Genomic DNA, 60,863 nt, shown 5'->3' on the forward strand with positions numbered 1-60,863 from the left:
AGGAATTGTGTTGATATTTGCATATGTGAATTTTGCAAATATGTCAAATATTCATTTTAAAATGGTTGTAAGGATTAGCTTGATAGTAAGTAATACAATCTAGGTTATCGTGAGTTTAGTTCAGTTGATATAGACAATGCATAATGTATGTAACGTTATTGTGTGAGCGCTATAGCCACTAGATTACTTGACACAAAGGTTAACAAGTTGTTAACGTTATTGCATTGTCACGATTTCTTTGAATCGTTTTCTAAAAAAAAAAATGATTTCTTTGAATCGTGACATTTAATTAAGATAGAAGATGTTTTTTTATTATCTCATCAGAATGCTCTTAATCGTGTAAAATCAAAATGTTTTTTTAATTTTTTTATGAAAAATGATTTTTGTTTATTTGCAAATTTGAGTTAATATAATGTTTGAGTATTACAATTGGAGGGGATTTATAATTTCCTAGAGAGAGAAAATAAACGAAGCGAGTGTGTATGGGGTCAAGTTCAAGTGACGCCACGTGGGCACGTGAATGGTGGAGAAACGGAGAGTGGGACCCACACGTGAGGAACGTTTGCGTATCTAAAGTAGTGGCTAAAAATTGCTCTATCAAATGCTGAAATTTCATTGGTTCGTTTTTTGCGTTTAGGGTTTTTTGGATGTCGTTTTGGAGTTGTTTTCGTTGGGTTTGCTCATGAGCTGTGTGGGGTCCATTACGGACGTGTTTGGTGGCTGTAATCGTTTTTAGGTCGCTTTCGTGGCTGCAAAGCCTTTTAATTTGAGGCTGTGATTATTCGAAGACTAATAGACAAAGTTCAACTTGCACATTTTGGGCTACAATGGGAAAATTCATCATACTCTTTAAGATTTTGAATATAAAAAAAAAAATAAAAAAATCCAGTTCAATAAATTTAATTAAAAGTAACTACTTTCAAAAGTGTGATTTTTGAAGCTTATTTTATAAGAATAAAAAAGTTATTCCAAGATAAAGTTTATATTAATTTAAGAGAATTTTATAATAGACATCATTAATATTTCTTTGGAGTCTAATTCTTCATATGAGCGACAGTAAAGGCTTGATCCAAACAGCGATTATTCAGTCAGGGGTGTGTATATTTTGTTAACTAGTTAGGAGTCTCAGCACTTAGATGATACTTCAGATTTAGTTTGGTAGGTTCTCCTGAAAGTATCTATTTTGGCATGAAAACTTTTACGAAATAAGTTGTCGACAAAGGATAATTTGGTTACTGGAGGCATCATTCCTCAAGACTCACTATTTTGTGTGACTGGGTGTGGAGCCACTGAGACGGCTCATCATGTGCTCCTACCTTGCCCCTCCTTTGATTCCCTTTGGTGTCTTGTTAGGTTGTGGATTGGCGTGGCATCAGCTGATCCAGATTACTTACAAGATCATTTTGTTCAATCTGTTCATTCGTAAGGTGGTTTTCGAGCTCGCCGCTCCTTTATGTAGCTTATTTGGCTATTTTGTGTTTTAGTTATATGGACCGAGCGCAACAATAGGTTATTCAAGAATATGGACATATATGCTCACCGACTGTTAGATAAGGTAAAATTGCATTCTTTTTGGTGGTTGAAGACATATAATGCAAATATTTGTTTAAACTTTCATATGCGGTGGCTGAACACTTTTGTTTGTTTAGGCATCGGCTATTTGGTTTTGGTTTTCTTTTGTTTCAACTAGGTTGTTTGTAAACTTTTGAGGTCCTTGTTGTTATATTCCATTTTCACTTGTTCAAAAAATAAATATAGTGAAAGTATATATGTGTGTTTTTTGTTAAGGAAAAAAATATGAATATTTGTTGAATTTGAGACTATAGTAATGAGTAATATTTTTTTTTTTTAAAAAAATTTTGTAGGATTAGGGGCTTTTACAATTGGACAGACAACTCTAAAAGTTGTGCCAAAGAAAGTGGTCAAATATGAAAAAGCGTGTTCTGACAATCGACACACTTTTATACAATTTATTTTTGACATTTTTGGCTCTATAACATCGGAAATTGTTAACCTTCAATATAGAGTTCAAAAGTTCATGCGTACCAATGTTATATCTTCTAGATCCATAAATGTTATATTTACGCGGATTAGTTTTGTTATCAAAAAGGTCTAGCTAGACAACTTATTGTTTGTTTTTCTTCTATTGATATGTAAGTAATCAATTCATATCTATTTAAAAACAAATCTTGTTTATGATGATTTTTGTTGAAAAAATTGAAATAATCAATGTTAGAAATTGTTGATACTACGTGGGAGTGAGAATCCTTGATCTCCTTGTGACTTACTTTTTTAAATCTCCTTATCACTTTACTTTTTACCCCTCTCACCTTAATCACAAAATCAACTTTATATCTCTAATTTTGGTTAATATTGTAATAGTTTCATACTTGAATTAACATTTTAAAAATCGAACAAATGAAATTTCTAAATTATGTTTCAGCTATTTTAAAGTGTTGAAACTAAGATGAAACTATGATAAAATCATTCAATCATTCAAATGATAAACAATACTGATATTGATTCACAATTCAATTGATTAAATTGTAAGATTTGGTTCAATTTTGAGCGATGAATATATATTTTTTAGCAAAATGGATGAGTATATTTTTTTTAAAGGATATATGAATATATATATATATATATATATATATATATATATATATATATATATATTATATATATATATATATATATATATTAACTCATCTTAGAAGGAGTTTGTTGGTCATTTATGTTTAACAAGATTCGGCGGATTTATCTCTAAAATTACTCAAAGATGATATTCAATTGATTTATTAAAAAAAAACACTTTTTTTTAAGAGTAGAAGTCGAAGAGGCAAAACATATGAATATAAATAAATTGATTAGTTTCTTTGGTCATAGGCAAATTATTGAATATTCTAAACTATCAATTGCCATTAGTATTGGCATTGATTAGTTTCTTTGGTCATAGTCAAATTATTGAATATTTTTTTAAGAGATTGAACATTTTTTTTTTCTAGTCAATTTTTAGGACAATATATATACAAAGTCATATTGCTTTCAGAAATTCATTTTCATAATTTTTCCTGTTATTAACGGTTTCGATTGGATTGGCAAATTGATTTATTTTTGTTTGGTCAGAGGATTGGCAAATTGATTTGTTGTTGGATCATACAAATAAAAGGAGATTAGTAACTTTAGTCCCAAATAGGAAAGGAGTCGTCACTTTAGTATCTGAATGCAGATAAATTGTAAAATAATTCTTAAATGTAGACTATGTTAGTCAATTTAGTTCCTAAATGTATACTCCATCAGTTACTTTAATCCCTGAATGTAAATCTCGTTAGTCACTTTAGTCCCTGAAATTGATCAACATAATCTCTATTTAAAGACAATTTTGCAATTTCTCTTTATTCAAGGATTAAAGTGATTACTTCTTTCTAGATTAAAGTAAATAATTCCCCAACAAATAAACTTGCGGTGTTTTAAGACAACCAGATAATTCAATTTTGTTCACGTGTCACTGGATTTTTTTATTTTTGACGAAAACGTATCACTAGATTTTATAAACGGGTTTATCGAGTGTGATAGGTCATAAATTATTATCTAACTCAACGTCCAATAAGTATTTCCAACCATGGTCACATGTATATATTAACATATAATTAAAAATGAACATGTTCCTCATTTCGATTGATAAGTCCATGTTGTGTTGTGTTGTGTATACGTAAAACAAAATGGTTAAACTGCATTTTTCGTCTCCTAATTTTTAAAATGTTGTGATTTTAGTCTCCTATTAAAAAAAAATGAAAATTTTGCCCTTCTATTTTTAGAGAAATATGCTCGTTTGACCTTCTGAACTGAATGTATGGGAATATGCTCTTTAACCCTCTATCTTTAGGGAAATAAACTATTTTGACCCTTTATCTTTATAAGAAGTTGCAATTTTGGCCCCCTGTTTTGGGACACGTGACGTTTTCTCATTGGCTTTGCAACGTTCTGGAAAATAGAGGTGCAAAATTTTAATTTTTTTAATAGGATACCAAAATCGCAACATTTTGAAACTTAGGGGACGAAAAGTGCAGTTTAGCCTAAAAAAATGGTTCATAGTAAAAGATCATCTCCATTTGATTCCTTACGATATACTTGCTTTCTAATTTTAACTAAAAACAAACGGGGAGTGATCTAATCAATGACTATGTGGGAGGTTGTTTGTCTTTCTTGTTTGTAAAATTAACTTTGAATTAGTGTTTATCCAATCAATGACTGGTGTCGTCAACGTTGCAGATTCGGATGGCTGGATATTCGAAGACTTGAATATAATCATATATGTAAGTAGAATTAAGTACTTTATTCTTTTATGCTATTAACATTAATGTTATGAATTTGTTCGTAGATTCACCATTTTTAATTTTAGCAAATTTGTATTGTATTGATGTACTCTGTCAATTTGAATGAATAAATATCGTTTAATTTTAGACAAAAAGAAAAGAAAAAAATGGAGTGATATTTTATCTTATATATAAAAGTTGTTAAATCTCATGAAAAACCTTGGAAACCAAAAACAAAGTTAATACTCCCTCCGTCCCAAATTGTATGTCACTTTAGAAAAAATATTTGTCCCAAATTGTATGTCGTTTTACAATACCAATGAAAAATTAATGTTACTTTTCCTATTATATCCTTAACTATTTATTACTCTCTCTTCTTTCAATTCCTTCATTTATCTTTCACATATCATTTATTGAGGACAATTTTGTAAAACAATTCATAATATCTCTTTCCCACACAATATTAATTACATTTCTTAACATGTGTGAAATGCCCAAAACGTCATACAATTTGAGACGGAGGGAGTATTGTGTGTGTGTGTGTGCGCGCGCGCGCGCGTGTGTGTGTATATATATATATATATATATATGGGTTAATTAAGTAAATGGTCCGTATAAATATTCCCAATTTTGTTTTTAATCCTTAAAAAATAAAATCACACTTTTTAGTCCTTGTGACATTTTTCTTTAGCATTTTAGGAACCAAAATTGCTGACGTAAATTTTTTACAGGGACTGAAAATGTTGATGGAAAATTTTACAGGGACTAAAAATGCTGACGAAATTTTTTACAGGAACTAAAAAATACGATTTTATTTTGTAGGGATTAAAAATGAAATTCTGAATATTTATAAAGATCATTTACTTAATTAACCCTATATATTTTAGCCAATTGAACCTAAATTTTTTATTTTTCTGTTTGAACTTAAACTTCCTATTTTTTCCACTATCTTATTTATAAAATATGTTAAGTCTTTTAAACCACTTTGAAGTCAAAAACATGGTTAATATTATATATATATATATATATATATATATATATATATATATATATATATTAATTGAAGAGAGAGAGAGATGAGATGAAAGGGAGAGCTAGAGGCGGCGATCCTAGGTTTGACCTTTGACCATCGTGTCGACAGTCCTTTTCACTGGAGGTGAGGTATCATGGGAAGGGAAGCGTTCCAGTCAGGGTGACACCAAATGTGCGGGATAGGAAAGATTAGACCGTGGTGACTTCAAGACGTCAAGAAGCAATTCGATCGGGTTTACGAGGATGACTCAAATCAAGGGGTTCTCTGTAACGCCCACTTTCGTTTAATCGTTATTTAATCGAGTTTAGGCGATTATATGATAATTATATAGTATATGCATGATTTTGGTATGTTTTGATGATTTGATCGATGACGTGTTAAGTTATGAGTATTGAAGGATTTGATTATGATATGAGATTTATTTTATTGTTAAATAAAATAAAGATTTGAAAATAATATAAAATATTTAGTTGAGGGCTGTTTTGATATTTTAGATAGTTTTGGGGGAGAAAGTGAGATAAGATAAGTTATTAGAAAGAGGTATAAATAGGAGAAGACCTAATATTTTAGAAACTCATTGTACGTGAAAACTTTTGGAAAAGGGAGAAAAAGCCAAGTCTAGAGGAACCAAGGTAGAGTGCTGCGATTTTCTTCATAACCAGGTAAGGGTGAGACTAGTAATTCAATAGCATTGATTGTTGTAATTCTGATGATTAGTTGACAAAGTTAGGATTGATTTAGAGAAGTTTTGAAATTAGGTTAAAGCCCTAAAAATTGATGACCAAACGGTAAAACTTGTTTAGATTGATGTAAGAACCGTCCTATAACCTTAGAACATGTTTAGGATGAATTATGGAATCAAAATTAGGCTTTGAACCATGTTGTGTGTTGGATTTTTGAGAAAAACCCTAGTCTGCCCGTGCTTCTGTTCATCGCTCGCCACGGCGAGTGATGAACTTCATCGCTCGCCACGCGAGCCCCTTTCCTTCGCCTCGCGAGTTGTTTGGTTCAACTCGCCATGGCGAGCAACTTTCCTCGCCTCGCGAGCTTAGGCAGAGTGCATGTCATATTTCGTGTTTCGACCTTTTTAGTTGAATCTTGTATGCCTTTGAGTACCTGAACTTACCTAGTATTGATTAGGAATGAATGTAGGATCAGAGGGAACCCAGAACAAGCTTAGTTTGTGAGTTGAGTGGTGCTCGCCATGGCGAGTAAGTACTCTCGCCTCGCGAGTACAACCAGGATGAACTTGATTATGTGTTTGTGCGATCTGTGTCGCACTTTTTGGTCCAGAGTGAACCCCTAATTGGTAATGAAACCTTATGATAACGTTTAATGCAGTCTGTAAAGCTATTGAGTTAAGTTGATATTATTTGAGCATGATTAAGGTATTATGCAATATGTAAGATATAATTGAAATGATTATGATTCTAGTAAATTGTTGTTGATATATTGATATCTCCTTGCTATTATGCGACTTGACTATGCTGCTGCTGTTATTTAACTGAGTATGCAATGTTTATATATGAATATAATGAAAATGATGACGTTTTGCATCAAGTTATTGAATGCACATGATTACGATGATTATGATGTTTTGTTCATATGTGTCCATGCATAGCATATCATTGAGCTTAGTCCTCACCACGAAAATTAGGAGCTTTGTCCTCCGCACGTTTTATAGGAGCTTTGTCCTCCGCACGATTAAAGTATATTAATACTTATGATGACGATTGGTACCACATGCATATAAGGAGTCTAGGAGCATTGTCACATTGTCATGATTAAGATGCCTTGTTGATAATGAATGGATATGTGATTATGTGATAAGTGTTATTTGATTATGTTATGTTGTTTATAATGATTGGTTATATGATTACGTGATAACTGTTTACCATTTATGCAAAGTTAATAATGGAATGATTGATGTTAATTTATGATTCGCAATTACATTGATTAATGTTATTTTATTATGAAATCTCACCCCTTCTGCTTGAAAATGTTGCCCTTCGTATGGGTAACTTGCAGGTGATCGTGCTTAGTGTGCAGTTGCTTCGTGAGTTGGCCTTGCCTTCACTGTGTCGTCTAGGTCGCTCTGATACGTAACGGGATGGGGTTATATGCTATAACATGCTTCATTCTTTTACGTGAACTGCTTATGTTTTGATAAACTCTTTTGAGATACTTATTGGGCCTGCGTGCCAAAATCGTTTTACGAATTATGATTATGATTTTCCGCTGCTATGTTAAAGATAATTTGTGAAGGTTAAATCATTATTTAACTGTTTTGGATTACGTTTCTATGTGATATCCCGTTTATGGTTTTTACTCTGATAATTGTTTAAGAAATTTGTATATTGGGAAAACGGGGTGTTACAATTGGTATCAGAGCAGGTCGATCCGTCCGGTCAATTAGAGAGTCGTGTCGAGTCTTAGTAATATTTATATTACTATCTTATGTTGCTGTTGCTACTTTTGTAGAATATCAGAAATGGCTGGAAGAAATGATGCTGCGTTAGCTGCTGCTCTACAAGCTGTTGCCCAAGCTGTGGGACAACAACCTAACGTGAATGCTGGTGCAAATGCTGAAGCTAGGATGTTGGAGACGTTCATGAAGAAGAACCCTCCGACTTTCAAAGGACGTTATGACCCTGATGGAGCCCAGACGTGGCTTAAGGAGATTGAGAGGATTTTCCGGGTTATGCAGTGCACGGAGGATCAGAAAGTGCGGTTTGGTACTCATCAGCTGGCCGAGGAAGCTGATGACTGGTGGGTTGCTCTTCTGCCTACCCTTGGACAGGAGGGAGCTGTTGTGACTTGGGCTGTTTTCAGGAGAGAGTTCCTGAGAAGATACTTTCCGGAAGATGTTCGCGGGAAGAAAGAGATCGAATTCCTTGAGCTGAAGCAAGGAAATATGTCCGTGACAGAGTATGCTGCCAAGTTCGTGGAGCTGTCTAAGTTCTATCCGCACTATACTGCTGAGAATGCTGAGTTCTCGAGATGTATCAAGTTCGAGAATGGTCTGAGGCCCGACATCAAGAGGGCGATTGGGTATCAACAGCTGAGAGTTTTTCAGGACTTGGTTAATAGCTGCAGGATCTATGAAGAGGATACGAAGGCTCACTACAAGGTAGTGAATGAAAGGAAGGGCAAGGGACAGCAGAGTCGTCCTAAGCCGTACAGTGCCCCCGCTGACAAAGGGAAACAGAAGATGGTCGATGTTAGGCGGCCTAAGAAGAAGGATGCTGCAGAGATTGTGTGTTTCAATTGTGGTGAGAAAGGCCACAAGAGCAACGTCTGCCCTGAGGAAATCAAGAAGTGTGTCCGGTGTGGTAAGAAAGGTCATGTTGTAGCTGATTGCAACCGTACAGACATTGTTTGCTTTAATTGCAACGGAGAGGGTCACATTAGTTCACAGTGTACTCAGCCTAAGAGGGCGCCGACTACTGGTAGGGTCTTTGCTTTGACTGGGACTCAGACAGAGAATGAGGATCGTTTGATCAGAGGTACTTGCTATATTAATAATACTCCTTTAGTTGCTATTATTGATACTGGTGCTACGCATTGTTTTATTGCTTTCGATTGTGTTTCTGCTTTGGGTCTTGTTTTGTCTGATATGAATGGAGAGATGGTTGTCGAAACTCCAGCTAAGGGTTTGGTGACTACTTCTCTCGTATGTTTGAAATGTCCTTTGTCTATGTTTGGTCGTGATTTTGAAATGGATTTAGTTTGTCTACCTTTGAGTGGTATGGATGTGATTTTGGGTATGAACTGGTTAGAGTACAACCACGTTCTTATTAATTGTTTTAGCAAGTCAGTGCATTTCTCTTCCGTCGAAGAGGAAAGTGGTGCAGAGTTTTTATCTACTAAGCAGCTGAAGCAACTGGAACGCGACGGTATCTTGATGTTTTCGTTAATGGCTACTATATCTATTGAGAATCAAGCAGTGATTGACAGGTTACCGGTGGTGTGTAAATTTCCTGAAGTTTTTCCAGATGAGATTCCTGATGTGCCTCCAGAGAGAGAAGTTGAGTTTTCTATTGATCTTGTTCCTGGAACGAAGCCGGTCTCGATGGCACCTTATCGTATGTCTGCTTCTGAGTTATCTGAGTTGAAGAAACAGTTAGAAGACTTGCTTGAGAAGAAGTTTGTTAGACCAAGTGTTTCACCTTGGGGAGCGCCGGTTTTGCTAGTAAAGAAGAAAGATGGTAGTATGCGGTTGTGTATTGATTATCGGCAGTTGAACAAGGTAACTATCAAGAATAGGTATCCACTTCCGAGAATTGATGATTTGATGGATCAGCTAGTGGGTGCACGAGTTTTCAGCAAGATTGATTTGAGATCAGGCTATCACCAGATTAAAGTAAAAGACGAAGATATGCAGAAGACGGCTTTCAGAACGCGTTATGGTCACTATGAATATAAAGTTATGCCTTTCGGTGTGACCAATGCACCTGGAGTGTTTATGGAGTATATGAATCGCATCTTCCATGCATTTTTGGATCGGTTCGTAGTTGTGTTTATCGACGATATTTTGATCTACTCCAAGACTGAAGAAGAACATGCTGAGCATCTGAAGATTGTTTTGCAAGTGTTGAAAGAGAAGAAGCTTTATGCTAAATTGTCTAAGTGTGAATTCTGGTTGAAAGAGGTGAGTTTCCTTGGCCATGTTATCTCCGGAGATGGTATTGCAGTGGATCCGTCTAAAGTTGAAGCGGTATCACAGTGGGAGACTCCAAAGTCCGTTACTGAGATTAGAAGTTTCTTGGGTTTAGCTGGTTACTATAGAAGGTTTATTGAAGGGTTTTCTAAGTTAGCTCTTCCGCTAACGCAGTTGACTTGTAAAGGTAAGACTTTTGTGTGGGACGTTCATTGTGAGAAAAGTTTCGGTGAATTGAAGAAGCGGTTGACGACTGCTCCAGTGTTAATTTTGCCGAAGTCGGATGAACCTTTTGTGGTTTATTGTGATGCGTCCAAGTTGGGTTTAGGAGGTGTACTTATGCAAGAAGGTAAAGTGGTAGCTTATGCTTCAAGACAGTTGAGAGTTCATGAGAAGAATTATCCTACGCATGATCTCGAGTTGGCGGCTGTAGTCTTTGTATTGAAGATATGGAGACATTACTTGTATGGTTCGAGATTTGAGGTGTTTAGTGATCACAAGAGTTTGAAGTATTTGTTCGATCAGAAGGAATTGAATATGAGACAGCGAAGATGGCTTGAATTGTTGAAAGATTATGACTTTGGTTTGAATTATCATCCAGGTAAAGCTAATGTTGTTGCAGATGCCTTGAGTAGGAAGACATTGCATATGTCCGCCATGATGGTCAGAGAGTTCGAATTGCTTGAACAGTTTAGAGATATGAGTTTGGTTTGCGAATGGTCACCTCAGAGTGTGAAATTGGGTATGCTAAAGATTGATAGTGAATTTCTGAAAAGTATCAAGGAAGCACAGAAAGTTGATGTAAAGTTTGTGGACTTGTTGATTGCTAGAGATCAGACTGAAGACAGTGATTTTAAAATCGATGATCAAGGTGTGTTGAGATTCCGAGGAAGAATTTGTATCCCAGACAATGAAGAGATTAAGAAGATGATTCTTGAAGAGAGTCATAGAAGTAGCTTGAGTATTCATCCGGGAGCTACGAAGATGTATCATGATTTAATGAAGATTTTCTGGTGGTCTGGTTTGAAACGAGATGTAGCACAGTTTGTGTATTCCTGTTTAGTTTGTCAGAAGTCGAAAGTCGAGCATCAGAAACCCGCTGGGATGATGGTACCTTTAGATGTGCCAGAATGGAAATGGGATAGTATATCGATGGATTTTGTGACGAGTTTGCCGAATACTCCGAGAGGGAGCGACGCAATTTGGGTTATTGTTGATAGGTTGACGAAGTCAGCTCATTTCCTACCTATTAATATTAGTTTCCCTGTTGCCCAGTTGGCAGAGATTTACATCAAAGAGATTGTGAAGTTGCATGGTGTTCCTTCGAGCATTGTATCAGATAGAGATCCAAGATTTACTTCTAGATTTTGGAAAAGTTTGCAAGAGGCCTTGGGTTCGAAGTTGAGATTGAGTTCGGCGTATCATCCACAGACAGATGGTCAGTCGGAGAGGACAATTCAGTCGCTAGAGGATTTGTTGAGAATTTGTGTTCTTGAGCAAGGAGGAACTTGGGATAGTCATCTTCCGTTGATCGAGTTCACATATAATAATAGTTATCATTCTAGTATTGGAATGGCACCGTTCGAAGCTTTGTATGGTCGGAGATGCAGAACTCCGTTGTGTTGGTTTGAATCAGGAGAAAGAGTGGTCTTAGGACCAGAGATTGTTCAGCAAACTACTGAGAAAGTTCAGATGATCCAAGAGAAAATGAAGGCGTCGCAGAGTCGACAAAAGAGTTATCATGATAAGCGTAGAAAAGATCTTGAATTCCAAGAAGGAGACCACGTGTTTTTGAGAGTCACTCCTATGACTGGTGTAGGACGTGCTTTGAAGTCAAAGAAGTTGACCCCGAAGTTCATTGGTCCGTATCAGATATTGGAAAGAGTTGGAACGGTGGCTTACCGAGTGGGCTTACCGCCGCATCTTTCGAATTTGCACAACGTTTTTCATGTGTCGCAACTTCGAAAGTATGTTCCGGATCCATCTCATGTAATCCAAAGCGACGATGTGCAAGTTAGAGACAACCTTACGGTAGAGACTTTACCGGTAAGGATTGATGATCGTAAAGTGAAGACGTTGAGAGGCAAGGAGATACCTCTCGTGAGAGTCGTTTGGTCGGGAGCGACTGGTGAAAGCTTGACGTGGGAGCTTGAGAGTAAGATGCTGGAGTCTTATCCAGAGTTGTTTGCTTGAGGTAAATTTTCGAGGACGAAAATCCTTTAAGTGGGGGAGAGTTGTAACGCCCACTTTCGTTTAATCGTTATTTAATCGAGTTTAGGCGATTATATGATAATTATATAGTATATGCATGATTTTGGTATGTTTTGATGATTTGATCGATGACGTGTTAAGTTATGAGTATTGAAGGATTTGATTATGATATGAGATTTATTTTATTGTTAAATAAAATAAAGATTTGAAAATAATATAAAATATTTAGTTGAGGGCTGTTTTGATATTTTAGATAGTTTTGGGGGAGAAAGTGAGATAAGATAAGTTATTAGAAAGAGGTATAAATAGGAGAAGACCTAATATTTTAGAAACTCATTGTACGTGAAAACTTTTGGAAAAGGGAGAAAAAGCCAAGTCTAGAGGAACCAAGGTAGAGTGCTGCGATTTTCTTCATAACCAGGTAAGGGTGAGACTAGTAATTCAATAGCATTGATTGTTGTAATTCTGATGATTAGTTGACAAAGTTAGGATTGATTTAGAGAAGTTTTGAAATTAGGTTAAAGCCCTAAAAATTGATGACCAAACGGTAAAACTTGTTTAGATTGATGTAAGAACCGTCCTATAACCTTAGAACATGTTTAGGATGAATTATGGAATCAAAATTAGGCTTTGAACCATGTTGTGTGTTGGATTTTTGAGAAAAACCCTAGTCTGCCCGTGCTTCTGTTCATCGCTCGCCACGGCGAGTGATGATCCTCGCCTCGCGAGTGATGAACTTCATCGCTCGCCACGCGAGCCCCTTTCCTTCGCCTCGCGAGTTGTTTGGTTCAACTCGCCATGGCGAGCAACTTTCCTCGCCTCGCGAGCTTAGGCAGAGTGCATGTCATATTTCGTGTTTCGACCTTTTTAGTTGAATCTTGTATGCCTTTGAGTACCTGAACTTACCTAGTATTGATTAGGAATGAATGTAGGATCAGAGGGAACCCAGAACAAGCTTAGTTTGTGAGTTGAGTGGTGCTCGCCATGGCGAGTAAGTACTCTCGCCTCGCGAGTACAACCAGGATGAACTTGATTATGTGTTTGTGCGATCTGTGTCGCACTTTTTGGTCCAGAGTGAACCCCTAATTGGTAATGAAACCTTATGATAACGTTTAATGCAGTCTGTAAAGCTATTGAGTTAAGTTGATATTATTTGAGCATGATTAAGGTATTATGCAATATGTAAGATATAATTGAAATGATTATGATTCTAGTAAATTGTTGTTGATATATTGATATCTCCTTGCTGTTATGCGACTTGACTATGCTGCTGCTGTTATTTAACTGAGTATGCAATGTTTATATATGAATATAATGAAAATGATGACGTTTTGCATCAAGTTATTGAATGCACATGATTACGATGATTATGATGTTTTGTTCATATGTGTCCATGCATAGCATATCATTGAGCTTAGTCCTCACCACGAAAATTAGGAGCTTTGTCCTCCGCACGTTTTATAGGAGCTTTGTCCTCCGCACGATTAAAGTATATTAATACTTATGATGACGATTGGTACCACATGCATATAAGGAGTCTAGGAGCATTGTCACATTGTCATGATTAAGATGCCTTGTTGATAATGAATGGATATGTGATTATGTGATAAGTGTTATTTGATTATGTTATGTTGTTTATAATGATTGGTTATATGATTACGTGATAACTGTTTAGCATTTATGCAAAGTTAATAATGGAATGATTGATGTTAATTTATGATTCGCAATTACATTGATTAATGTTATTTTATTATGAAATCTCACCCATTCTGCTTGAAAATGTTGCCCTTCGTATGGGTAACTTGCAGGTGATCGTGCTTAGTGTGCAGTTGCTTCGTGAGTTGGCCTTGCCTTCACTGTGTCGTCTAGGTCGCTCTGATACGTAACGGGATGGGGTTATATGCTATAACATGCTTCATTCTTTTACGTGAACTGCTTATGTTTTGATAAACTCTTTTGAGATACTTATTGGGCCTGCGTGCCAAAATCGTTTTACGAATTATGATTATGATTTTCCGCTGCTATGTTAAAGATAATTTGTGAAGGTTAAATCATTATTTAACTGTTTTGGATTACGTTTCTATGTGATATCCCGTTTATGGTTTTTACTCTGATAATTGTTTAAGAAATTTGTATATTGGGAAAACGGGGTGTTACATTCTCATCGGCAACAAGGTTTCAGTTTTGACAAGTTTCAGTCACAAGGGTTCCACATTTTAATGGGAGGAAGCCCTGCCTCTTACAAAATGTCTTCATCCTCACCTTCTCCTCCTCCTCGATCTCCATATCCTCCCTCGCGACCTTCCTCTCCAGAACAACCACCAACCTCACCTGCATCCTCAGCTTCATCCAACAATCAAACCTTTGTCAAATCACCACCATATACAACACCTCACTCCTCACCACAATCTAAACCCAAAGATGACTTTTGACCTCAATCGACACCAAAAACAAAAACATCCAAGTCTAAAACCACAAAGATAGTTTCAAAACCTATCAAGAAATCACTTCCTCCAAAAACCTAAACCTAAAATACCTCTGACAAGAAGTAAAAGGGGAAAAGAAAAGGCAAGCCTTGGTCTAGAACGTTCTCCTGTCAAAAAACCTGTTTCAATAAGGGTAAGTTTAAAAAATCTTTATGTTAAAAAGTACCTGGATGCTCTTGTTTGGGTTCCTTTTATTCAAATAAGAGAAATACATTATCCAAAAGTTGTTCAAGCCTTGTATTTTATGGCTGAATGTTTTTGTAAATGAATCTGATTGTATCCAATATTAAGGGGTTGAAATTCGTCTTACTCCGGATGATATTTTAAAAATACTCAAAATCCCTCTTGATGGTCCTTCTGTGTTTGGTGATAACTCGAATGTTGATCTCAAACTTGATCGTGATATTGTGTGCAAATCCATTTTTAAGCCTGACTCGCAAGGCCTAAATGCTTCAAACCTTCTACCCAATGAAATATAGAACTACCTTCTATGAGTTTTTATTTTTTAGGTAATTCAACTAAAATGTCCAAATAAGTCTATGTGTAATAGTTCAAGGGGTCTTTTCGTTGAAATAAAATCTTTTGGATGAAAACTACTTTTAACTTGTTTTCCCTTGACACATCCTTCCCATATCTTATCCTTCTTGTCATACCCCAATTTTTGACCTAATGCCCCACTGACACATGTCACTTGACTCTGATCGATCTCTGATTTTTCAGTGAAAAAATTCGGCAGGGAGGTATTTTAAAATACCTCATTTTTGATTACGAGTCGGACCCTCTTTTCTCTTTTTATTTTCTTTCCATCTTTTATTAATTTTAATTTTAAGATTAGTTACTTTTTTTATATTTAATAATTTTTATTTTCCATCTTTTAATTTTATTTTTCTTTACATAATTTCGTTTAATTTGTTTTTATTTTATTTCGTATTAGATTTATTTTATTTTTATTTTATTTCTTTTTAATTAATTAGTGTCCAAAAAAAAAAACAAAGTGTCAATAGGTCCAAAATAAAATGTACAAGGTCTAAAAAAAAATTTCAAGTCAAGTGTCAACTTTAACATTCCTTTTTCAAAATTCACCGTAATTGTCCATCATTTTCATTAAACCAATTTTCCATTTTACATCAACCTCCTCACCTATAAATAGAGCCCTCATTCCACACAATTTCACACACCAAAAGTTCTCTTGAGTTGTCAAAAAACTTTTCTCTCTTCTCCCTCTTTAGCTTGTGTTGACGAGCTATTCTTTTCTTCTCCCTCTTTTTTCTGTCCCTTCGGAATAAGTCCCTTCGGAAAAGTCCCTTCGGTAATTTTTGTCCCTTCGGTTGTCCATTTCTTTTATTTTCTTGCATTTTATTTCTTTTTAGCATTTTAATCATTGTTATTTATTTTCCAGCAATTAGAATGTATTTAGGTCCAATGTAAATATAAATGAGAAAAGTGTGTGGGTGTGTGTGTCCTTTTATTTCTTTACCGCCTTATATATATCCAAAAATGCAAAAAAAAAATTAGATTAGGGATTTTGTGGTGATCCAACGTCACTACAAAAATCCACACGCTTTTATTTTTATTGCTCCGTTAGTTTAATTTTTATTTAATATTCCAAAAAAACAACAAAAAACATGCAAATAATCAAAATCACAAAAATATTTTCATAATAAACCTTGATCCAAATCAAGTGACCGCATTTTTATTTTCTTTTCTCCATCAAACTTCAATCAATTTAACTTTACTTTAAGTCTCTTTTTTCAATATTAAAAAACACAAACAAATACTCATTTGCCACTTGGCTTTTCATTTTAAAACCTTTTTCAAAACTAATAAAAAACACTCAACAAATCAAACGTCAATTTCTACCCCGAACTACGAGGTTTTGATCCCTCACGGGTACGTAGGCAGAGGACAATCGTCCTTCCAAATCAATAAAAAAATGTAGATAATTAGGTCTTTATTTTTCCACTTTAATTCCTTCTTTTTAAAAATAAGCAAGCAAGTTATAGCACATTAATTAAATAAAATCAAGAGGTTCCCGTAGAGTACTACGGACATAAAGGGTGCTAATACCTTCCCTTTATGTAACTAACCCCCGAACCCAAAATCTTTTCAAATAGGGGTAGTTTGAACTTTTTTCCCCTTTTCATAATAAAATTAAATGTTCGGTCGTGAAATAAATTAGTGAGTCAAAAGCTAATTAAATAGTCTTGATCTCCGAAAAATGACGCGACAGAAATGGCGACTTCACTGGGGACCCCCTAAGAGGGTTGAGCCTAACTTGGCTTTATTTAAATTTTGTGTTATAACTTGCTTAAAACAAAAACAAAAAATAAAAGATGGAAATACGTGTATATATGTTCTCTCTTGTTCTTTCTTCTTTCTTCTTTCTTAAACGTTAGTGGTGAGATAAGTCCTACACCCGGACTTGAGAGAAATTTAAGATAGGAGTGGTAGACTCATAGTGGCATACCGAGAGTATACTCGTGTCTTGTCACACGTGAGATAACCACACTTAGCGGAGGAGCTTGAAGTGATATATGTCGACGTGTGTTTTCACGTTTAGACTTTATTACTCTTAAGTTTCCAATGAAGCTAAGGACCTTTAGTAACCCTTAACCCATCTTGGCTTTTATGACGTAGTGCGGTGGCTAACCGGCTGTTTTCTCGAAATTAGTCGACACGCGATACTACACTCAAACGAGACTTTCCTACGAATGTTGTTGGACCGGGTGTTTTCTCGGTATCCAATAAAATTCGAAAGTGGTTGTAGACTTTGGGAACTTGGTAGAACCTGAAATACAGGTACATGTGAAACCATAGTCCCTACCAAATGGCGTTGTTACCCTTAAACTCCAACATTGTGGACTTAGCCTCACCATGCATTCCATGTTCTTTAGTATAATCATGCATACATGCATTCATAAAAACTTTTTTTTTTCTCACTAATATCGAAGGACTTAGATAAGTTCTTGTAAACATCAATGATATGGACCTTGTAAGAAGGAACACCTACAACTTCAAAAATCTTAACTAAGCTTTAGCTTTTGTTAAGAACTTTTCCTTGGTTTCGTTCTTACTTTTGAAAAGGGAACCAATTGCAACATCTTCACAATTTTCAAATAAAACAATGTTCCTTATCAAGTTTACAATTACTTTGACAAGTCCTTCAAAAAAAATGTGTCTATTTTTGCATAAGCATAGCATGCATCATTTTGCATACATAATTTCAAGTCTGAGTCTTACACTGTGTCTTTTCTACTAAAGGTCAATTCATTTCAAAAGTGGCCCGACGTATTCTTTACAAGTCAACTCGCACCTACAACACTCGTGCAAACAAAAAAGAGAACGTATCAGTTTGAACAAGAAATCCACGAGCATTCGTGAAGAGGTAACAACACTATTGACGTTCCTTCTGCTACTTTTTGTTCAATTAATGTTTGTTTGTTGCTTTTCGCTTTTCAAAAAAAAAAACATCCTTTCGTCCCGCCCGAGATGAAAGTGATCTTATGTAGGGCTTTTTGCTTTAAGTATTGGTTATCATTAATAAAAAGGTCGTTTTGATCCCGACTTTATTTTATTTTGTGCTTTTTCTGAAAAATGGTAATACAAAAAACCAAAAAAAAAAAAAAAAAAAAAATTCTTTAATCATTCTCATATATCTGCATAATCATAACTTGTACTTACTTGTCAAAATCAATAATCAAATCATGCATTAATAAACCCGTTGAACACAATAACCATGTACTCTCTCCCAACTTTGAGTTCTCTGTGACCGAAGATGGAGAAGAGGAGAATGAAGAGACTCCCAGCAAGATCTCTCGCCCACTGGGGCATCTTAGCCGTCAAAGCTGCAAACAAAATATCCAAAAAATTGCTTTCATTTACAAAGACTGGCACGAGATGCTACCACTTGCACTTCATGAGTATTGTCCGGTAGTACACACTTTAACAGGGGCAACCCTCTCCTTCCCTCAAGTATATAACATGAAGGTCGTGCTTCCTGTGGAGGTCGAAGTCCCGACAATATAAGTTTTGCCGAAGTCCAAGCTTGATTGAACTTAAAATGCATGACGACCTTGTACAACCATGTCAAAAGAGGTTGAAATATACTTCCAACAAGAAGGTTCGTTCCCGCAAAATTCAAGAAAGAGACTTTGGACGCCTAACTATGAAGGTTCATGTGCAATGACTTTTACAACTATGGATGGTGACAAACTTGCACTTCCTATGAATGCCGGTGTAGTCAAGAAATACTCTGTCAAATATAAAAGCTCGATAAGTCGCAAACCTGAAAAGGCGGCTTAGGCAAAAATGAGCGTCTCGGTGGACTGAAAACCCGAATGGGCGGTCCAGGCAAAAATTAGAGACATGAACAAAAATGATTATCCTGATAGATTGAAAACCCGAAAGGGCGATCTATGCAAAAGTTAAGGATCAAAAGACAAAGTAACTGCATCTGGTCGGACATAATCCACTTGGGGCATCCAGCTATCAAAAGACCTCTGATTCGAAGCATCTGCAGATCAAAGACTCGGAACAGGGGCATTCAAAGTTGTTAAGGAGAATAGCGGTTATTTGTGTTCAATGTACCCTTCCCATTACATTTACCATTTTTCCAAAATTTTCAAAAAAATCCATGGAGCCATGCCCTTGGCAGGTCACCACTCAATTCATCAAATTTGAGCCTGTGCCCATTTATTTGGAACTCTCATTTATTCTATTTGCAAAATTTCTTCTATTTTTGATGGCGATACTTAAAGCAAAAAATTTCAAAATACAAAACTTTTTTTACATCTTTTGAAAAGTGTGAACAACAAACACACTCTCTTTGAACTCGTGAGTAGGTGAAGTGTACATCAGCATCCGCCTTGAGAGCAATTACATTCCGAAAGAGAAACATGGCTAAGCACTATGGAAAGGACATATGCCTTGAACAAGATGTTGTCACAGTAAAAAAAAAAATATTAAAAAAAAATAATAAAACAAAAAAATCAAAGCTCGCTAAGTTGAAAACCTGAAAAGGCGGCTTAAGCAATAGAGAGCGTCCCGGTGGACTGAAAAACCCGAAAGGGCGGTCCAGGCAAAAATTAGGGGCACAAAAAAGGAATATAATCCCGGTGGACTGAAAATCTGAAAGGACGGTCCAGGCAAAAGTTAGGGATCTTTTTTTTTTTTAAAAAAAAAAAAACGACTGCTGAAGCATACCAATGGAAGAATACTCTCTGCCGGTTTACAAATGCGACTTTCTTCCAAACTTTTTATCAACAATGGGCTTACCCCTAGGAGGCATCAATTGCTACCTTGTGCTAGTTTCTTACATCGTCAATGGCTCGATTTGTTCACAATAGTATCATCTCCAAGGAAGTTTGCCGAGTGTTTGTACTGCGATGTCAGTCCACCTCCCATCTTGCCTGTCTTGTCTCGTTTCATCGAGTCACCTGTCATATACAGTCTATACATTCATGCAGTTGCATATTTGTATATTCATACATTCACACATCCATACAATCATGCATTCATCAATATTTTCACATATTCGTACGTTTATACGTACACATCATATGCACAACATCAATTCACACATAATTGCATCAGTCGTCTAGAATCTCGATTCGGTCGTGTCTCTCCAGTTCAGTCTTAACTTACCATTGTGTCAAGCTGCAAGTTTCTACAAATAAGCCTCTTCCATTTACCTTCTTATTGTCAAAGTGTCATCCCCGGTGTGAAGCCGTGCTAGTCATGACACTAATCAAACTTCAATTTCAACTCTCAATAGTGTCATCCCCAGTGTGACTGACCAAGTTGTCCTTTCATTCTTACCTTTGTTAAGCTATCTCATCGATAGTTAGGTAAAAGTATCATTTGTCTTTGTTAAGCTATCATTTCAACGGTAGTTAGACGATGGTTTTTCTCTCATTCTTACCTTTGTTAAGCTATCTCATCGATGGTTAGGTAAAAGTATCATTTGTCTTTGTTAAGCTATCATTTCAACGGTAGTTAGACGATGGTTTTTCTTTCATTCTTACCTTTGTTAAGCTATCTCATCGATAGTTAGGTAAAAGTATCATTTGTCTTTGTTAAGCTATCATTTCATCGATAGTTTGACGGTGTTTTCTCTCATTCTTACCTTTGTTAAGCTATCATTTCGATAGTTAGGTAAAAGTATCATTTGTCTTTGTTAAGCTATCATTTCAGCGGTAGTTAGATGATGTTTTTCCCTCATTCTTACCTTTGTTAAGCTATCTCATCGATAGTTAGGTAAAAGTATCATTTGTCTTTGTTAAGCTATCATTTCATCGATAGTTAGACGATGTTTTTTCTCTCATTCTTACCTTTGCTAAGCTATCTCATCGATAGTTAGGTAAAAGTATCATTTGTCTTTGTTAAGCTATCATTTCAACGATAGTTAGACGACGGTTTTTCTTTCATTCTTACCTTTGTTAAGCTATCTCATAGATAGTTAGGTAAAAGTATCATTTGTCTTTGTTAAGCTATCATTTCAACGGTAGTTAGACGATGGTTTTTCTTTCATTCTTACCTTTGTTAAGCTATCTCATCGATAGTTAGGTAAAAGTATCAGTTAGACGATGGTTTTTCTCTCATTCTTACCTTTGTTAAGCTATCTCATCGATAGTTAGGTAAAAGTATCATTTGTCTTTGTTAAGCTATCATTTCAACGGTAGTTAGACGATGGTTTTTCTCTCATTTTAACCTTTGTTGACCTTTGACCATCGTGTCGACAGTCCTTTTCACTGGAGGTGAGGTATCATGGGAAGGGAAGCGTTCCAGTCAGGGTGACACCAAATGTGCGGGATAGGAAAGATTAGACCGTGGTGACTTCAAGACGTCAAGAAGCAATTCGATCGGGTTTACGAGGATGACTCAAATCAAGGGGTTCTCATCGGCAACAAGGTTTCAGTTTTGACAAGTTTCAGTCACAAGGGTTCCACATTTTAATGGGAGGAAGCCCTGCCTCTTACAAAATGTCTTCATCCTCACCTTCTCCTCCTCCTCGATCTCCATATCCTCCCTCGCGACCTTCCTCTCCAGAACAACCACCAACCTCACCTGCATCCTCAGCTTCATCCAACAATCAAACCTTTGTCAAATCACCACCATATACAACACCTCACTCCTCACCACAATCTAAACCCAAAGATGACTTTTGACCTCAATCGACACTAAAAACAAAAACATCCAAGTCTAAAACCACAAAGATAGTTTCAAAACCTATCAAGAAATCACTTCCTCCAAAAACCTAAACCTAAAATACCTCTGACAAGAAGTAAAAGGGGAAAAGAAAAGGCAAGCCTTGGTCTAGAACGTTCTCCTGTCAAAAAAACCTGTTTCAATAAGGGTAAGTTTAAAAAATCTTTATGTTAAAAAGTACCTGGATGCTCTTGTTTGGGTTCCTTTTATTCAAATAAGAGAAATACATTATCCAAAAGTTGTTCAAGCCTTGTATTTTATGGCTGAATGTTTTTGTAAATGAATCTGATTGTATCCAATATTAACGGGTTGAAATTCGTCTTACTCCGGATGATATTTTAAAAATACTCAAAATCCCTCTTGATGGTCCTTCTGTGTTTGGTGATAACTCGAATGTCGATCTCAAACTTGATCGTGATATTGTGTGCAAATCCATTTTTAAGCCTGACTCGCAAGGCCTAAATGCTTCAAACCTTCTACCCAATGAAATATAGAACTACCTTCTATGAGTTTTTATTTTTTAGGTAATTCAACTAAAATGTCCAAATAAGTCTATGTGTAATAGTTCAAGGGGTCTTTTCGTTGAAATAAAATCTTTTGGATGAAAACTACTTTTAACTTGTTTTCCCTTGACACATCCTTCCCATATCTTATCCTTCTTGTCATACCCCAATTTTTGACCTAATGCCCCACTGACACATGTCACTTGACTCTGATCGATCTCTGATTTTTCAGTGAAAAAATTCGGCTGGGAGGTATTTTAAAATACCTTATTTTTGATTACGAGTCGGACCCTCTTTTCTCTTTTTATTTTCTTTCCATCTTTTATTAATTTTAATTTTAAGATTAGTTACTTTTTTTATATTTAATAATTTTTATTTTCCATCTTTTAATTTTATTTTTCTTTACATAATTTCGTTTAATTTGTTTTTATTTTATTTTATTTTTATTTTATTTCTTTTTAATTAATTAGTGTCCAAAAAAAAAAACAAAGTGTCAATAGGTCCAAAATAAAATGTACAAGGTCTAAAAAAAAATTTCAAGTCAAGTGTCAACTTTAACATTCCTTTTTCAAAATTCACCGTAATTGTCCATCATTTTCATTAAACCAATTTTCCATTTTACATCAACCTCCTCACCTATAAATAGAGCCCTCATTCCACACAATTTCACACACCAAAAGTTCTCTTGAGTTGTCAAAAAACTTTTCTCTCTTCTCCCTCTTTAGCTTGTGTTGACGAGCTATTCTTTTCTTCTCCCTCTTTTTTCTGTCCCTTCGGAATAAGTCCCTTCGGAAAAGTCCCTTCGGTAATTTTTGTCCCTTCGGTTGTCCATTTCTTTTATTTTCTTGCATTTTATTTCTTTTTAGCATTTTAATCATTGTTATTTATTTTCCAGCAATTAGAATGTATTTAGGTCCAATGTAAATATAAATGAGAAAAGTGTGTGGGTGTGTGTGTCCTTTTATTTCTTTACCGCCTTATATATATCCAAAAATGCAAAAAAAAAAATTAGATTAGGGATTTTGTGGTGATCCAACGTCACTACAAAAATCCACACGCTTTTATTTTTATTGCTCCGTTAATTTAATTTTTATTTAATATTCCAAAAAAACAACAAAAAACATGCAAATAATCAAAATCACAAAAACATTTTCATAATAAACCTTGATCCAAATCAAGTGACCGCATTTTTATTTTCTTTTCTCCATCAAACTTCAATCAATTTAACTTTACTTTAAGTCTCTTTTTTCGATATTAAAAAACACAAACAAATACTCATTTGCCACTTGGCTTTTCATTTTAAAACCTTTTTCAAAACTAATAAAAAACACTCAACAAATCAAACGTCAATTTCTACCCCGAACTACGAGGTTTTGATCCCTCACGGGTACGTAGGCAGAGGACAATCGTCCTTCCAAATCAATAAAAAATGTAGATAATTAGGTCTTTATTTTTCCACTTTAATTCCTTCTTTTTAAAAATAAGCAAGCAAGTTATAGCACATTAATTAAATAAAATCAAGAGGTTCCCGTAGAGTACTACAGACATAAAGGGTGCTAATACCTTCCCTTTATGTAGCTAACCCCCGAACCCAAAATCTTTTCAAATAGGGGTAGTTTGAACTTTTTTCCCCTTTTCATAATAAAATTAAATGTTCGGTCGTGAAATAAATTAGTGAGTCAAAAGCTAATTAAATAGCCTTGATCTCCGAAAAATGACGCGACACTTCTCAAAATTAATCTTAGGTAGCCCTCTTACTAGATCAAGTTTTGATATTTTAGAAATGGTTTCCATGCTTATATGACCAATGTAACGCCCACTTTCGTTTAATCGTTATTTAATTGTGTTTAGGCAATTATATTATAATTATATAGTATATGCATGATTTTGATATGTTTTGATGATTTGTGGTGAATTTAGTGATTTGATTGATGACGTGATAAGTTATGAGTTTTGGAGGATTTGATTATGATATGAGATTTATTTTATTGTTAAATAGAATAAAGATTTGAAAATAATATAAAATATTTAGTTGAGGGCTGTTTTGATATTTTAGATAGTTTTGGGGGAGGAAGTGAGATAAGATAAGTTATTAGAAAGAGGTATAAATAGGAAAAGACCTAATATTTTAGAAACTCATTGTACGTGAAAACTTTTGAAAAAGGGAGAAAAGCTTAGAAGGGAGAAGAGCATAGAGAGGGCTGCGATTTCTTCATAACCAGGTAAGGGTGAGACTAATAACTCAGTATTGTTAATTGAATGTGATTCTGATGATTAGTTAACAAGAATTAGAAGTGAATTGGAGAAAACGAAAACTAGGTCAAAACCTTAGAATTGATGATCAAACGGTGAGAATTGGTTTAATTGATGTAGAAAGTGTTCCTAGACCTTAGATAATGTTTAGGACGAACTTTGGAATCAAAAACAAGCTTAGAACCATGTGAAACGTCGAGTTTTTGTGAATTTAGGAAGTCTGGCCGTAGCGACATTCATCGCTCGCCACAGCGAGCTATGAATCTCGCCTCGCGAGTGATGAACATTCATCGCTCGCCTCGCGAACCCTGTTTCCTCGCCTCGCGAGTTGTGCAATGCAGCTCGCCATAGCGAGCGACCCTTCCTCGCCTCGCGAGCTTAGGCAGAGTGCATGTCATATTTCGTGTTTCGACCTTTTTAGTTGAATCTTGTATGCCTTTGAGTACCTAAACATACCTAGTATTGATTAGGAATGAATGTAGGATCAGAGGGAACCCATAACAACCTTAGTTTGGGAGTTGAGTGGTACTCGCCATGGCGAGTAAGTACTCTCGCCTCGCGAGTACAACCAGGATGAACTTGTTTATGTGTTTGTGCGATCTGAGTCGCGCTTGTTGATCAAGAGTGAACCCCTAACTGGTAATGAGACCTAGTGATGTTGTTAAATGCAGTCTGTAGAGTAGTCTAAGTCATGATAATATTGATTGAACATGAGCTAATGTAATGTATATTTATGCAAGATATGAAGAGTTGATAATGATACAATTTATGTGCTATTGATATAATGATATCATCTTGTTATGTGACCTGTTTATGCTGCTTCCGTTATTTAACTAAGTGCATAATTATATGATGAAGTTTAGCTCCAAATTATTGGATGCATGTTGATAAGTTGATTATGATGTTTTGTTCATATGTGTCCATGCATAGCATATCATTGAGCTTAGTCCTCACCACGAATATTAGGAGCTTTGTCCTCCGCACGTTTTATAGGAGCTTTGTCCTCCGCACGATTAAAGTATATTAATACTTATGATGACGATTGGTACCACATGCATATAAGGAGTCTAAGAGCATTGTCACATTGTCATGTCCATAATGCTATGTTGTTGATGACGGTTGAATAAGTGAATACGTGATATTGTTGAATATATGAATACGTGATACTTGTTATTTGAATATGCAAAAGTTATCCAAGAATGATTATGATGTTAATGTTAATTTATGATTCGAGTTACTTTGATTAGCATTATTTTGTTATGAAATCTCACCCCTTCTGCTTGAAAATGTTGCCCTTCGTATGGGTAACTTGCAGGTGATCGTGCTTAGTGTGCAGTTGCTTCTGTGAGTGGCCTTGCCTCACTGTGTCGTCTAGGTCGCTCTGATACGTAACGGGATGGGGTTTATGTTTATGCATGCTTCATTCTCTTACGTGACTAATATGTTATTTTTATAATGTTATGGATTATGATTATGAACTTTTGATGGGGCCTACGTGCCAAAACGTTTTATGAATTATGATTATGATTTTCCGCTGCAATGTTTAAGATATTGGTTAAATTATTATTTAACTGTTTTGGATTATGTTTTATGTGATATCCCGTTGTTTATGATGCTTACTCTGATAAATGTTTTTAAGAATTTTTATGTTGGGAAAACGGGGTGTTACAATTGGTATCAGAGCAGGTTGATCCGTCCGGTCAATTAGAAGAGTCGTGTCGAGTCTTAGTAATATTTATATTACTATCTTATGTTGCTGTTGCTACTTTTGTAGAATCTCGGAAATGGCTGGAAGAAACGATGCTGCGTTAGCTGCTGCTCTACAAGCTGTTGCCCAAGCTGTGGGACAACAACCTAACGTGAATGCCGGTGCGAATGCTGAAGCTAGGATGTTGGAGACGTTCATGAAGAAGAACCCTCCGACTTTCAAAGGACGTTATGACCCTGATGGAGCCCAGACGTGGCTTAAGGAGATTGAGAGGATTTTCTGAGTTATGCAGTGCACTGAAGATCAGAAGGTGCGGTTTGGTACTCATCAGCTAGTCGAGGAAGCTGATGACTGGTGGGTTGCTCTTCTGCCTACCCTTGGGCAGGAGGGAGCTGTTCTGACTTGGGCTGTTTTCAGGAGAGAGTTCCTGAGAAGATACTTTCCGGAAGATGTTCGCGGGAAGAAGGAGATCGAGTTCCTTGAATTGAAGCAAGGAAACATGTCTGTGACAGAGTATGCTGCCAAGTTCGTGGAGCTGTCGAAGTTCTACCCGCACTATACTGCTGAGAATGCTGAGTTCTCAAGATGCATCAAGTTCGAGAACGGTTTGAGGCCCGATATTAAGAGGGCGATTGGATACCAACAGCTGAGAGTTTTTCAGGATTTGGTTAATAGCTGCAGGATCTATGAAGAGAATACGAAGGCTCACTACAAGGTAGTGAATGAAAGGAATGGCAAGGGACAGCAGAGTCGTCCTAAGCCGTATAGTGCCCCCGCTGACAAAGGTAAACAGAAGATGGTCGATGTTAGGCGGCCTAAGAAGAAGGATGCTGTAGAGATTGTGTGTTTCAATTGTGGTGAGAAAGGCCACAAAAGCAACGTCTACCCTGAGGAAATCAAGAAGTGTGTCCGATGTGGCAAGAAAGGTCATGTTGTAGCTGATTGCAATCGTACAGACATTGTGTGCTTTAATTGCAATGGAGAGGGTCACATTAGTTCACAGTGTACTCAGCCTAAGAGGGCGCCGACTACTGGTAGGGTCTTTGCTTTGACTGGGACTCAGACAGAGAATGAGGATCGTTTGATCAGAGGTACTTGCTATATTAGTAATACTCCTTTAGTTGCTATTATTGATACTGGTGCTACGCATTGTTTTATTGCTTTCGATTGTGTTTCTGCTTTGGGTCTTGATTTGTCTGATATGAATGGAGAGATGGTTGTCGAAACTCCAGCTAAGGGTTCGGTGACTACTTCTCTCGTATGTTTGAAATGTCCTTTGTCTATGTTTGGTCGTGATTTTGAAATGGATTTAGTTTGTCTACCTTTGAGTGGTATGGATGTGATTTTGGGTATGAACTGGTTAGAGTACAACCACGTTCTTATTAATTGTTTTAGCAAGTCAGTACATTTCTCTTCCGTCGAAGAGGAAAGTGGTGCAGAGTTTTTATCTACTAAGCAGCTGAAGCAACTGGAACGCGACGGTATCTTGATGTTTTCGTTAATGGCTACCTTATCTATTGAGAATCAAGCAGTGATTGACAGGTTACCGGTGGTGTGTGAATTTCCTGAAGTTTTTCCAGATGAGATTCCTGATGTGCCTCCAGAGAGAGAAGTTGAGTTTTCTATTGATCTTGTTCCTGGAACGAAGCCGGTCTCGATGGCACCTTATCGTATGTCTGCTTCTGAGTTATCTGAGTTGAAGAAACAGTTGGAAGACTTGCTTGAGAAGAAGTTTGTTAGACCAAGTGTTTCACCTTGGGGAGCGCCGGTTTTGCTAGTAAAGAAGAAAGATGGTAGTATGCGGTTATGTATTGATTATCGGCAGTTGAACAAGGTAACTATCAAGAATAGGTATCCACTTCCGAGAATTGATGATTTGATGGATCAGCTAGTGGGTGCACGAGTTTTCAGCAAGATTGATTTGAGGTCAGGATATCACCAGATTAAAGTAAAGGATGAAGATATGCAGAAGACAGCTTTCAGAACGTGTTATGGTCACTATGAATATAAAGTTATGCCTTTCGGTGTGACCAATGCACCTGGAGTATTTATGGAGTATATGAATCGCATCTTCCATGCATTTTTGGATCGGTTTGTGGTTGTGTTTATCGACGATATTTTGATTTACTCCAAGACTGAAGAGGAACATGCTGAGCATCTGAAGATTGTTTTGCAAGTGTTGAAAGAGAAGAAGCTTTATGCTAAATTGTCTAAGTGTGAATTCTGGTTGAAAGAAGTGAGTTTTCTAGGCCATGTTATTTCTGGTGATGGAATTGCAGTGGATCCGTCTAAAGTTGAAGCGGTATCATAGTGGGAGACTCCTAAGTCAGTTACTGAGATTAGAAGTTTCTTGGGTTTAGCTGGTTATTATAGAAGGTTTATTGAAGGATTTTCTAAGTTAGCTCTTCCGCTAACGCAGTTGACTTGTAAAGGTAAAACTTTTGTGTGGGACGTCCATTGTGAGAAAAGTTTCGGTGAATTGAAGAAGCGTTTGACGACTGCTCCAGTGTTAATTTTGCCGAAGTCAGATGAACCTTTTGTGGTTTATTGTGATGCGTCCAAGTTGGGTTTAGGAGGTGTACTTATGCAAGAAGGTAAAGTGGTAGCTTATGCTTCAAGACAGTTGAGAATCCATGAGAAGAATTATCCTACGCATGATCTCGAGTTGGCGGCCGTAGTCTTTGTATTGAAGATATGGAGACATTACTTGTATGGTTCGAGATTTGAAGTGTTTAGTGATCAGAAGAGTTTGAAGTATTTGTTCGATCAGAAGGAATTGAATATGAGACAGCGAAGATGGCTCGAATTGTTGAAAGATTATGACTTTGGTTTGAATTATCATCCAGGTAAAGCTAATGTTGTTGCAGATGCCTTGAGTAGGAAGACATTGCATATGTCCGCCATGATGGTCAGAGAGTTCGAATTGCTTGTAACAAGGGTTCTACCAAGTTCCCAAAGTCTTTAACCACTTCCGAATATTTATCGGGTGACGGGAGTACTCCCATTCCAATTATATTCGACGGAAAGTCTCGTTTGGGTGTAGTATCGCGTATCAACTAATTCAAGAGTACTCTCGATTAGCCACCGCACTACGTCCTAAAAGGCCAAGATGGGTTAAAGGTGACTAACGGTCCTCAACTTCAAAGGTCACTTGAAAATAGCATGCCAAACATGAGTACTCACGTTGACAATATATACTTCCAAGATCCCTCCGTTGAGTGGGGTTATCACATGTGCCAATACCGAAGAGTACTCTTGGCATGGAACTATGATTATACCACCGTCCTATCTTAAGTTTCCCTCAAGCTCGGGTGTAGAGCTTATCTCACCACTCACGTAAACATGTAAGAAAATATTTACAAAGCGTAAACAAATAATAAAGCACAAAATAAAGAAAGTAAGGTGGGTTTAACCCGCATAGGATCTAATTCCCCAGTGAAGTCGCCATTTCTGTGCTCACGATTTTCGGATGTCAAACCATTAATTGATTTGAATCGTCAATCTTTGAACTCTCGATTTTTATTCTTGGGAAGGGAAAAAATGAGTAAAAACCCTTTCGAGACTTTGGATTCGGGGGTTGGTTACGCGAAGGGAAGGTGCTAGCATCCTAAGCGTCTATGGTATTCCATAGGAACCTCTTACCTAGATTATCTTGTGCTAACTTTGTTGCTTATTTGAAAAAATTATTACCTAAAATCTAAGTGAAAGAATGGAGGGAGAAGAAGTATGTTTTTGGTTATTTTTATTTGATTTGGAAGGACGAGTCCTCTGCCTACGTACCCTTTTTGGGAAAGGGATCAAAACCGACGTAGTTCCACTCAAAAATTTCTTTAGTGGGTTAGGTTGATTTTAAGATTTTTCGAAATGGGTTTTAAGAAGAGAAAGAGGCCTCAAGGCATGAGATAAAAGAAATGAGTGAAGTTAATTGATTTTAAATTTTGAAAATGATTGAAGTTGAATTAAAATTGATTGAGAGTTTGATTAAGAAAAATAAAGGAAAAATGTTATTAAGAAAATGATTTTTGAAGTTTTGCATATTTGACTTTTTGAGAAAATGATTTTTCTAAACTAACGGTGAAAACTAACGTAACGTCGTAAAAACTAACGGAAAGCGGTAAATAAAACGTGGTAGTGTCGGTGCATGTGTCGGTGCTTGTGTTACCTACATTATTACATCAATTCCTAAATACAACCCTAAGGCCTTTATGCCAAAATAAAAATGCAAGAAATAAAATTACACCAATTTCCTATTTATACACACTAAGTCAATGACAAAATAAAATAATGAGAAAATTAAATGTGCATGCTATGATTCAAGACAAAAAAATTAAATAGTTAGTAATCACAAGAAATATTATGATGAATGAGACATAAGAAATAATAAGCAAGAATTAAGACAAATAATAATTAAGATCATCATATAAGAAATAAACAAAAAAAAAAAAAAAAAGTTAAAAGAAAAAAATAAATAGGATGGACTTTTAAAATTAGAGAAAATTAAAATAGTGAGAAAACTATTTTTTAGAATTTTTCTAAACACAAAAATGTCAAAAAGTGTAAAAAACAGTGTTTAAAAATAAAGATAAATAAAAATAAGAAATAATAAAACATTGGCTCAGCAGGATTAATTCTGGACCATTGGATTAAATCAATGGTCTAGATTCAGTCACTGGATTCATCACAGCCGTAGGATCTAAGATCCAACAGTTAAACAAAACAGAACACGGAAGACTGTAAACAAAGAACACGCGTGTGATCTAAACAGAATCATCCCTGACCGTTAGATTAAAAATCAATCAGTCTAGATCTGAAGATGTACAAAGTATCACCATAGATTGCACACGCATGACCGTTAGATTAAAAAAAGAGGAAGGATCTAAAGGTTCAGAAAGAAAGGAAAGAGGAATCAGATGGACCGGTCCGGTTCAGATGAACCAGACCGGTTCGCACATGCTTATAAAAGGAGTTTTGGATCGGTTTTTTCTTATTTCCTCCTTTCTCCCTCTCTCTAAACATTTTTAGTGAGAGAAGGTCTGCAAATGCAGCCTTCTTCTCCGGCGAGCTGGTCAATTTCCGGCGTGGTGGCCGCCGGCCAACAGGCGGCGCCGCCGCGCCGGAGAATCAAAACACCTCCGTTCGAATTTTTTTTACATTTTTAAGGATCCTTTTTCGCATAGAGTTCAAATCCGGCCTCAGAAAAATCAAAACAAACTCCTACAAGCCTAGATCTAACAAAGAAATTTCGAAGAAAAGTGAGCAAAAACACTACCTCTATTCCAGTCCGATTCGTTCTCCTCCTCTCTTTCCGGCCCAGTTCTCCTTTTGCTCCGATCTGATTCGGTTTCCTCCTCTTGCTTGAATCCGGTTCCGGTTCGGTTTGATACTTCTTGCTCCGGTTCGTTTTGATTTTCTCAGATCCGGTTCGTTTTGATACTTCTGATGAGTTGAGTTGATTCTGTTTGTTTATGGTGATTTATGTGATGATTTGAGTCAGTTTTATGAGTTTTGGTGATTATGTTGAGTTTTGGAGAATGAATGTTCATAAGTTCTTGGTGATGTTCATATTTTTTTTTGTGATTTTTGGTGTTTGATCTGTATTCTGTATGAGAGAGAAAGGATTAGGGTTTGTGTTGGTTGAGGGACTGATTTGACTCTGACGCAGCTACAGTGATCTTTCTGACTCTCTTCCCAATGATTAGACAGTGTATTTATAGTGACAAACTAGGGTTGGCTCTGGTACAGATCAAAGACCAAAATACCCCTGCAGCTGAGACTTGGAGAAAAAGACTTTAACAAATAAATAAATAAATCAATAAAATAAATAATAATAAAAAAAAATAATAAAAAAAATAAGAAAAAGAAAAGAAAAGAGGAAGGAAGAAAGAAAGTCACTCACGTGACTTTCCTTTCTTTGTTTTTTTTTTTTAAAAAAAAAATAATAAAATAAAATAAAATAATAATAAACAAACTAAAAAAATAAAAAAATAAAAAGCCCCTTCGAAATCTGACATGAGGTACTTCAAAGTATCCTCCCTGCCGAAATTTCGGTTGAAATGATTAAAAAGATACGCCTTTTAAAATGCGATTAGGCCTTCTCTTTTTTAGACATGATCGTTACGACTAAAAAGACTATATAACAAAAATGCGTCATAAAAATGAAAGTGAGACGGTTTTAATTGTTGTGAAATGCGAACGTTGATTTAAATGTAGAAATAAAAACTTTTTGAATGACTAAAGACAAGAAACCCGAATTTTAAATGGTAAAAAAAACGAATAAAAGGGAACGTGAACCATTTTAAAATACGGACAAGAGATTTTAAACGGTCCAAAATTGGGGTATGACAGATGCCCCTATTTAAGTTTCTTCGTCACAAAGGTTTTAAAAGAAAACTTTTTAAACCAAAGGGTCGGAGAGACTTAAATATATAAAAACGCCAATTTTGGACCATTTGAAACGCCAGAGATGTAATGCTGATGAATGTGATAATACGACTGAATATGATGTAAGTATGAAGGTAAAGATGATGCAGAGGCTGACTGGGAGCCAAATGGATAGGTATCACTGGGGAAAGAAATGATAGGTAAGTATAAATGACAATGTTTCAAGGCGAAAGTAAAGACATGATTGATTGCCGACGAGTGGCGAATGTAAAGACATGATTGGCCGACGACTGGCGAAAGTAAGACATGATTGATTGCCGACGAGTGGCGAATGTAAAGACATGATTGATTGCCGACGAGTGGCGAATGTAAAGACATGATTTGCCGACGAGTGGCGAAAGTAAAGACATGATTTGCCGACGAGTGGCGAATGTAAAGACATGATTGATTGCCGACGAGTGGCGAATGTAAAGACATGATTTGCTGACGAGTGGCGAATGTAAAGACATGATTTGCCGACGAGTGGCGAAAGTAAAGACATGATTTGCCGACGAGTGGCGAAAGTAAAGACATGATTTGCCGACGAGTGGCGAAAGTAAAGACATGATTTGCCGACGAGTGGCGAAAGTAAAGACAAGACGGACCGATAGGGTTTGCTAACATTGTGGGATAGCAAACACACGGTAAAAGTGAAGACATTGTAAAGCTTGGTATCAAGGGAAAGACTTGATAAAGATAAAGTTGAGGGGAACAAGGAATTTGTCTGAAGACAAAGGGGAATTGTATAGACTGATTACTGATGAGACCTGCCACATGTTTGATTTGATGACATTTTGGAGTTAGACACACTGGGGGTGATATCTAAGGATATTGAAATAAGTCATTGGGTAAAAATGCAACTATGTATGAATGATATTTATATGCGTGCTATGTATGCATGAATGAATGAGTATGTATGAGACTCATATGACGGCATAATGGTAAGATTGTTGAGGCAGGACTGGGCAGGTCTACAAGGAGAACGGCCCGGCATCACTAGACGAACACTCGAAACCTTCATTGGGAATAAAGTCACGGGGAATGAATCAACCATTGTTGGGGTACAGCCCTTAAATATACTGCTGGGGTAAGTCCTCCCAAACCGGGGTAGAAGTCGCCATTTCACCAATGCAACACCGTATTTTCATGTTTGAATAGTCATTGCCTTTTTGTATATATATTTTTTTTGAAATCCCTAACTTTTGTCTGGATCATCCTTTCGAATTTTTCGATCCACCGGGGAGACATTTTTCTTTTTCTCTTTTTGTATGCCCCTAATTTTTACCTGGACCGCCCTTTCGGGTTTTCGATTCACCAGGGCGCCTCTTTTTTTTTTTTTTTTTTTTTTGCAATGACTATTTCTTCTTTGTTGAACCTGCTTGTTTCGGACCAACTGTTGACACATACTTATGTGATACATGTTTTTAAAGATAATATGTTTGTCATTTTTTTTTTTTTTTTGTTTGGAAAGAAAACATAAAATCTTTAGAAACGTTTTCAAAATTTTTGCTTCAAATACTAATACTAAAAAACGAAAGAAAGATTTTTTGCACATAGAATAAACAAGAATTCCAACAAAGGGGCACATGCTCAAATTGATTTAATAGAAATGGTGACCGGCTAAAGGCATGGCACCATAGATTACAAAGAGTTGGAATATGGTAATTATAAGGGATAGGTACATTGAACACAATAACCGCTATACTTCTTAACCACTTTGAATTCCACAGTTTGGATGCTTCAATATTAGAGAACTTCTGACAGTCAAGGTGTCTCGGGCGAGTGATGTTTCATCTGATGCAGTTACTTGTCTCGATCCTTAATTTTTGCATAGATCGCCCTTGCGGGTTTTCGATCTATCAGGATAATTTCCTTTTTTTTTTTTTTTTTTTTTTTGTCTCTAATTTTTGCCTGGACCGCCCTTTCGGGTTTTCGATCCACCGAGACGCTCATTTTTGGTTTAAGCCGCCCTTTCAGGTTTTCGACCTACCGAGCTGTTCTTTTATATATTTAGACAAAGTATTTCTTGACTGCATCAGAATTCACAGGACGAGGTAACTCCTCTCCATCCATATTTGTAAGAATTAAAGCACCACCAGAGAAAGCTCTCTTCACCACGTAGGGACCTTCATAGTTTGGCGTCCATTTGCCCCTAGGATCTGGTTGAAAGGATTTGATACATTTGAGCACAAGATCTCCTTCCTTGAATTCGCGGGGATGGACTCCTTTATCGAATGCTTGTTTCATCCTTGACTGATATAACTGTCCATGACACAAAGCAGCCATACGTTTTTCCTCAATCAAATTCAACTGGTCGTACCTGCTCTGGCACCATTCAGCTTCAGACAATTCAGCTTCCATCAAGACTCTTAAAGAAGGAATCTCAACCTCTACAGGTAGTACAGCCTCCATACCATATACCAAAGAGAAAGGGGTTGCCCCTGTCGAGGTTCGCACTGAGGTACGGTATCCATACAAAGCGTAGGGTAACATTTCATGCCAGTCCTTATAAGTAACTACCATCTTCTGTATGATCTTCTTGATATTCTTGTTTGCAGCTTCAACTGCCCCATTCATCTGAGGTCTGTAAGGAGAAGAATTGTGATGTTGAATCTTGAAGTCATCGCACAACTCTTTCATCATGTTGTTATTCAGATTTGTGCCATTGTCTGTGATGATTCTGTTGGGAACACCGTAGCGGCTGATGATGTTGTTCTTGATAAATCTGACCACTACCTGCTTGGTCACATTGGCGTAAGATGCTGCTTCAACCCACTTGGTGAAATAATCGATAGCCACTAATATGAAACGATGTCCATTGGAAGCTTTTGGTTCAATCCGACCAATCATGTCAATGCCCCACATAGAGAAGGGCCACGGGGAAGAGATGACATTGAGCATAGATGGTGGTATATGAATCTTGTCAGCATAGATTTGACATTTGTGGCATCTCTTGGCATGATTGTAGCAATCAGCGTGCATTGTTATCCAGTAGTACCCAGCTCTCAATATCTTCTTCGCCATGGCGTGCCCACATGAGTGAGTTCCGAAAGAGCCTTCATGAATCTCGCGCATCAATTTTTCTGCTTCATGCTTATCCACACATCTAAGTAGGACCCCATCAAAGTTCCTTTTATACAAAACGTCTTCGTTAAGGAAGAAACGGCTTGACAATTTTCTCAATGTTTTCTTGTCCTTGTTGGATGCCCCAGGTGGGTACTTTTGAGTTTGAAGGAAAACTTGGATATCATGATACCATGGCTTGTCATCATCAATTGCTTCAGCTACAAACACATAAGCAGGTCGGTCGAGAAATTGGACATTGATTACTGGCACAATATTGTGACCATTCACATTGATCATTGAGGATAGAGTAGCTAAAGCATCTGCCATTTGATTCTCATCGCGGGGCACATGATGTAACTCTACTTTGTTGAAGAAAGTCAGCAAACGCCTTGCATAATCTCTGTAGGGAATCAATCCAGGATGACGAGTTTCCCATTCTCCTTTGATCTGGTTAATCACAAGAGCGGAATCTCCATAAATGACAATTTTCTTGATCCTCAAATCGATGGCTTCCTCGATACCCATGATGCAAGCTTCGTACTCTGCGATGTTGTTTGTGCAATCAAAACGTAACCTCGCAGTAAAAGGGATGTGAGTACCCTTAGGGGTAATGAGTACCGCACCAATTCCACTTCCATAGACATTAACAGCTCCATCAAATATCAAACCCCATTCGGATTCCGGATCAGGACCTTCACCGAACACTGGTTCGTCACAATCTTTTGCTTTTAGATACATAACCTCTTCATCTGGGAAGTCGAATTTGATTGGTTGATAGTCTTCGATTGGTTGATGAGCCAAATGTTCTGCCAAGATGCTACCTTTGATTGCTTTCTGAGTGCGATACTCGATATCATACTCGGACAATAACATCTGCCAGCGAGCAATCCTTCCAGTTAAAGCTGGCTTCTCAAATATGTACTTGATAGGATCCATCTTGGATATCAACCAAGTTGTATGATTAATCATATAATGACGGAGACGCTTGGCAGCCCAAGCTAAAGCACAACAAGTTTTCTCAAGTACAGAATATCGGGACTCACAATCAGTGAACTTCTTACTCAAATAGTAGATAGCGTGCTCTTTATTTCCGGTTTCATCTTGTTGACCCAAAACACAGCCCATGGAATCTTCCAGTACTGTTAAATACATGATCAAAGGTCTTCCGTCAACTGGAGGAACAAGAATTGGAGGTTCTAACAGATATTCTTTGATTTGATCAAAAGCCTTCTGACAATCATCATTCCACTTCACCCCTTGATCCTTGCGGAGTAACTTGAAAATTGGTCCACATGTGGCGGTCATGTGAGAGATAAATCTGGAGATATAATTGAGTCTACCAAGAAAACCTCTGACTTGCTTCTCTGTCTTTGGAACAGGCATTTCTCTGATGGCTCTGACCTTGTCGGGATCAACTTCAATACCCTTTTGACTGACGATAAAGCCTAGGAGTTTACCAGATCTAACACCGAAAGTACATTTGTTAGGATTCAACCGGAGCTTGTACTTTCTCAACCGCTGAAACATCTTCAACAAATACTCAACATGTTCTTCTTCTGTGCCAGACTTAACAATCATATCATCTACGTAGACCTCAATTTCTTTGTGAATCATATCATGAAAGATTTTGGTCATACCCCTTTGGTAAGTGGCACCAGCATTTATCAAACCAAATGGCATCACCACATAGCAGAAAGCACCCCAGGGCGTGATGAAAGATGTCTTTTCTCTGTCCTCAGGAGCCATCCTGATCTGATTGTAGCCGGAAAAACCGTCCATGAAGGAGAAAACCTTGCACTTAGCAGTATTATCAACCAATACGTCAATGTGAGGTAAAGGAAAATTATCCTTCGGACTAGCCTTGTTCAAGTCCCGATAATCAACACACATTCTGACTTTGCCATCTTTCTTTGGAACAGGCACTATGTTGGCCAACTGTTATACCCTATTTTTGGACCTAAAAATACTGGGCCCAATTTCATTTCAAACTTTGTCAATTGTCAAATTTCAACTGCACAGTTCAAATTGTCTCTGCCTCGCAGTATTTTCAATCACAATTTTACCTATGTTTTTCTTGCATAAAACCTTTTGAAATGTCTTTACTTGTCTCGTAAGTCATTCAAAAGTGTCTCTGAATCATTACATTGCTTTTTCTACAGTTTATTTCAAAATTTGCAAAAAGTCATACAGAAGGGTATTTTGGTCATTTCCTGCAGTGGGACCCATTTTCATCCTTGTGACTGTCTCTGAGTCTTTTCAGATTGATTTTTAACATTTCATCAGTAAACCCTGCTAATTTCATTTCAAACTTGCGTCTGAGTCAGTGTCAAGTCAATTTGAGTCTGTTTAGGTCATTTTTTAGCCCTAGGGGCATTTTGGTCATTTCACATAAAATTTTGGCATGGGGAGGTTACTTTGAAGTACCTCATTTAGGCCATTGGTTCGTTTTAGTCCGTTTTGTCAATTTTATTTTAGTTTCACTTTACGTTTTGTCAGATTGCCAATTTTATTCCAATTTTATTTTTATTTTACATTTTGGTCCCCAAGAGGTCCAAAATTGCGTGTCAGTCCAGAATTTTCTTTTTTTTTACATTTCAGTCCTTTTTGTCAATTGCAGTTTAGTCCCTTTTTTTTTAAAATTGCAAACAGGTCCCTCAAGTCAAAATTACAGGGCAGCGCCCCTTTCTCAGTCCAATGCCACATGTCAGCTTTCTAATGGTCCAATCACTCACACATGTCAGCTATAAAAACAACACAATGTCAGATTCTCAGGATCAGATACACAATCATTGAAATCACCACAAACAGATTCTTTTTCTCTTTCCATTCAGTTACAGATCAAAACAGAAAAAGTCTCAAGAACAAAGAAAAACCCTAACTGTTTCTAGAACCAGATTCAGCAACAAATTCACCAATTCTCAGAGATTCACCGATGAATCTTCATCATTGAATTGATTCCCCTGCAATTCAAGGTACGAATTTCTCACCGGAGGCGAGAAACTCCAGCACCGATCACAGAGGAGAGGAAAAACGTGAGGAAACGCGAAGCCAGAACCAACTCGCAAAACACAGAGAAGAGAGAAGAAGAAGAACGCGAAGGACTGTGAAACCAGAACTGTGAAACCAGAGCCGTGCAACCAAAAGCGCAAGGCCGGAACCACAAGCCAGAATCACAAGCACAAGCCAGAATCACAAGCACAAGCCAGAATCACAAGCCAGAACCGCAAAGCACAGTGGAAAGGTAACTTTCCGCGCTTTCCTTTTCCTTTTTCTTTGTTCTAAAAAAAAAAGTTTTCCTCAAAGTTCAAGTTTAGATCTACTCCGATTCAAAGCTCTTTTGAAAAATCTAAGCTCGGATTCGAGTAGTACGTAAAAAAGGATGTTTGAAAACGTAAAATTTTTTTGAATCGGAGCAAGGAAAGTTTTCCGGCGGCGGCGCCGCCACCTTGAGGTGGCCGGCCACCGCGCCGGAGAAGCTAAGCGTGACCGGAGAAGACAACCGGATTCTAGAGAGAGGACAGACTCTCTCTCTCTAGAATCCAAAGTAGAGAGAAGTTTTTTTGAGGATTTGGTGTTTTTTTTGTTGAAGTTCCTTTTATATACTCTCTTGTTCCCACGCGCGCGCGTACATGCTCTTGCTATGCTCCTTCATATTGTGAACCATCAGATCTGGATTGTTCCAAGATCTGATGGCTGTTGTGTATTTGATTTTGTTTCCTGTGTATGATCTTTTGTGTGGAGTATGTTGCATATTCTGTTTGAACCGTTAGATTGTTGATCTAACGGTCATTGTGCTTCCTGCAATTTTACACTATCTTTTATGCTTTTTTCTGGACCCTTTGATCTTTGATCAAATGGCTGTGATGTGATCTTGAGAGCTTGATCTGGACCTCTGGATTCATCCAACGGTCCAGATTAAATCCTGCTGAGTTTTTTTTAAATTGCTTTTTAATTGTGTTTTAAATGCTTTTTTTACACTTTCTTGGTGTTTTATGCTTCTAAAAATTTCTAAAAAAAATATTTCCCTATCATTTTAATTTTTCCTCTAAGTATTAGAATTTATTTGCTTATTTTTGCATTTATTTCCTTTACTTTGTTCTTTAATTTTTGCTCATTAAAATTCCATATATGTTCTTGATGCATTTTTACATATTGTGATTGATAAATTCTCATGTTTTTACCCCTTTTTATTGCATATTCATTTGGTGCATTTTTCATCATTCCCATTATATTTTGCCTTGTTTCACTAACATCTTGTTCCTTATGTGACTTCATTCATAGCATTTCACCACCTCCCCCACTTTCCTTAGTTTAGCATTTATTTTTTGCAAATTTTAATTCATTTGGTGATGTAATTTGTTATCATTGGTTTGTAGCTTGGCAAAGGGGCCATAGAATGTATTTAGGCAATTTTTGTAATATGGACTATGGACACTATGACGCACCGACACGCACACACTCACCTTAGATGTATGCATAGGATTGTATGGTTAAATAAGCGTTTAGGTTTTAAACACTTAGAGAAAATCCATCCTTTTTCCAAAAAAAACAATTGAACTTCACTTCAAAAATTTTCATAATAAATATGAAGTCAACACTTCATTTTTTCCTTTCTTTTTTCTTAAGAAAAATTCAATCCATCTTAACCATTTAGACTTTCTTTCTAATCACTAATCAAACCTTACTTTTTTGCTAAATCTAAACGCTCATGAAGCCTCCCAATCTCCTTCTTCAAAACCTTTTTTCAAAACTTAAAATCAAACAATTAAAGCAAAAAACAAGTTTTTTTAGTAAGAACTACGAACGGTTTTGATCCCTTAAAAGGGTACGTAGGCAATGAGTCAAAACTCATCCAAGCCGAAATAAAAAATCAAAATTCTACTTCTTCTCACCCCCATTCTTAACTAATCACACCTTCTTTTTACAAATAAGCAATAAAACTAAAGCGTAGAAATCAACTTAGGAAAACGGCTCCTATAGAGGACAATAGTTACTCCGGGTGCCTAACACCTTCCCGTAGTAAAACCGACCCCCGAATTCGGAAACTCAAGGGTTTTTCTCCTTTTACCCTTCCCAAGAAAAAAGAGAGATATCAACGGTCGAAAGGTACAAGTCCAATTAATGGCTTGGCACCCAAAAACCATGATAACAGAAATGGCGACTTCACTAGGGATCTTTTTAGCGGGTCGCGCCTAGTTTTCCTTAGTTTATATTTACGCTTTGTTTTATTGCTTACATATGTGAATACTTGTTTATTTTCATTTGACGTGTGGGGTGAGAATATCAAAAGTCCTATACCCGGGCTGAGTGAACTTATGTTTAGGTAGAGGTATAATCGACAATTCGATCCGGGGGTTGCCTCGTGTATTGGATTATGCGATCAATCTCACATAGCTGAGGCATTTTGAAGGTGATATTGTCGGCGTGTGTTGTCATGCTTAGGCACTTCAATTTCAATTGTTCGACGAAGCTATGAACCGTAGTTACCAAACCCATCCTAGCCTTTTTAGGACGTAGTGCGGTGGCTAAATTGAGTGTTGTCTCAAACTTTAGTCGTCACGCGATACTACACTCAAACTAGACCTTCTCACAAATAATCATGGAACGGGTGTTGTCCTGTACTACCACGATATATGTGAGAGAGGTTGCAGTTTGGGAACTGTGTTAGAACCTTGGTTACTACTATCCAAAGCCTTAGTTCACCGGACGCCGTGTCCATCCGTTACTTTGAATCTCGACCCACCTTGTCCTTTGTAAACTAAACAACACCATCATGCATACATGCATTCATGCATAAACATTTTTCATGCATTCATCGAAGGGCTTAAACAAATAGAAATTTTTTGTAAATAATCACAGGTATGAAGAAGACTAAGTGCTACAAGTTCAAGGAAGTGGATCTGGTTGGTTTGAGAGAGTTGGCACTCAAGGTCAAGAGTCAAACAGGGTTCCGACTCCGGTATGGGGGATTGCTTACTTTGCTCCGAACCGATGTGGATGAGAAGCTAGTGCACACTCTAGTGCAATTTTATGATCCGAGCTTCCGTTGCTTCACTTTCCCGGACTTCCAGTTGGTTCCTACTCTCGAGGCTTACTCCAATCTAGTGGGTTTACCTATAGCCGAGAAGACGCCTTTCACCGGTCCCGGGACTTCTCTTACTCCTCTGGTTATTGCTAAGGATCTCTACCTCAAGACTTCCGACGTCTCCAACCATCTTATTACCAAGTCTCACATCCGGGGGTTCACTTCAAAGTATCTTCTTGATCAGGCTAATCTCGGTACTACTCGTCAGGATACACTCGAGGCTATTCTTGCTTTGCTTATCTACGGGCTCATTCTCTTTCCGAACCTCGACAACTTCGTGGACATGAATGCTATCGAGATCTTTCATTCCAAGAACCCGGTTCCTACTTTACTAGCGGATACTTACCACGCCATTCATGACAGGACTCTCAAGGGCCGTGGGTATATTCTTTGCTGCACATCTCTTTTGTATAGGTGGTTTATTTCGCACCTTCCGAGTTCCTTCCATGACAACTCGGAGAACTGGTCCTACTCGCAGCGGATTATGGCCCTTACTCCTAATGAGGTCGTCTGGCTCACTCCTGCCGCTCAAGTGAAGGAAATCATTATGGGTTGCGGAGACTTTCTCAATGTACCTCTTCTTGGTACCCGTGGAGGAATCAACTACAACCCCGAGCTTGCTATGAGACAGTTCGGTTTCCCTATGAAGTCGAAACCCATCAATCTTGCTACATCTCCAGAGTTCTTCTTCTACACGAATGCTCCTACCGGACAAAGGAAAGCTTTCATGGATGCTTGGTCCAAGGTTCGAAGGAAGAGTGTGAAGCATCTAGGTGCGAGATCCGGTGTCGCTCATGAGGCCCATACTCAGTGGGTGATAGACCGAGCTGAAGAGATTGGTATGCCTTATCCAGCTATGAGATACGTGTCTTCATCCACTCCATCTATGCCTCTACCTCTACTCCCCGCGACTCAGGATATGTATCAGGAGCATCTAGCTATGGAGAGTCGTGAGAAGCAAGTGTGGAAAGCTCGGTACAATCAAGCCGAGAATCTAATCATGACTTTGGATGGTAGAGATGAGCAGAAGACTCATGAGAATCTGATGTTGAAGAAAGAACTAGCTAAAGCCCGGAGGGAGTTGGAAGAGAAAGACGAGCTGCTTATGAGGGATTCCAAGAGAGCTCGAGGACGACGAGATTTCTTTGACAGATACTGTGATTCAGATTCCGAGTCCGATGATCTTCCGACTACTTCCTATGCTTGAGAGCTCTATTTGTTTACCTTGTTGAAAATGTTGTGTAATTTTGTTTATTTGCAAGATTTCTAATTTGTTTTAAAATCCTTCGATGAAAAAAATAAGTCTTTTGCATTCGCATTTGCATATCATGCATCATATGCATCATGCATTGGTCACAAAGGCTTCCAAGTGCTCACTATCTCCTGGTTCCTCTGCCGCAGTGTGAAAAGTGGCTCGTGCTCAGAGAGTTTACGAACCAGATAGAATTGATCGAACCAGAGAATACAGAAGAAAGAAAAGGGCTATGGAAGAAGAGAACGCTCAGCTTCGCACCGAGTTAGCCTCTCTAAAGGAGGAATTGGCTAAAGCTAATGACGTCATGACTGCTCTACTAGCTGCTCAAGAGCAATCAGCTACAGCTATCCCTACAGCCACAGCTGCACCAGTAACTACAAGCGTGCTCCCTACCACTTCTGCAGACAACCGCTTTACTATGCCAGTGGGGTTTCCGTATGGGCTTCCACCGTTCTTCACTCCCGTTGCTACAGCAAGCACCTCGGGCACTGCTAACAACGTTCTGATCCCTGCAACAAATGCCGCCTCCATCATTGCTACTTTGCCACAAACAACAGTAGCTGTCACTGAGCCTCTGGTGCACACTCTGCCTCAAGGTATTAACATCAACACACAGCACAGAAGCATCCCCGTAACCAAGACTATGGAAGAGATGATGGAGGAACTTGCTAAAGAACTCCGTCACGAGATCCAGGCCAATCGAGGGAATGCAGACTCTGTCAAAACTCAAGACCTTTGCTTAGTGTCAAAAGTGGATGTTCCTAAAAAGTTCAAGATTCCGGACTTCGACCGGTACAACGGGCTAACTTGTCCTCAAAATCACATCATCAAATACGTCCGGAAGATGGGCAATTACAAAGACAATGATTCCCTTATGATCCACTGTTTTCAGGATAGTCTGATGGAGGATGCCGCAGAGTGGTATACTAGTTTGAGTAAGAATGACATCCATACCTTTGATGAGTTAGCCACCGCTTTCAAGAGCCATTATGGGTTTAACACTCGACTGAGGCCAAATAGGGAGTTTCTCAGGTCCCTATCTCAGAAGAAGGAGGAAAGTTTCCGTGAATATGCGCAAAGGTGGAGAGGGGCAGCTGCCCGTATCACTCCTGCTTTAGATGAGGAAGAAATGACCCAGACGTTCTTAAAGACGTTGAAGAAAGATTATGTTGAGAGGATGATCATCGCTGCCCCGAACAACTTTTCAGAGATGGTCACTATGGGAACCCGTCTTGAGGAAGCCGTCAGGGATGGAATCATTGTGTTTGAGAAAGCTGAATCTTCTACGAGTACATCGAAAAGGTACGGTAATGGACACCACAAGAAGAAAGAAACGGAAGTGGGGATGGTGTCAGCTGGAGCCGGTCAATCAATGGCTACTGTTGCTCCTATCAATGCAGCTCAAATGCCTCCGTCATACCCATACATGCCGTATTCTCAGCATCCTTTCTTCCCACCGTTTTATCATCAGTACCCTCTGCCACCGGGTCAACCTCAAGTGCCCGTCAATGCAATTGCCCAACAGATGAAACAACAGTTGCCGGTTCAACAACAACAACAAAATCAGCAAGCTAGGCCTACTTTCCCTCCGATACCGATGTTATATGCTGAGTTGCTTCCAACTTTACTCCAGAGAGGGCATTGTACAACTAGACAGGGTAAGCCCCCACCTGATCCGTTGCCTCCAAGGTTCAGGTCTGATCTCAAATGCGACTTTCATCAAGGTGCCCTAGGTCATGATGTCGAGGGGTGTTATGCTTTGAAGTATATCGTGAAGAAGCTCATCGATCAAGGGAAGCTGACTTTTGAGAATAATGTCCCACACGTCCTCGACAATCCTCTTCCAAATCATGCCGCTGTGAATATGATCGAAGTGTGTGAAGAAGCTCCGAGACTAGATGTCCGCAACGTCGCAACTCCTCTGGTACCTCTACACATCAAGCTGTGCAAAGCTTCTCTGTTCAATCATGATCATGCCAAGTGTCTGGGATGTCTCCGTGATCCTTTGGGTTGTTATACTGTTCAAGAAGACATCCAAAGCTTGATGAATGATAATCTTCTGACTGTCAGTGATGTTTGCGTGATTGTGCCGGTTTTTCACGATCCGCCTGTCAAGAGTACACCTTTGAAGAAGAATGCTGAGCCTTTGGTGATAAGGTTGCCAGGACCAATTCCTTATGTTTCGGATAAGGCTGTTCCATACAAATACAATGCTACTATGATAGAAAATGGAGTAGAGGTGCCTCTAGCCTCCTTTGCCACAGTAAGCAATATTGCCGAAGGGACTTCTGCAGCACTAAGAAGCGGGAAGGTTCGTCCGCCATTATTTCAGAAGAAGGTAGCTACGCCAATCACTCCACAAGTTGAAGAAGCAACTCCAACCGTTGTTTCACCCATTGCTACAGATATGAATCAGCCAGGCAAGTCTATAGAGGATTCGAATTTAGATGAGATTCTGAGAATAATAAAGAGGAGCGACTACAAGATCGTTGATCAATTGCTGCAGACTCCTTCGAAGATATCTGTATTGTCATTACTCTTGAGCTCCGAGGCTCACAGGAATACCTTGTTGAAAGTGCTGGAGCAGGCTTATGTTGACCACGAAGTTACGGTAGATCGTTTCGGTGGCATAGTGGGAAATATTACTGCTTGTAACAACCTCTGGTTTAGTGAAGAAGAGTTGCCGGAAGTGGGAAAGAGTCACAATCTGGCTTTGCACATCTCGGTAAATTGTAAATCAGACATGATATCAAATGTGTTGGTGGATACCGGTTCCTCTCTCAATGTAATGCCCAAGACGACTCTAGACCAGTTGAGCTACCATGGGACCCCGTTGAGGAGAAGTACTTTCTTGGTCAAAGCTTTTGATGGATCTCGAAAGAATGTGCTGGGAGAGATAGACTTGCCGATAACCATTGGCCCTGAGAATTTCTTGGTTACCTTCCAAGTGATGGACATTAATGCATCCTACAGTTGCCTGTTGGGAAGACCGTGGATACACGATGCAGGTGCGGTTACTTCCACCTTACATCAGAAGTTGAAATTTGTGAAGAATGGAAAACTCGTTACAATCCATGGTGAAGAAGCGTACTTAGTCAGCCAATTGTCTTCTTTTTCTTGTATTGAAGCAGGGTCTGCTGAAGGGACTGCTTTCCAAGGTTTGACCATTGAAGGTGCAGAGTCAAAGGAAGCTGGGGCTGCTATGGCTTCATTGAAGGATGCTCAGAGAGCCATTCAAGAAGGTCAGACTGCCGGCTGGGGCAAGGTGATACAGCTCTGTGAGAACAAGCGTAAAGAAGGTCTCGGGTTCTCCCCGTCATCAAGGGTTTCCTCGGGAGTCTTCCACAGTGCAGGGTTTGTTAATGCTATCTCTGAAGAAGCCACTGGATCTGGTCTCAGGCCTGTATTTGTTACACCAGGAGGCATTGCGACAGATTGGGATGCCATTGACATTCCTTCAATCATGCATGTTTCTGAGTAATGTGTCTTGTTGCTTTAATGCTTTGTTTTCAAAATAACAATCCTCTCGCTCTGCCCAAAGCGAGAGTGATATTTTCTGTAAGGGCATGTTCGTTTCGGCATTGCCGTTGATTAATAAAATTTTGTCGTTTCTTCCACGACTACTTTTTTTTTTAGTGCTTTTTCCCTTGGAAACAATGGTAATGCCAGAAAAAACCAAAACGTCTGTATTTTCTTATTAATTTCAAAAATCTGCATGAAAAAAAAAAAAAAAAAAAACTCTTTCTAAAATCATCCAATCATTATATGCAGGTTGAACCATAATAAACCCGTTGAACACAGTAATCCTACGGTTCCTCCAAGTTTTGATTTCCCTGTGTATGAAGCCGAAGATGAGGAAGGTGATGACATACCGTATGAGATCACTCGGTTACTTGAGCAAGAAAAGAAAGCCATTCAGTCTCACCAGGGAGAAATTGAGCTTATCAACATAGGTACCGAGGAAAACAAGCAAGAAATCAAGATTGGTGCTACTCTAGAGGAAGGGGTTAAACAGAAGATCATCCAGCTCCTCCGGGAATATCCGGATATTTTTGCATGGTCCTATGAAGATATGCCAGGTCTAGACCCTATGATCGTGGAGCATCGGATCCCTACCAAGCCTGAATGTCCTCCCGTCAGGCAGAAATTGAGAAGGACTCATCCTGATATGGCTCTCAAAATCAAGAATGAAGTTCAAAAGCAGATTGATGCGGGTTTCCTCATGACAGTTGAGTATCCCGAATGGGTTGCCAATATTGTGCCTGTGCCAAAGAAGGATGGTAAAGTTCGGATGTGTGTTGACTTCAGGGACTTGAACAAAGCCAGTCCGAAAGACAACTTTCCATTACCTCATATTGATGTGCTTGTTGATAATACTGCTCAATCTAAGGTGTTCTCCTTCATGGACGGTTTTTCCGGTTATAATCAAATCAAAATGTCTCCTGAAGATAGAGAAAAGACATCTTTTATCACTCCATGGGGTACCTTCTGCTACAAAGTGATGCCGTTCGGCCTAATCAATGCTGGTGCTACCTACCAAAGGGGAATGACCACTCTGTTTCATGACATGATTCACAAAGAAGTCGAGGTATATGTGGATGACATGATTGTGAAGTCAACGGATGAGGAACAGCATGTTGAATATTTAACAAAGATGTTTGAAAGGTTAAGAAAATACAAGCTGCGATTGAATCCCAACAAATGTACATTCGGTGTCAGGTCCGGAAAGTTATTAGGCTTCATTGTCAGCCAAAAGGGCATTGAAGTCGATCCTGATAAAGTCCGGGCCATCCGAGAAATGCCAGCTCCACAGACAGAGAAGCAGGTCAGAGGTTTCTTGGGACGTTTGAATTACATCTCCCGATTCATATCTCATATGACTGCAACCTGCGGGCCGATCTTCAAGCTACTTAGAAAGAACCAGCCTGTTGTATGGAATGATGAATGCCAAGAAGCTTTTGATAGCATCAAGAATTACCTGCTGGAACCACCTATCCTTGTCCCACCCGTGGAAGGAAGGCCGTTGATCATGTATTTGGCAGTATTTGATGAATCCATGGGATGCGTGCTTGGTCAACAGGATGAAACTGGAAAGAAAGAGCATGCTATCTACTATCTAAGCAAGAAGTTCACCGATTGTGAAACTCGGTATACAATGCTTGAGAAAACTTGTTGCGCTTTAGCTTGGGCTGCCAAACGCCTGCGTCATTATTTGGTGAATCATACAACTTGGTTGATATCCAGAATGGATCCGATAAAGTATATCTTTGAGAAAGCTGTTGTTACTGGAAAGATTGCACGCTGGCAGATGCTTTTGTCTGAATATGATATTGTGTTCAAAACTCAAAAGGCAATCAAAGGTAGCATTCTTGCCGATCACCTTGCTTACCAACCTCTTGATGATTATCAACCAATTGAATTCGACTTCCCCGATGAAGAGATCATGTATTTGAAATCCAAAGAATGCGAAGAACCGTTGATTGATGAAGGTCCTTATGTTGTCAAGAAGGCCTTCTCCGGTGGTGCTTTAATCCTTGCACACATGGATGGTGTAGAACTTCCAAATCCAGTGAATGCCGATATAGTCAAGAAATACTTTGCCTAGAAATATGAAAAGAACAGCGTGGTAGGTCGAAAACCCGAAAGGGCGGCCTAGGCAAAAATGCGCTTCCCGGTGGATCGAAAACCCGAAAGGGCGGTCCAGGCAAAAATAAGGGACAAAAAAAATATATGAAAAGCTCGCTGAGATTGTACACAACTCAGGCAAGAATGAGCGTCTCGATGAGCCGAAAACCCGGAAGGGCGGTTCATGCAAAAATGAGATTGAAACAAAAGGCAAGTAACTATATCTGGCCAACCACCGTCCCCCTTGGGGCATCTGCAGCTGTTAATGACCATCTTCATCTGAAGCTTCCGCATTTGTGAAATCAAAATTTTTGGGAAATGTAATGATTACTGTGTTCAATGTACCACCAACCAATAAAATTACCATTTTCCAAGCTTTGTGAATCCGTGGAGTCACGCCTTCGGCTGACCACCACTCTTATACATCAATTTGAGCCTTTGCTTTTGTTTGAAAATTCTATTTTGTTCTTCTACTTTCAAAGCTATATACAAAACATTTTCTTTCTATTTTGATAATGACAATGCTTGAAACAAACATTTTGAAAATTGAAAACCTTTTGTCTATTTTGAAAAGCAAACCTGAGCAACAGGGTACCTTCAAATGAAACATGCATGAGCGAGAGTATGTTGATGTCTATTTCAATATATGCTACAAGCAGGTTCTCCTCCAGGATAGTCTGTGGTCAATGGCAAGAATGAAAAAACAGAATAAAATGCATGAAAATAAATGAGCTCGCTAAGTTGAAAACCCGAAAGGGCGGCTTAGGCAAAAAATGAGCACCCCGCTGGATTGACAACCCGAAAGGGCAGTTCAGGCAAAAATGGGGCATTGAAAAGAATTTATTTCCCCGGTGGATCGAAAACCCGAAAGGGCGATCCAGGCAAAAATGGGATGCAAAAATGAATGAAAATGAGAATATAACATGCAAAAAAGCATTGACCACAGATGCAATGTCTACAACATACCCAGCACTGAAATGCCCAGCACAACGGCGTTTTCCCCAGTGGAGCCTCTCAAGATTCTATCTCCAGCAAGTTGCATATCTACCTGCCCTCAGCTATGGTTCCGACACGTCTCCCAACGACGTCATCTCCAAAGAGGATTTCCAAGAATGTGTAATATAGCACGAGCCACTACGTGCCCAATACTCTAATGTCTTGTCTTCCCCGTAAAGTCGTGCCTACAAACTGCCAACAGTCATGCATTACAAGCATTCATACATGCATAATCATGCGTAATACGTGCCCATGCATTTAATAAAACTGTTATATCATCCATGCATATCGCATTTCCAATATCAATATCAGTCTCAATTCAAAACTCATGACAGGTCCTTTGTCAAAACCTTGTGAGCCAATAATATCGGTCAATTTCTACCTTTCAATTCAAATCGACGTCAAGTCAATCTCAATCTATATTTTGTCAACAAACCAATCCCCTGTGAATATGTTTCTGTTCGGTCAAGTGGCTAGTTCAAGTCTAAGAACAGCTTGTACCTATCAATTTGCTTATGTTCTCGGTCAAGTGCCCAGCTCAATCCAAGAGCAGCTTGTACCCGCCTATCTGTCTCTGTTCGCTCAAGTGGCTAGCTCGATCCAAGAGCAGCTTGCGCCTGTCTATTTTGTATTTGTCTCCGGTGGAGTAACCAGTTCGCATCCAAGAACAAGCTCACACCTGTTTATTTGCCTTGCTTTCAGTCGAGTAACCAGTTCGAATCTGTAAGAACAACTCGTACCTGCCAATTTTACATGTTTTCAGTCGAGTCACCAGTTCGAATCCATAAGAACAACTCGCACTTTCCAATATCCCCAAGTGAGTTACCAGTTCGAATCCATAAGAACAACTCATGTTTGTCCAGTAACCTCTATCCCCTGTGAAGTGACCAGTTCGAATCCATAAGAACAACTCGCACTTTCCAATATCCCCAAGTGAGTTACCAGTTCGAATCCATAAGAACAACTCATGTTTGTCCAGTAACCTCTATCCCCTGTGAAGTGACCAGTTCGAATCCATAAGAACAACTCGCAGTTGTCTGTTTGTTTCATCCCCGGTCAAGTGGCTAGTTCGAATCCAAGAACAGCTTGTACCTGTCCAACTTGTTTCTAGTTTCCCGTTACTCTGCTATTCACTATCTTTGTCAATGTCTACCAATCCCGCAATGGATACGACATATTTTGTTAATTCCAATCCCCATGAGGTCTTGCATTCATAATCCAAATGATGCATGGCATGCATATTATTTGAATATGGGTAGGCGTATTTTTACGTCCAAACACAGTGCAAATGCTAATATTTAAGTATCTTCGTCCTGTCAAGCCAAAGACTCCGTCTCTTGACTCTCCAGATAAAGAAACTTAAATAGGGGCAGCTGTTATACCCTGTTTTTGGACCTAAAAATACTGGGCCCAATTTCATTTCAAACTTTGTCAATTGTCAAATTTCAACTGCACAGTTCAAATTGTCTCTGCCTCGCAGTATTTTCAATCACAATTTTACCTATGTTTTTCTTGCATAAAACCTTTTGAAATGTCTTTACTTGTCTCGTAAGTCATTCAAAAGTGTCTCTGAATCATTACATTGCTTTTTCTACAGTTTATTTCAAAATTTGCAAAAAGTCATACAGAAGGGTATTTTGGTCATTTCCTGCAGTGGGACCCATTTTCATCCTTGTGACTGTCTCTGAGTCTTTTCAGATTGATTTTTAACATTTCATCAGTAAACCCTGCTAATTTCATTTCAAACTTGCGTCTGAGTCAGTGTCAAGTCAATTTGAGTCTGTTTAGGTCATTTTTTAGCCCTAGGGGCATTTTGGTCATTTCACATAAAATTTTGGCATGGGGAGGTTACTTTGAAGTACCTCATTTAGGCCATTGGTTCGTTTTAGTCCGTTTTGTCAATTTTATTTTAGTTTCACTTTACGTTTTGTCAGATTGCCAATTTTATTCCAATTTTATTTTTATTTTACATTTTGGTCCCCAAGAGGTCCAAAATTGCGTGTCAGTCCAGAATTTTCTTTTTTTTTACATTTCAGTCCTTTTTGTCAATTGCAGTTTAGTCCCTTTTTTTTTAAAATTGCAAACAGGTCCCTCAAGTCAAAATTACAGGGCAGCGCCCCTTTCTCAGTCCAATGCCACATGTCAGCTTTCTAATGGTCCAATCACTCACACATGTCAGCTATAAAAACAACACAATGTCAGATTCTCAGGATCAGATACACAATCATTGAAATCACCACAAACAGATTCTTTTTCTCTTTCCATTCAGTTACAGATCAAAACAGAAAAAGTCTCAAGAACAAAGAAAAACCCTAACTGTTTCTAGAACCAGATTCAGCAACAAATTCACCAATTCTCAGAGATTCACCGATGAATCTTCATCATTGAATTGATTCCCCTGCAATTCAAGGTACGAATTTCTCACCGGAGGCGAGAAACTCCAGCACCGATCACAGAGGAGAGGAAAAACGTGAGGAAACGCGAAGCCAGAACCAACTCGCAAAACACAGAGAAGAGAGAAGAAGAAGAACGCGAAGGACTGTGAAACCAGAACTGTGAAACCAGAGCCGTGCAACCAAAAGCGCAAGGCCGGAACCACAAGCCAGAATCACAAGCACAAGCCAGAATCACAAGCACAAGCCAGAATCACAAGCCAGAACCGCAAAGCACAGTGGAAAGGTAACTTTCCGCGCTTTCCTTTTCCTTTTTCTTTGTTCTAAAAAAAAAAGTTTTCCTCAAAGTTCAAGTTTAGATCTACTCCGATTCAAAGCTCTTTTGAAAAATCTAAGCTCGGATTCGAGTAGTACGTAAAAAAGGATGTTTGAAAACGTAAAATTTTTTTGAATCGGAGCAAGGAAAGTTTTCCGGCGGCGGCGCCGCCACCTTGAGGTGGCCGGCCACCGCGCCGGAGAAGCTAAGCGTGACCGGAGAAGACAACCGGATTCTAGAGAGAGGACAGACTCTCTCTCTCTAGAATCCAAAGTAGAGAGAAGTTTTTTTGAGGATTTGGTGTTTTTTTTGTTGAAGTTCCTTTTATATACTCTCTTGTTCCCACGCGCGCGCGTACATGCTCTTGCTATGCTCCTTCATATTGTGAACCATCAGATCTGGATTGTTCCAAGATCTGATGGCTGTTGTGTATTTGATTTTGTTTCCTGTGTATGATCTTTTGTGTGGAGTATGTTGCATATTCTGTTTGAACCGTTAGATTGTTGATCTAACGGTCATTGTGCTTCCTGCAATTTTACACTATCTTTTATGCTTTTTTCTGGACCCTTTGATCTTTGATCAAATGGCTGTGATGTGATCTTGAGAGCTTGATCTGGACCTCTGGATTCATCCAACGGTCCAGATTAAATCCTGCTGAGTTTTTTTTAAATTGCTTTTTAATTGTGTTTTAAATGCTTTTTTTACACTTTCTTGGTGTTTTATGCTTCTAAAAATTTCTAAAAAAAATATTTCCCTATCATTTTAATTTTTCCTCTAAGTATTAGAATTTATTTGCTTATTTTTGCATTTATTTCCTTTACTTTGTTCTTTAATTTTTGCTCATTAAAATTCCATATATGTTCTTGATGCATTTTTACATATTGTGATTGATAAATTCTCATGTTTTTACCCCTTTTTATTGCATATTCATTTGGTGCATTTTTCATCATTCCCATTATATTTTGCCTTGTTTCACTAACATCTTGTTCCTTATGTGACTTCATTCATAGCATTTCACCACCTCCCCCACTTTCCTTAGTTTAGCATTTATTTTTTGCAAATTTTAATTCATTTGGTGATGTAATTTGTTATCATTGGTTTGTAGCTTGGCAAAGGGGCCATAGAATGTATTTAGGCAATTTTTGTAATATGGACTATGGACACTATGACGCACCGACACGCACACACTCACCTTAGATGTATGCATAGGATTGTATGGTTAAATAAGCGTTTAGGTTTTAAACACTTAGAGAAAATCCATCCTTTTTCCAAAAAAAACAATTGAACTTCACTTCAAAAATTTTCATAATAAATATGAAGTCAACACTTCATTTTTTCCTTTCTTTTTTCTTAAGAAAAATTCAATCCATCTTAACCATTTAGACTTTCTTTCTAATCACTAATCAAACCTTACTTTTTTGCTAAATCTAAACGCTCATGAAGCCTCCCAATCTCCTTCTTCAAAACCTTTTTTCAAAACTTAAAATCAAACAATTAAAGCAAAAAACAAGTTTTTTTAGTAAGAACTACGAACGGTTTTGATCCCTTAAAAGGGTACGTAGGCAATGAGTCAAAACTCATCCAAGCCGAAATAAAAAATCAAAATTCTACTTCTTCTCACCCCCATTCTTAACTAATCACACCTTCTTTTTACAAATAAGCAATAAAACTAAAGCGTAGAAATCAACTTAGGAAAACGGCTCCTATAGAGGACTATAGTTACTCCGGGTGCCTAACACCTTCCCGTAGTAAAACCGACCCCCGAATTCGGAAACTCAAGGGTTTTTCTCCTTTTACCCTTCCCAAGAAAAAAGAGAGATATCAACGGTCGAAAGGTACAAGTCCAATTAATGGCTTGGCACCCAAAAACCATGATAACACCAACCATTGAGGATACTCTGATGTGACTAGGAAACCTGCATCAATCTGCTTTCGCACTTCCTCTTTGATCTTGAGGGCCATATCAGGATGAGATCTTCTCAATTTCTGCTTTACCGGAGGACACTCAGGCTTCAAAGGCAGTCTGTGTTCAACGACATCAGGGTCTAGACCCGGCATGTCTTTGTATGACCATGCGAATATATCAACATATTCTCTGATAAGCTCAATTACTCTTTTCTTGACAGATACATCCAACGATGCCCCAATCTTGATTTCTTTCTTGTCTTCCTCAGTACCCAGATTGATGATTTCTATCTCTTCCTGATGAGGTTGAATTGTCTTCCTTTCTTGTTCCAACATCCACTTGATCTCATTTGGGATCTCTTCATCCTCCTCTACCACAGCCTCGTAAACCGGGACCTCAAAGTTGGGAGAAAGCATGGGGTCACTGTGTTCAACGGATTCACTTATGTTCAGTCTGCACATGATTCATGATTGATTTTAATGAGTAAATGCAGACCTTTGGTTTTGAAATTTAAAAGAAAAAGAGAATGATTTTTTTGGATTTTTGTATTACCATTTTTTCCAGAAAAAGCAACAAAAGATAAAAAGTAATAAAAGCCGTGATAGAAACGACAATTTTTATTTGTAATAAAAGTACTAGAAGCAAAACAAAGCCCTACATGATTTCACTTTCGCCTTGGGCAGAACGAAAGGAGTTTTCTTAAAAACAAAAAAACAACAAAAGACAAGACAAACACATTACTTAGAGCGGGGTGTCACAGAAGGAATGTCAACAGCAATCCAGTTGCAGCAAGCTCCTCCAGGCGTCACAAAGACCGGTGGCACTCCTCCAGGTGCATCATCTAAAATTGCATTGGTCTCTGGCGAATCATGAATGAAACCAGCACTGTGGAAAGAACCTCTGGTAGGGTCGAACATCCCAGGCTTACTGTTAAGGAAACCAATTCCCTCTTTACGCTTGTTTTCTGGCAACTCCACTAGCTGACCCCAGCCTTCGGTTTTGCCTTCCTGAATTACTCTCCGGGCATCCTTCAACGAAGCCATACAAGTCTCAATCTTACCGACACTTTCTTCGACAGAGAACCCTTGGAATGATGGCCCGTCTGAACCACTACCACCGATAACAGAGAAAGCAGACAAATTGCTGATTAAAAAGGCCGATTCGCCACTCACAGTGATCAACTTTCCACGACTTACAAACTTCAATTTCTGATGGAGAGTAGATGTCACAGCCCCAGCGTCATGAATCCAGGGTCTGCCGAGCAAACAGCTGAAAGAAGCCTGGATTTCCATGACTTGGAAAGTAACCTGAAATTCATGTGGGCCGACCGAAATTGGCAAATCTACCTCACCATATACCGATCTCCTAGTTCCATCGAAGGCCCTCACCGTCACCTTGCTAAGTCTCAAAGGAGCCTCGGAGTACGCCAATTGGTCGAGAGTTGACTTGGGCATCACATTAAGTGCAGAGCCGGTATCTATCAGGACGTTGGATAACGAGTCCGTTCTGCAAAGTACAGAGATGAGTAATGCTTGATTATGCTTATTCCCCTCCGCCGGGAGATCTTCATCACTGAAAGCCAGACTGTTACACGCGGTCACATTCCCCACAATGCTTTCGAATTGACCCAGAGTTACATCATAATCCACAAATGCCTGGTCTAGTACTTTCCTCAGGGCATCCCGATGAGCACCAGAACTTGACAACAGGGCCATGATGGAAATCTTCGCAGGAGTTTGTAACAGCTGGTCCACCACCATGTATTCACTCTTCTTGATCAGCTTCAAGACTTCATCGGCATCCTCAAAGTCAAACTCTTTGGCCTGCTCCCCAGCTTTACCTTTACCGGCGTTTCGTTCTTTTACTGGCTCATCGAACGGAACACTAACACTCTTCGGACCCACCGTAGGAAGGATGCAGCCACTCCTCAAAATCCGGCTATTCTCTGCGATATTATCCACAGCAACAGGTGAAGTTGTCTCACTTCCGGGCTCTAGAATCGTGCCTTCATACTTGTAGGGTACAGCTTTCTGAGCAGTAGTAGGCGTGGGCCTAGGCACATAGATTACCAAGGGAGTACCAACGGGCTTTGTACTGTTAGGGTTTATCACCAGCGGCCTCCTGGCTCTGAATACCGGAGTGACAACACAGACGTCCTTGCTCTCGGGTTCCCTTGTAACCACAAGTTCCCTTCTATTTAGGAGACCCTGCACATCATTCTGGACTTGTACACATCCACGAGGATCCATCAAACATATGTCACAAGCTTCATGATTGTGGTTGAAGAGAGTTGCTCTACACATTTTCACATGTATCGGTACCAGAGGAGTCTTGATATCACCTACAGAGAGAATGCGAGCCTCTTCCTGATCGTCTTGAATCATATTAATAGCAGGCCCATGAGTAGGCAGAGGATTGTTCTGAGCCACAACATCAGTCCATCGGTGAAGGTTAACTCTTTACTATTTATCAGTTTCTGAACCTCTTTCTTAAGAGCAAAACAACGCTCCACATCGTGGCCTGGTGCCCCTTGATGGTAAATACAATGAAGGTCCGGACGGTACCAGCGTGGGAGAGGGTCTGGAATGCGAGGAGGTGGTATTGTTTGGACTAGATTCTGTGCAAGTAAAGAAGGGAGCAATGCTCCGTAGGTCATTGGCAAGGGGTCAAATTGTTGCCTTTGATACTGCTGATTGTGAGGAGCCTGAGGACGGGGTTGTTGCTGTGGTCTTTGTTGGTATGGTTGTTGGGGGTAATATGGTTGTTGAGGGAATTGTTGTAGGTTGTATAGTGGTTGGTATAATGGGGGGTAGTATGGTGCAGGTCCTTGAGGTCTGGGTGATTGATAGTTTGGGTTCTAGGGTGCGGTCATTTGTGGGGTGATGTTGGCAACAAAGGGGTGATTAGGGTACACGGGCTGAGGTCCTCCATGAGCCACCATGCCAACCTCTTGAGCATTCCTCTTTGGGTAACCATTCCCAAATTTCTTATTACCATTGGACGAAATCCCTGAAGAACCACCTGAAGAACCTCCCGAAACAGCTGCTCCCTTACGAGCCCACTCCTCGATACGCATTCCTGTTTCCACCAATTCAGTGAACTTCTGTGATGCACAGACAATCATATTTTCTGAATAACAAGGGCTCAGGGTTTCATAGGACAATTCTGAAAGTTCCCTCTCATCCAAGGGAGGACGAATCTGAGCAGCTTTTTGAATGAAGCGTTGTGCGTATTCTTTGAACGATTCTTTCTCTTTCTGGGTTAAGGACTGCAACTCTTTGCGACTTGGCGCCAGATAGGTATTATATTTGTACTGTTGCATGAAGGCCTCAGCCAACTGTTCAAAAGTAGTGACTCCTTTCAACCCCATGAACCAGGTATGTGCCGGACCAGTCAAACTATCCTGGAAGCAGTGAATGAGTAAGGGAACATTATTCTTGTAAGCTATCATCTTCCTAATATACATAGTTAGATGATTTTGTGGGCACGTGTCCCCTTGATACTTCTCAAATATAGGCATCTTGAACTTTGGAGGTATGTTTACATCTGGTACTAAGCAAAGGTCATATATGCTTTGGACGACTGTTTCCTTCCCCCGCATATTACTCATCTTCTTCTCTAGAGCACCGAACCTTTCTTCCCAATCGATAGCTTTATCATCCCCCATTATACTGTCGGAGTGATAAATCTGCTCTTCATGTTGTGGCCCAACATGCACAGTAGGACCTGCTTGAGTCATGGTAGCTTGCGGAATCGGTTGACTCATCAGGAAATGTGCCGAAGTCTGTTGACCCTGTGTGAATGGCATTTCAGTAGCACCTGGACCAAAACCCCCGTTAGTTGCAATCGGCATGCCCCAAGGGTAGCCTGAAGGCATGGAATACTGGGGAGTAGCAAAGGGACCCTGGGGGCCAAGAGGACGGAAGCCTGAGTTACTCATAGTTGCCATATTACCAGAAGAAAAATCAGTCATCAGAGGCTGGGTGAGGCCGATAGTTGTAGTAGTAGTCGGAGATGGTTGCGGGGGACCCTTAGGTGCAGCTGTGACGACCACAACAGGAGTTGAATTGGAGATTGCTGCTTGCTCTCTCTCAGCCATCATAGTTTCCATCATAAGTGCCATTCTTTCCATCTCCCCCTTGAGGTTAACCAGTTCCTCTCTGAGCTGAGCGTTTTCCTGTTCTGCCGCTAACATCCTTTTCTTGATATGAGCTCGAGTGTTGTGAATGCGAGTGGGTTTGTACTGAATACGCCGGGCCACTTTGCTTTTCTGAGGCAGAAATGAGGAGAGTATGAGACTTGGATTTTGATACTTTTTATGAATGCAATATGATGCATGATATGCTATATGCCAAAATATGCAATTTTTATATATATTTTTTTTATTTTTATTGAAGGACCTATAGAAGCAGTTTTGTAAACATACCAACCTAAACAAATCATAAAAAACAAAGTTGATTACAAGATAATTCCCTTTCTAACAACAAAGCCAAGAGATAAACTTTCAAAGTAAAACAAGATAATTCCCTTTTAACAGACTGAGCCAAGGGATAGACTCCAAAGTAAATAAAGGAAACAACTAGTAAAAGCGTGTAAAACAAACTGAAAGACCCTCGAGCTCCTGAAGCGAACTAGTCTTCAAAATCAGAATGCGGCCCATCAAAGAGATCCATACGTTTCTTCTTCCGCCCGGGAATTTGATCAAGTGCGGCATCTTTCTCCTTGATACTTTTTCTCAGCTGGGCGATTACCACATCTTTCTTATGGCTATGATAGGCTTCTTGCTCTAGTAGGACCATTACAGCCTCATACTCCTGATCCTTTTTCTGATACTCTCTTTTCCACCTATGTACTTCACGTTCCGCTTCAGCTAAACGCCCTTGGTATTCCTTCTCGGTGTCAAAGGTCATGGGTAGGGGTGGTGCTGGAGTGATTGCAGATACAAATCTTGATATCTCGTAAGGCATCCCAATTTGGATAGCTCTATCTATCACCCACTGAGTGTATGATTCATGAACGGCACCTGTCTTCTTCCCTAACTGGCCTTTGTCTCTTCTACGAATGGTGTGCCAAGCTCGCACAACCTGCTCCCTCATGCCTTTACTGTCATCTATGTTGAGGTAATATACATTCTCTAGATAGATGCTGAGAGGTTTCCCTTCCATGGGATATCCGAACTGGCGTCGGGCAAGTGTAGGATTGTAGCTAATTCCTCCTTCCAACCCAAGAAGTGGTACATTGGAGAATTTCCCACAACTGTCAATAATGGTTCCTTTGTCATAAACCCGATCGTACCACACTACCTCGGCTGGAGTAAGGGACATGAGTCTTTTTGACCAAAGAAGGTTTTCTGGATTGGTGGTGAAGCGAGGAGTTCGGGGTAAGTGAGAGGTGATCCACCGATATAGCAATTGTGCACAACAAAGGATAGTTCCACGACCAGCTTGGGTGCGTCTATGGATGGAGAGATAGGTATCACCTAATAAGGTAGGGACAGGGTTCCTTGACAAGAAAATTTGGATAGCCTTGATGTCCACAAAGTTGTCGAGGCTAGGGAAGAGTACGAGGCCATAAATAAGCAAGGCAAGGATGGAGTTAAAAGCATAGGCAACCCCCATTTTGTCAAAGAATGTGGTTCTTTCGTAAAGGAAATCGGTGGAGAAACCCAAGAATTTCCCCCTAGTGATGAGATGTGCTTTCACTTCGTCTGTTTCAAGATGGAGGGCTGCGGCAATGGTTGAATGCTTGGGAGTTTCCTCGAGGCCACTGAAAGGTACTTTGTCCAACACTGGTAAATTAATCCAACAAGAGTACTCCTCCAAGGTGGGAAGGATCTGGTAATCTTGAAAAGTAAAGCAATGGTAGCTCGGGTCATAGAACTGAACAAAAGCGTTGAGAAGCCCTTCGTCAATATCCGTCTTAACAACACCCATCAGATTTCCATGTTGCTTGTAGAAATCGTCCCTACAAACCACTTTCTTCCCTAGCTTCCTCAAACTCAAGAGATCTGGCTTCCTGAAACTATATTGCCTAAGGCTCCTCATATCTACAATGTTTACAACAAAGCTTTTATAAGTCCTTCAAAAAAAGAAAAAATTTCGATGAATGGAAAAAATATTTATGAATGGATGCATGTATGCATGATAATACTAAAGCACATAGGATGCTGGAGTCAAAGAGTAACAACGCCATTTGGTAAGGACTAAGGTTTTAAATTGCACTTGTAACAAGGGTTCTACCAAGTTCCCAAAGTCTTTAACCACTTCCGAATATTTATCGGGTGACGGGAGTACTCCCATTCCAATTATATTCGACGGAAAGTCTCGTTTGGGTGTAGTATCGCGTATCAACTAATTCAAGAGTACTCTCGATTAGCCACCGCACTACGTCCTAAAAGGCCAAGATGGGTTAAAGGTGACTAACGG

At 38.7% G+C, this 60,863-nt stretch overlaps 1 protein-coding gene across 1 annotated transcript; it reads right to left on the bottom strand.

Moving 5' to 3' along the window:
• Window positions 1-14,459: 14,459 nt before the first annotated feature.
• Window positions 14,460-56,822, bottom strand: LOC120579474 (uncharacterized). Its single transcript, XM_039831848.1, has 9 exons — window positions 55,180-56,822; window positions 54,528-54,891; window positions 37,500-37,797; window positions 36,889-37,307; window positions 35,569-36,798; window positions 21,977-22,046; window positions 21,703-21,783; window positions 14,757-14,825; window positions 14,460-14,563 (listed from the first exon to the last, which is right to left on the bottom strand). The coding sequence occupies exons 1-9, from the start codon at window positions 56,820-56,822 to the stop codon at window positions 14,460-14,462; spliced, it is 4,278 nt and encodes a 1,425-aa protein (XP_039687782.1).
• Window positions 56,823-60,863: the final 4,041 nt, after the last annotated feature.

This window comes from Medicago truncatula, chromosome 3 (genome assembly GCF_003473485.1).
Source record: "Medicago truncatula cultivar Jemalong A17 chromosome 3, MtrunA17r5.0-ANR, whole genome shotgun sequence".
Classification (NCBI taxonomy): Eukaryota; Viridiplantae; Streptophyta; class Magnoliopsida; order Fabales; family Fabaceae; genus Medicago; species Medicago truncatula.

What these genes read in the sequence shown, in the direction of transcription:
- LOC120579474 (XM_039831848.1), bottom strand. Translation starts at nt 56,822, where the DNA reads ATGATTCAAGACGATCAGGAAGAGGCTCGCATTCTCTCTGTAGGTGAT. An exon ending in TCTGTGACACCCCGCTCTAA is followed by an intron (nt 54,892 to 55,179) that starts GTAATGTGTTTG and finishes AATCATGTGCAG; the next exon opens with ACTGAACATAAGTGAATCCG. An exon ending in TCGATTATTTCACCAAGTGG is followed by an intron (nt 22,047 to 35,568) that starts GTTGAAGCAGCA and finishes TTATTGAAACAG; the next exon opens with GTTTTTTTGACAGGAGAACG.